Source organism: Lissotriton helveticus, chromosome 4_1 (genome assembly GCF_964261635.1).
Source record: "Lissotriton helveticus chromosome 4_1, aLisHel1.1, whole genome shotgun sequence".
In the NCBI taxonomy this organism is placed as follows: Eukaryota; Metazoa; Chordata; class Amphibia; order Caudata; family Salamandridae; genus Lissotriton; species Lissotriton helveticus.
In genome coordinates this window covers 76,387,131-76,459,219 of record NC_136063.1, presented here as the reverse complement: position 1 = coordinate 76,459,219, position 72,089 = coordinate 76,387,131, and the positions used below count along the sequence as shown (strand labels likewise).

General features: G+C 46.8%; 1 pseudogene across 1 annotated transcript; it reads left to right on the top strand.

The window, feature by feature from the left end:
• The first annotated feature begins 17,504 nt into the window (after positions 1–17,504).
• LOC144828346 (uncharacterized) lies at positions 17,505–55,137 on the top strand (annotated as a pseudogene). Its single transcript, XR_013610428.1, has 2 exons — positions 17,505–18,381; positions 50,021–55,137. The product of XR_013610428.1 is annotated as an uncharacterized LOC144828346 (transcript).
• Positions 55,138–72,089: the final 16,952 nt, after the last annotated feature.

Sequence of the window (72,089 nt, the reverse complement as noted above, 5' to 3'; positions counted from 1 at the left end):
AACCCAGCAGCTACTGGGTCCAAAGTGGCAGAGAAATAGGCCACAGGCCTTCTGGTCGTGCCATGTTCTTGAGTCAGGACTGACAATGCGCAATTTTCGCGAGTGTCACAGAATAGGGCAAACTCTTTGGAATAATCTGGCATTCCCAACGCAGGGGCCGTACACAGACAGTTTTTCAGTCTTGTGAAAGCCATTAGACTTTCATCGTCCCACTCTACATCATCTGGCATTCCTCTCGTGGTCATTTTTATCAAGGGCCTGGCTAAAGCTGCAAATCCCAGAATCCACTGTCTGCAGTACCCTAATACCCCCAGGAACATTCTGACATCTTTTTGAGTACGGGGCAACTGCATCTTTTGAATTATTCTCACTCTTTCTGATGTGACTTTTCTGACACCCTTTTCTATCTGGTGTCCTAGATATTTTACTGATTTCGCACAGAACTGTAGTTTGTCAGGGGCCACTTTATGCCCTTTCTCACACAGATGATTTAGGAGGGCAATGGTGTCAACTACACAGTCCCTGTGACTTTTAGACGCCAGTAGAAGGTCATCTATGTACTGTACTAACACAGAGTTCCCAGGTAAGATCAAAGTCTCTAGACATTTTTTCAAGATCTGATTAAAGATAGAGGGGCTCTCTGTATACCCTTGAGGGACCCGGTTCCAACAATACACGTGACCCTCGAAGGCAAATGAGAAAAGAAATTTGCTGTCGGGGTGCAGGGGTATCGAAAAGAATGCATGACATAAATCAATCACAGTGAACCATTCAGCATCCCAAGGGATCTGGTACAATATCACTGCAGGGTTTGGGACAATAGGGCAGCAAGGAACTACAATTTTGTTAACCTTTCTCAGGTCCTGCACTACCCTATACTTGCCACTAGGCTTTTTGATGCCCATAATCGGGGAGTTGCATGGGCTGCTCATCACTTCCTGTATGATGTCTCCTTCTAATAATTTTTGTATTTCCAGAGTGACACCTGCTTTCACTTCAGCATTCATTCGGTAGGGCCTAGTGTTAGGATATACTGCATTGTCCTTGATGGCTATCTGTATGGGGTCCACATCTTTCATCAACCCCACATCTTTTCCAGTGAAATCCCACACCTCTGGCTTTACGGCTTCCTGGAGTTCTTGAGGCAAGTCCTGCAGGGTCAATCTTTTAATTTCTGAGTCAGGTCTAAGTAACAATAATTTATAAATGCCATCTTCATCTGGGGTCTGTATTTCAACACCTTTTGGTGTGCAAAAGATGGTACAGTTCATTTTGCACAGCAAATCACGACCCAGTAGATTCACGGGACTGGTGTCACAGACGACAAATCTATGCATCTGTTTAAAATTTCCAATTGAAATCTCCATTGGTTCGGTAACAGGAGTACTAATCAATTGATTAGATACACCCACTACTTGGATATTTTCTCCCGAGAGGGGTAGGTTTGGAACGTCCACTGTTCTTACAGTAGAACGGGTAGCGCCAGTGTCCAACAGAAAGGTGACATCATTTCCGTCAACCTTTCCTTCAATATATGGTCCAGACTGGTCTACCGGCAAGGAAGCGCCAAGTACGCACTCCTCGTCCTCCCCTCTCAGGCCCCGTCAGTCCTGATCATTACAAAGGAAGGTATCATTCAGCAGATACTGCGAAGTTGCTGTATTTCTGTTCTCCCCGCTTTCCCAAACCTCTATTTCTTCATCTTCTGCCTGTCTTCCCCTGTATACCTGCTTGGGTGCTCGAGGCACCTGAACTGTTTTTACCTGGGGTTGAGTCTTTCTTGGTCTTTCTTTCTGCGTCTGTGGAGTTAAATCAGGAGTTTTTTCATTAATATCTACTAATTGGGGACACTCGTTTCGCCAGTGTCCAATTTCGCCGCACTGATGGCAGGGAAATTTTTTCATAGCCTCTTCCCTGCTAAATTTGGGCCGGGGCTTTCCTCCACCCCCTCCCCCAGGACCTTTGTTCTCAGCATTTTTAACCATGTTACTCAATTGTTTTTCCTGCTGTTCTGCGAGCTTCACCTGAGCCCACATCACCTTTTCCTTGAGGGCCTTTTTCTTTTCTGCCATCTCATCCTCGCAGTACTTAGCGTACCGCAGGACCTCATCCATTTTCTTAGTATGCCAACAGATTTTATTATCTTTTATCCACTGACAAATTTCAGGTCTTAAACCATTTACAAACCTGTAAATAAAGTGCGTCATATCCTTTAGGTCGATGTTATCAATACCACTGTATGTTTTAAATACCTGCAATAACCTCTCATAGAAGGAGTGCACTGTCTCGTCCCTTTCCTGTGTTGTTCTATCTATTTTTGTCCAATCAGTTTCCTTTGCGGGCACCTTTTCTTTCAAGTGCTGAATTACCTGCTCATATTTTCGCATGACATCCTTTGATGGCTCTCCAGTTTCCTTGTTTCTGGGGTACTCCTCACTGGGCCAGTCTATGGCTATTTTACACTGGGTCCATAAATCTACTGGAACCACAATGTCGAAAAACCCATCCAGGTCTTTCCACAGACACTTTTGTACCTTCACGAACCTCTCCACCTGCCTGTACCAGTCAACTGGTTTCTCTCGTAATTTTGGAAAATCGTTCGTGAAGGACACAATATCCTGCCTAGACCAGGGGACATGCACATATTTCCCTCCTGGAACTTCGCGCATGGGGCATAACTGCTCAGGTTTTTCTACCTCTCTTAAAGCAAACTCAGGAGTCACTTGTCGGGAGCGAACCTCTTCTCTCTTTTTCGCCCACCTGCTTCTCCATCTTTCCACATCTCCCCATTTCTGTAGTACCCCCATTAATTCTTTAATCTGCAACTTCTTCCCCGCCACATTCAGGTGTTCTATATCTTTGTCTGAGAAGTCTGCTCTGTACGGTTTCTGTAAGGGCTTGGATTTTGAGATATCTACCCCCATACTAACTGCTGTTTCGGTCAGTTTTTCGTGGAGCACTCTGGTGTTCCTTGTAAAGCTTTTACATATGAACGACAATTCTTCTTCAGAGTAGGTATTCAATCGATCCAACCCCACATTTCCTGCCATTAATTCTTCTATTTCGACCCTCAGCTTGTAGAGGTCTAAAGGTTTTGTTTGCGGAGTCTGTTTCTCTAAATCACGACTCCAACTCTCAATTTCATCCGGAGTTACCAGAGAGACATTCCTAGTACCTGTTGCTGTCTCTAATTTAATTTCTTTTGTATTAAAAGGGTTATGCCTCTGCTGTATTCCCTTTCCAGTCTGTTTGTTTGGTAATTCCAAGAACGCAACTTCAGACTCGCACTCACTGGACTGATCATCTATGATGATCGGTTCCTGTCTCGGGGTTGCCATGACTGGGGTCATAACTGGAGTAATCGGATTTCCCTGACCATTTCCGTATAACGGGACCACCGGTCCAATAGTTACTGGAATAGTCAATGCCTCAGGACTGGTATTTAACTGGGAAATTTTCTGAATTATTTCTGTCCTTTGTCTAGCTAGAGCCTCTTGCTCCTTTTCCACTAGTACCCTTCTTAAAGTTGTGTCATGTAATATCTGTGGGGTCAACGGAGGAGTAAAACTCGGGGCAGTAGGATGCGTTTCACTTGGTCCTCCCCCATAATTAGGTTTCGGGAATAAAGTTCCAGTATTAAAGGACCTGCGCTCTTCCCCATATGGAGGTTGAACAAAAGGCAGTCCTGAATTCGATGGTTTCTCTTCGTTTTCATACAAGGGTCTGGGAAAAAAGATTTTCGTACGTGAATATTTTTCTTCCTGGCTTGCGGGCACTTTGGGATATATATCCCTTGTTTCCGTCGGTTCGGGTTTTTCAGGATAGGGCAATACTTGACCACCCCCTCCCAGTCCCAGGGACCTGTCTTCTTCCTTTAGGAAGTGGCGTCGGGGAACATCTCCTACACTGGAAGGTCGGGTTCCCTCATTGTAAGGTGGCGGACTTCTGGTACAGATGTCATCTATTAATTCATCATCTGAATCCCCCAGGGCCCCCCAATGCTTACATTTTTCAGTACTTTTCTCACCCGCTCCAATGTTATGACATGCCGGCATCATGGGAAACAGACCCTCAACAATCATGCTCTGCCTCCACTGTTTCATCCTTTTATCCCTGGATTCCTGTTTCTGCCTGGGGTACCACTTGGTCAAACCCTTGTCCATTCGGGGTCTTTCTCTTTCAAAAGCCTCAATCTCCCATTCCTCTAATGCCTCATACTGCGTTAGTCTCGGTCTGGGATGCAGTTCATTCATTCGGGTTCTTAAATTAAATAAGATCCTACCATTGAAAGTACCATCTAACGGAAAAGCCAATACTCCGTCATCTTTTGTGTACTTCACCCAATTCTCCAACCACACACAGGTATTGTACCCTCGGTCAAACATCATGAATGAGGCAGGAGTATTGGGTGCTGGGACAAGAACACCTTCTCTAGATTTTATCGGTTTGTCCGTTTTGAAATAATTTTTCACCTTACTTACAAGGGACATTTTTCTCTTGGTTCCGTACATAATATCGTATCTATTAGTCTTCCACTGATCCCTTTCAAACCCTAGGTGCCTTGGATCAGGTCGAGTTCCTGTAGTCTACGAGTGCCACATACGACTTTTGCGCTAAACTTTGTTTACAAACTACCTCCAATCAGAACGCGCTTCAGAAATTCGTGCAACCAATGGGTGCGCGACGCTAAATAAGCTCCGCCAATGGGTGCGCGGCCCCTTCGTGAGACAGTTCCCACGCTCTGGCTCTCACCCCTCCTTTACAATACCAGCTCCGCTACCCGCCCGCTGCTTCTACCAATCCCAGCGCGGCACAGAGTGACGTCAGAGGCGCTTCGCGACTGACTCCCTCCCTTCACAAGGTAACGGAAACTTTCTTTCTTTTAAAGTGCTCAGTGCTTGGTTATTTTACAACAAATACACATTCGCCACAGTGCTCAAGTGTCTAGACAGAGAAAGAATTGTTTTACTGCAAGTAAACTACTTCCATTTACTTTTCACTCGCTGCGGGCAGATCTCTTCCGCCTACCCTTCACTCTAGCATCGGTGAACCTGTTATTCCCCTAAACTCATCCACTTCTTTCCGGGATATATTCCGAGTTTAAGGTTTCTCAGCGGACCCCTCTGCTTTCACGCTAGCTCCGAGGAACCTGCTACTCTTCCGATGTGACCCTTACTAGGTTACGCCACTATGGGAATTTTGCCAATGAACCCCGTTACTGTCATTTATTCACACATGTATTCAGAAAACCCTAGTTAGTGCTTCCCGGTTATCCTAACCTGCACCTAACTTTCCTCGAACCTGTGACCTCAGGACAATGGATTCTATTCACCACTTGCCCTTTCAATTCCCCGGGGAGTTCGGACAACATACAACTAGACGATTGACAATTGCATGGATTAGTACATATAACAATATAAGAACAAGAATAATGGCAATACAGTAATTCATGAATTTCAGCAGCGTATTCACAAGAGAGTGATCAGATCCCTCAGAACAGCCGCTCTTTTAGCAGCATTAATATAATAGCAGCTTCCGACTTAACTAGTCCAACTAATCCCTGCCTTACTCTCAACTAGTCCCTAACCATCCTCTAGCTACCAGAAAACTGATAGAGCGCGCGAGGCCACCCGACCAATATTTTCGCCGTTTCCGGCTTCAGGGCCCATATACTTTTCAAATCACCATATACATCGATCAGGTGACTTCACGAGCTCTACCAAGTTGGTGTGTGTGTGTTCCCTGCTACCAATTTTCGGTGCACCCGACTTACCATCCACCGATGCGGGTGCCTAATGACCACAATGAATCAGGGAGCTAGCTGTTAAAGAAAGGCAACAAAATACAAACCCAACCAATAACATTCAAAATACTGTTTAAATGACCACGGACAACTGGAAGTTTTAAAATGTTTATCTAAATTCAATATTTTCTTGCATGAGGTACAGTAAAATAAGGCAGTCAATAACCAAGATAACGTAAATTATATATGCATAAAGAAATAATGACAGAGTAATCATCAAAGTACTAATAAAAATGTAACGAGAAAAGATACTATGCAAGTCAGTATTATCTAAACAGGGATAGCCTAAGTGTGAGTGACTATAGGAGAGCTTATAATGAATAACACGCTTCACTTAAGGTGAAGGGGCCTTTGAACAATCTAGGCAACGAAGTTCTAGACCATATCAGGAAATGACACACTGCTATGCAAAATATAATTTCTAACAAATGAGAAGACATAGGAATAAACTTATGGAAAAATATAAATGACTTTCAATAGTTGCAGAAAGGCATGGAAAGTATCACATGTGCAATGTTGAACTTTATTAAAGCCAAAGTTAGAAATTCAGAAGGTGCAAGAATTTAAGAATTTTCAGAGCAATATTTACCTAGACAGGTGTGGAAACCAAACCCTGGCCACGGGTCAGTTAAGGACAGGAAACCCTCTAGGAAGGATACCCCTCAAGGACGGCAGGTGCAGAATGGACACCCAGGACAGGACAGGATACCCTCGGAATAGGAATCAGGACAGGACCCTCAGGATAGGACAGCAAACCCTCAAGACAGGACCCTCTTCAGGACAGGACCGGAACCCACAGTTCGGAAGCAACGCCTGCGCTCCACCCGCTCTGCAGCTATCGATCAAGACCCCGATTGGGTCAGCGAACTCCCAGCTAAGTGCTTTGCCAGCACTTTAAGGTTCAGTAGAACCTCAGTCTATGGTCAAATTCGGACAGAGTGCTTCGCAGCGCTCTGTATCTTCAGTCACCTATTGAGTGCGTTGGGTCAGTGACAGGTCAGCTAAACCAGACAAGTCGGACGGTTCACTAGGTGAACCCAGGGTAGATATACAGTTTGGGGACAGTGTACCACCCCCCAATGTTGCAAAGTGTCAAAATCCCTCAATTTGGATTGGTCCTAAGGTAGGATTTGGGTAACACACCAATCACAATACACGATTTGAAGCCTTCATTAACATATTTGGGTACCGCCTAGCAGGTTTGGGGTTCTCATGAGAATTGTGCAGAATATTAACATTGTAACACATGAGGAGCAACATTCGCCGTTCTCGTAGCGCAGAGGTGGCTTTCCCAGGCGCATCTTGACTGTGGCTGCCAGCTGGCTGAGTTCCACTGTCCAAAGTGGCCACCTTTCAATGCTCCCTGGTCATGCGCAGAAGAGACCGTCAATATGGCTCCCAATCAGTTTGGACCCCCATTCCCCGCGGTACATGAAAAGTAAGCGAAAACAAGTTAATACATAATAATGTCATTATGAAAATACATCACAGGGTTTGTACTTTTAACTCATCATCAAGAAATAAACTTATTGCATCTAAATGTTAGCTACATTGATACGGGCACAAGAGCAGTGGCACGAGCAGTACCACATGATAAGCACAGCTATGAATTACGCATGCGCATAACTTTCCCTCCACTTCTGCAGACGCGTCAGGACACGTGAGTGTGGCTGACGCATGCGCAGTAACTAAAATACAAGCGGCGGCCATATTAGAGGACACGGATTAAATTCATTAGAAATACACATAGGCAAGCTTCGGGAACTTTGCCTAAACAAAATAAATGTTAGTAAAACATACGCTTTTGTTACCTTATTACACATAAACGAGGTTCTTGACTTCGGCAAGCCGCAAAATATGCGAAGCTTTGCTGGATTGCTGTGGGCAGAAGTGTGTATGTCGGGCTGGCCATCGCAAGACTGTCGGCCAATCCGACATGCGCACTCCGCACTTTTCTTGTCATCTTGCTGGTGCCAATAGGCAGAATTCACCCGGGCCCTGGTCCCCACACTCGCCGGAGCACCGTCCTGAGTGCTACACAGCCACGTGACTCAACCATCTCTACATGTTGTTTTTTCTCAAGCTACACTGGATGGTCTTTACCAGTCACCTCGCACAATCTTCTTTGCTCCAAGAGTAATGCTCCTTATGTCTAATATCTCTGAGCCCGCTCTGAAGAGCCTTGTGCTATTGTGGCATGTCTCTGTGTAGCATTGGTGTGTTACATTTTTCTCCTTACCTAAGAGGTGTATACACACCTTTGTACCTACTCGGTACACCGACGAGGACCAACCAGGCCAGAGAAAGGTTTTAGGTTGTTTGTGTTCCCATTCAGAGGGGAAGTGACATGGGAGTAAGGGCTGGGCTGCCCCTGTGGGGTTAAAGAAAGACTGACTTGCATTGAGATCACTGCTTTCCTGACTTTTTAGAACCATGACCCACTTTTTAGATCGACAAACCTTCACGATCCACCTAGCTTGAATGGACACGAGGTGGACGATTTTTTCAATGTAACTAAAGCATCATCTGGTAGTGCACTGTCACTTACAAACAGCACATTTTCTGTTGAAATTACCAGTAAATTTGCTCGGACCTACAATTTATATACATTGCACAGCAATGATAATGTGTGGCCATTACGTTTCAGTGACTATCGTTTGTGCATCACAAGGTAAAAACTTTGTTTCCATCACACATCAGAATTACACAAAAATGTGCTTCATTTTTACTTTCCTAACTGCTGACTGCGTTCAATTCATTTATAGGGAATTGCATTTTTTTGTGTGTTACAAAAAATAACATTCTGCAGGCTTTCCTCTCACAGTCTCGGGACCCCAGTAAGTTTGCCATATAATTCACTTTACTTTTCTTTCTCTAACTGCCCTTCTCTAAGTAAGAAGAGTTTGTAAAAACCAATACTCAAGTTAAAAAATAAGCTGCAATGTATCAGATAACATAGACTGACATTTGACCCCTCTGATTTTGAAGCACAATGAATGCAACAGGATGAATGCAGAATTTTAAGGCATCTTTATTGCTTGGATTTCGCAACCCACCAGCTCATGAGCGACCACAGGGTTGCGACGCTCAGTTTGGGAATCATACCCTATCCCCAAAAGTGGAGACAAAATACAATGCAGTGGACTGGTGTGCTGCCAAGAGGAATGCCTCATGGTTGTCTTGATTTCAGTCATCCAAGTCTATCACATTTTTACTTGTTAAATTTGAGTCTCTGTAACTGCTAGCGGAGAGACTCTTGTCAGAAAACTCTCTCAAATAAAGATTGTTGCTGTCTTTAGTGGCCCCCCAAAGGAACACTCTGCCTCAGACGCACGCTCTCCAGACTTATCCAAAGAAACCACCCACTCTAGTGGCACAAGCTTGTCAACTACCACCCAGTAGAGCCTATCCTGACGCACACACACACTTTGTTACCAGAGCCATCTTCCTGAATGTGCGCAGGCTAATAGATGCAGGAACTCTGTACGACTCAACACCTATCGCCTCTAAAGAGGAATCTCCTATCTATGTGAACAGCCTTTGCTGTCACTTCTGAAGCCTACTTAGAAATACTTCCTCTCTAAACTTCCAACTACTCCTTTTTCTTTCTTCGACCTAAGAATAAGTGCTCTGCTCTAGGAGGTCGTGGCACGGATGTGCTGAAAGACTTGCCATGTTGAACTTCTGTTACCAAACCTCAATAGCAAATTATTCTGATACTGGTAAAAGCCCTTTCAGTGGTCAAGACTTGCCTATTAACCCCTTCCGCGCTGATGACAGAACCGCTCCGTCATCAGCCGCGGTAGAGCTGTGCTGATGATGGAGCGGTTCTGTCATGGCCTGCGCGGCGCTGATTTCGCGCCTGCGCGGCGCATTCTATTGAGAGGGCGGGGCCATGACGGAACCGCTCCGTCATGAGCACAGCTCAACCAAGGCTGGTGACAGAGCGGTTCCGTAACCAGCATGGGCGCGCCGCGCGGCCCACCCGCCCCCTTAGCGCTGCGGCGGAATAGCCGCCGCAGCAAAGGTGTTAATTGAAACAAGAACATACCAGATTTCGTGTTGCCCTCTGTTGTCTTTGCTTTTGGAAATGAGTGACTTGAATTGAACCAAAATGACATCACTTATTGGCTTAATGATCAGACTGTTGCCACAAGAAGCGTATGCCACTATAAATCATGGGTAAGACTACTAAATGAGTCAAAAATGCATGGGGGTGTTACAGAAAAAGCCATTAGTGATGCATCTTTGGGGGATACAGCTGGACCACTAGAGTTCACCACAGTCTTGTTTATTGTAAATCGGCTTTAAATTTTCATGCCGGCCATAAAACAATGTTTTTCTTAAAGAGTATTTCCTAATTCAATCCAATTAAATATGTGTGAATTGTATAAAGTGGGGATGTAGCAACAGGCAGGGTACAAGAAAGAGGTTTACAAAGAGGGTGCAAAAGGTGCACTGTTATGGCAGACCAGGGTGGGATGTGTAGCAGGGTTAATAGTGGACAAGGAGAGGCTTGAGAGAATGGGGTGCCAGCGAAGGAAGAGTTCCTATTTAAAGCTGTCACTCAAATAGAGTTGCAGAACAGGTATAGCAGAAGAGGAAATGTGATTAGGACAGTGAACTAAGATTTGGACTGCTGATCTGGAACTCTGCCTTCTAAAACCAAACACTACTGAGGCGATGAAGGCTACAGTCGGCACTGCTCGCAGCCCGATGGCCCCCTGCCTAGCCGAGCCTGAATACGGTATCTGGTTCTGCCTTCCAGTCACTGAGAAGGCACTTATAATCAGGGCCACTGGAAATATGCGGCAGGAGAGCACCAAATTATGCAGCAGTGTTGACTAAATCATGCAGCAAGAAAAGGCAAATTGTGTGGTATAATGCAGCACAGTTTTTGATAGCATTACTTCAATATTTTGTACTCTGTAGACATGGTAATACTGACTGGGCAAAGATTTCACTTGATTAGTACTAGTTTGACAACTAAAAACATAATTAGCAACTGAAAGATGACCAGTTAACCTTTGTTGTGGGTGCTCCAATGCACACAAACACATACACACTTCTGTGAGCTGTTTAAACTGTGTTTAACCTGTTTACTGCGTCGAACATTTTCCTGCAGTGCAGACGTTCTGAAGGGTGGGTGGGGCTGCGTCGGCCAACGGTCGTGCGCAGCACCAGGGAGGGAGTGCTCCCGTCGGACAGCATGGAACGAGTTACTAGTGAATGTGCACTTCGTTTTTTGGCCAGGAGAGGGAGTAAAGTTTTAATCTAACAGTATTGTTAGTTTTCAAGTTTGTGATGCCTTTACCTGCAGAAGTCCAAAGTGTGGATTGAGCCTGTCTGTTTCCTAGGAGATTCTGAACAGGAGAAGCAGCTCCCCAGCCCCCACCCCCAGACCAGCAGACATTGGAATGGGGATTGGCTATTCAGCTACCAGGCAACTCTGAGCCCTCCCCTCACACCTGCCCAGGCCTCCAAAGGATGTGCTGGGTGCACCCCAAATCATTCTCCTCCATCTTGTGAGTTGCAGCCTAACTGTGCCCCAGATTGCAGTGAGCAGAGTACAGGAAGTGGTAAGGAGGCAGACTAGTGCTGTCTCTCCCCTCCCCCGCAAATAAGTTTTAAAACAAAACGATTTTCTCTTTTTGTAATTACTGTCTTTGCCTGCGGTTGTTACAGTTTAAAATTGTAGTTTTAACCTACCTGTGATTGCATATTTTATCACCTGTTTTGTGTTTTAAACTTGTGGTTTTTCCTGCCCATGATTGCTTCCATTTAACGTGTAGAATTGTGGGATTTGATGTCCAAACTATAGTTTTTCCCTCTCATCCCTGGTGACTATTCAGTTTTCCCTCCAAATTTCTCCTTTGCTCTGTGCTGAGACCTGTATGTTAAACAGTGCACCCCCAGCCACCATTTTGTGTTAAGAAGCCAGTGAAACCAGCCCCACTGCCTCTCCCCCAGCAACAGGGATATTCTACATCAGAGGGTGCTTCTGTGAGCTGTTTAAACTGTGTTTAATAGGGACTGTGCACTTCGTTTTTTGGCCAGGAGAGGGAGTAAAGTTTTATTCAAAGAATATTGTTAGATTTCAAGTGTGTGAGGCCTTTACCTGCAGAAGTTCAAAGTGTGGATTGAGCCTGTCTGTCTCCTAGGAGATTCTGAACAGGAGAAGCAGCTTCCAATTCACTGGCCAGCATATCTTGTCTGAGGTCGCTGGGACCTTATATGGTCTGCTAGTGGTTGGTACATGTATACACTGATTGGTGGTTGTATCTGATGTTTCTATTGGATTAGGGTTAGTGTCCTCATTGGTTGGATATTTGGGTGTTCTGATTAGTTTCTAGGTCTGTCATTCAATCAGTGTAGGGTTGGGACTAGGGCTAGGGTTAGGATTTCTATTGAAAGTAGGGACTAGGGCTTCCTGTGTTATTGGTTGTTAGGACTAGGGTTGGGACTACTGGTAGGGCTAGGGCCTCGATTGAACGTAGATATCAGGGTTTTTGAACTGGGTGGGTGCTTGGACTAGGGCTAAGATTGGCTGTAAGATCCTGGATTCCTATTGGTTCTAGATTTTAGGGCTAGTGTTGTGATTGGATAGTGTTAGGGCTAGGATTCTCATTGGCTGAAGGGGTCACCTGATTACTAGGGCTATAAAAGGCCAGGGTTAGGGCGTCTCAGCCCGGGCGTCAAGGCCAAGGGCGGAAAGGACAAGGGTGAGTGCCTGTTTGAGCCTGTTCGAGACTGGTCAGGGCCAGGAATAGTGCCCATTTTTCTCATTCATTAATTGTGTATTTGTCCCTCTGCATATAAGCATTTATTTTCACTATAGATATGTGCCTATCTTTGTGTATTGCTTTGTATAAACATGTACAATAATTATGTTGTTATAAAAACAAAAAAATCATCTTGTACTCCATTGTGCATCTATGTAGTCCATGTACTTGGATCTGTGTGTCTGTTACTTTTCTCCTGAAAAAGCATTTCCAATGCACTACCCTATTTCTCAGCCTACATTTTTTTAAATATATCTTCTAGCCCAACTTTCTGACTCATCTCAAACTTCTTTCTACTACTCTTTCCAATTCACTACCCTATCTCTCATCCCATACATCTATCAGTATATCCTCTACACCAGTGGTTCCCAAACTTTTGACTCCTGAGGACCCCCATTGAGTCACCACTGGAAGCCGGGGACCCCCAAGCAATTTGTATGAGTTAAATTTCAAAATTAAAACAGTAATTCGAAAAAAATACACACGTGTGCACACAAAACAAATACTCAAAGTACTAAGGATTTTGGGGCCAGATGTACGACCATTTCATTTAGCGCCTCGGAATTGGCGACACATTGCGAGTGGCAAATTGCGAGTCGCTAAATGAAATGTACAACAGTGTGTTTAACACTGTTTGGGATTCCCAATGAGGTCGCAAATTGCAAGGTTCATTAATATTAATGTGCCTCTCTCAATTTGCGAGCCCATTGGGAATGCCAGCCCTCCCAGGGATGGTGGCCTGCTGGGTTCTGTTCTGTATACCTTGCATTTAAAAGAAAAAAGAAAATGAAACGTTTTCGTTTCATTTTCTAAGGGCAGGCAGAGGTCCCTGGGACCACTGCCTGCCCATAAAAAATAATCTTGCATGCATTTGCAAAGGGGGAGGGGTCCCCTGGGGACCCCTTCCCATTTGCGAATGCATTACCATCTACTTGAAGTAGGTGGTAATTGCGACTGTTTTGCGACCGCAAAACATTTGTACATGGTTTTGAGACTCCCTATTTGGAAGGGAATGCCCCTTCCAAATAGCAAGTTGCAAACCTATTTAGCGAGCCGCAAATAAATTGCGACTCGCGAAATAGGCTATGTACATGGCTCAATAGGTTTTTGCATGCATAAACGGGTTCGCGAACCCGTTTGCGCATATAAAAACAGATCGTACATCTGGCACTTAGTATTTTATATTGAAGTAAAAGCCCCTCTGTCACATGTATTTCATCTGTTTTATAGCATCTCTCATACCATTGTAGGATGTCAGAGCACTTAACATCACACACATATAGAGACATTGAATCAAACATGTAAATCAGTGTGTATATAAAATGTTTAAAGAGTGCTTGGTCTGGAAAAGCACAAACTCAGGATTGAGAACATAACACAGTGGCTAGCATTGACTTTAACATTAAAAGTGTATTTCCACCCAAATAAATCGTTTTAGCAGCATCAGGATAATGAATAACTGGGAAAAAATATAAGTTAATAACTGGTACCATGCAGTTTGCAAGCAGCTCTTTGATGACAGTGTATAGGTCCCTATGCTAGATTATGATTGTCACTTATGAAGTGCACAGTAACAAAAGAATTTCTGTGATAAAAGCAGTAACCACGAACCTATGCACATAAAATACAGCTTTATTAGATGCATGATACACGTTCTTTGCAGTTGGCACATTAACCCTCTGTGCTACATTAGTTCAAGCAAAGCTGCCACTGAACAAAACTCTCCTCAGCTCCAGCAGGTACATTAATCACTGGCATTCTCTTGACACTTTTATTGTTGCTGGAAGGCTGCTAATTATACAAGGAACGTTTCTGTGCTTTTAAAACTGTTGCCTACGGACCCCCTGAGAATGTGTCACGGACCCCTGGGGGTCCGCGGACCACAGTTAGGGAAACACTGCTCTACACCCACTCTTTCGTTTATCCCAAACCCCATACCACTATTATGTTCCCCAAAATAACCCTTTCTTGACTCTCTCCTACTCTGACCCTCCTTGCATCATCTGACGCCTCTTTTTCTATACCGATCCCCCAAAACAATTCTTTCTAAACTCTTCCCCCTGACTCTTCCCCTCCAAAAACCCTTTTTACTCATCCAAAAGCCTCCTCCTACTGCTATGACCAAAAAAAGCAATCCTTCACTTTTCTATCCCTCCACTATTCTTTTTAATCAAAATAACAGACTAGTATGTTCACTTCTCTAATTCCATATTCAACTATACTAATTCACCACTAATCTTTTATGGGTTCTAGAGTAGCGTGCTACTCACCAACAAAGCATTTCAACACCTCATCAGGGTTACAAGCGCTATATAAATGCAAACCTTTTTTTTCCCTTCTATCCCTCCGCTATCCTTCTCACTCCAAATAACTGACTAATATCCACCACTCAAATTACTTTCATATTTCACCATACTAATTCACCACTAATCCTTTATGGGTTTCTGGAGTAGCGTGCTACTCGCCAAAAAAAGAGCTTCAACACCCCATCGGGGGTTAGACGCGCTATATAAATACAAACCTTTTTTCGTCTTCTATCCTTCTGCTATCCTTCCGAATCCAAATAACTGACTAACATATCCAACACTTAAAATGTACTTGTATGTTTCACTATACTAATGCAACACTAATCCTCTAGGGGTCCCGTAGTAGTGTGCTACTCGCTGAAAAAGTGTTTCGCTGCCTCGTCAGGGGTAGTAAACGCTATACAAATGCAATTACAATACACTTTCACCATGTTTTTGTAATGTTTGAGCTAGATCCAATTTGCGTTTTGGTAAAATCTGTACAATATGCAGCAGATAATAGATTATGTGGCAAATACGGCAAATCTTTAATAATGCAGAAAAAAGCTGGGGCTGCAGAATCGCATAATTCCAGTGGCCCTGCTTACAACGGCAAGAGTGAGCGTAGCAGAGCACTGAACTCATGAGTGCAATTATCCAGGCAGTGTCATTGCTTGCTGTAACTTGTGTGAAATTGTCATCTTAAGTGTCACACATTTGGCAGGTCAATGTCACTCACGTACACTGACACAATGGACATTTCACACATAAGCAACTTGAAAACTTGACACCTATGATGTAACAGTACTGGTCATACTTGTCATTAAAGAGCCCAGAGGCAACACCAGTTGCTCCATAGCGAGTCTGCAAATTATAATACGTTTTTTTCCTCATTTGTATGACTAGAAAATATCAAATTATTTTCTCCTTCTTTGCACGTTAATGGACCTATTAATTATCCAGGTGATATGATATATTGCTCTAATTTATGAAAAGCAAATTCAAAATGTTAATTAAAAAAAGCTCTTCACAAAGTACCTCCTCTAATTAAACTGGATGTTTGTGTGCCCAAATTAAGTTAAAATGTCGCCCCTTAAAATACAGGTTATTCGCAGTTATACTATCAAAATGGTCAATTGGTGCACCAAATAAGTAAAAAGGGAGGTCTCCTCTCAATCCGATCGGGGACGAGGAGAAAACAATAGTTACAAACGAACAAGTAGTCCCTAGCTGGCCTATAGTTTAGGCAGAGAAGGAGAATTTCCTCAGTTAAAGGGATGATGAGGTGGGGGGGGGGGGGGAAAGCCATTAGCCAATAGGTGCCATAACCACATGTAAAATAAATCACAATTATTGAGGGAAAATTCCAAAGACACAATTCAAAACACAAAATGTATGTAATTGTACAATTTTTAATTCACGGTATACAAAAATTAATATATAATGCCAGTTAAAAACAATATAAAAATGTACTTAGAAATGTACATGGGTGCAAAGAAATAACTTAAAAACACAAGAACACAAGTTGTCGACGCAGCGTTTCGGTATCTAGGATGTGACCTTCATCAGGACAGGGTTTCTTTAAAAATGGTATTCTTGGTGTATGCTTGAATATTAACACCGCTGAGATGGTTCAGTTAGATCTCTATGGAGGTTACCTTCATCAATTGGTAATTCTCTATGAGGGTACTCTAGCGTCCTTATTCAATTAGGAAGCGAAGTGGGAGAGTGCAGGTAGCCACCGTTTATTCATTGCTTACTGGTAGTTTCAAGACGTATGTATTTTGATATATTTCTTGTAATATTAGTCCAATCTATGCTGGCTCATCGCAGGGAACAAATTGCTGCGAGGGACTCTTTTGTCTCCACACTGGGTAAGTTACATCACCAGGCTTGCAAGTGTGCTGCGGCCTCCCTGCTACCTCGCGTCTCTCCGATCATGAAGGATGAAGGTCACATCCTAGATACCGAAACGCTGCGTCGACAACTTGTGTTCTTGTGTTTTTAAGTTATTTCTTTGCACCCATGTACATTTCTAAGTAAACTATAGGCCAGCTAGGGACTACTTGTTCGTTTGTAACAATTGGTGCACCAACACATCAATCTGTAGTAAATGCAGATGAAAGGAACCTGGACCGTTCAATCTCTCCGATTGAAGTTTAAATCGGTTGCAATCGGCTATGTTCTAAGGTCATATACCAGGAATATGTAGTGCTTCACGAGCAGATAAAACCTGGAACAAGATTATGATGGAGACGGTCCAAGACAGCAATCTCAAACAGTTCAGCACCATAATAGGCACAGAAGCAAGAAGCACGAAGCACATGGGAATATGCTCTCCGTCCTGTGTTTGGAGGACCGCTTGTATCCAATTTATACTTCAATCGGAGGGATTGAACGGTCCAGGTTCCGGTCCCCTGCATTTACTACAGATTGAATTTGGCCCCTTACTATGAGACTAATTTGATTTTGCCCTGAAGAAGTCCACTGTATTGGACGAAACGTGTTGGCTGGTCTACCCTACATGTTACTTGATATGTCTTTCCAATAAAAAAAGAGAGCTTGAAGAACAAACTTCGGATACAGATTTCGTAATCGTCATAACATTGATGTGTTGAACATTGTTAGTTCCAGTAGGACTGCACCTTGACAGTGGGTGCTAGACTGTGTGCGCACATTTTAGGATATAGTCCCTCTTCTTGATAATCTTGGGGATAATAGTTTAGGTGCTGATTGCTAAAGGGTTCCACTGTCAATATTCGTATGTTTATAATGTCAAAATGGGTATATTGAAATGATTTATTTCTGCCTGCTCGGGTCTCCAGAGCTCCCTGATGCATCTGTTCCTGTCCCCATAAAACTGTCTCTGCTCATCGTCCATTAGCAGTGACACAAGCACCCAGCGGCAGCACCCGGGTGCAGGGGACACTGGGGCCCGTGGGAGAACGAGGCAGGGGCCGAGGGAGGTGGTGCTGCTGGATATGGAAGGGGAGCACTGAGCGGGCAGCAGAGAGACGCTGTGTTTATCTGCAGGGCTCAGTATCTTTCACCGTTAGGGTGACCTGTCCCGTTTCAAGATGGCGCCGATAGAAGCTTTCATGCGCTGCATCTGATCCTAGAATCCTGTGGGCGGCCATCGTTAAACGGGAAACTGCGTTGAGTGTCAGTTACTGGTTCAGTCCGCTCTTCATCTCTACTCTCTTGTCTGGTCCACGTCTCTGGACCCTGCAGCTCCTGCGGTCAGTGCTTTGTTTCAGCCGGGGCTCAGTCCCCCGGCAGGTAGCGCTCACCTGCGTCATGTACCCTGCTTCTAAGCGCTTCTGTGTCCTCAGAGCTCCTCTGTCAAGTCTGTGTGGCCTCTGAGCTCGCCCCTCCCCCCATCGCTGTCCTGGACCAATCACGGGAGAGCCGGACCAGAATGGAGACAGTCCTGTCCTTCTCCGGCTTGTATTGATGCGATCTCCCGCTGGCTATCCTCTCAGACTGAGACTACAAAGAGTGTCGCATAAAGGTAATGGGGTTTTGTTCAAACTGATTATTGGAACAGACATTTTGCGTCCGTTGTAGTATTAGATTGTTAGGAATTCAAGCCGGAGCACTGTGACGGTTTCCATTCTGGCCCGGCGCTCGTGATAGGTTGAAAAGGCGAACAGCGGCGGAAAACGCCGTTACAGGCCAGCACAGAACAGTCTCCTTTCTGGTCCGCCACTCCCGTGATTAGCGTGGATGAAGGAGAATTCATTTTAGTCGGAACTGGTGACCCCATTAAAATAAGTATCGGGCATTTCTGAAGAAAACTGATGCCCCGACGGAGGTGTGGATAAGATTGCAAATTGTAGAATAGCACTGCTCAAAAGGGTAGTGGTACCCAAATGTGTGTATTTCTTTCAGAATATCCCGTTCTTGTGTCAGGGGAATATTTTCATGTACAGGAACTAGACTGATAAGGCTTGGAGAGGAGTTCGGGCCAGTTTGGGATACTATTCTGAAACCTTATTCCATGGGTAGACTAACAGTGCCTGACTTTTCAGATATATTTTCGAGTGTGACAGGCACATTATGCATCCTGCTGGTTTGGGAAAGCAGAGATTCGTTCATGTGCCCTGGTGGAGAGAGAACTGGCTTCTCTGTTGGAGTCACTGGGCGTACAATAGGTAAAGTTTTGTTGGCGATGAGATAAATAATTTCCCAATAGTTGAGTTGTGTGTCGACGGTCTTGAAGTGTCCCCCATGTTTGAACAAAGACACCCCCTCTACTTCGGAAACTTGAAATAACTCATTATTGGGGATTTTGACATTAAGGACAGGTTTTTATTGCTAGATCAGTTCAACATCAGAGGGGGGGTGAGAGACCCTGGATATTTTTCTAACCTGCCCTTGTTTTGCCAGCTTTCCCCATACAACCTGCAATGTATAAGGCTTTGGATAAGGCCATTATTATGAAAAAGCCAGACAAAATAGTTTCTGAACCTTATCATCCACTTTGTTTCATCTTACAAATGTAAGACATACCATATAAAATGCACGACACAGGCCTTTTAAAAGTACAAGAGAATCAGAAACATATTATAAAAGTTATATCAACACCAATTACGAAAAAGGAATTAATTTGGCGGTGGAGCTTGCCTGGCTCGAAGATGGTTGCCTTTTAGGTGTGCTCCTTTCACCCTTCACCTGTCCTTAATAATCCTTGTGCCTAATCCCAGAAATTCCCACCTGAATCATCCTATCAAACTCTGTGCTTTCAGATTCTTGGTCAAGAATAAAGTTTCAGGTGCCTGGAAGCGGCTAAGGAGTGACCTGTGGCCTGCATCGAGGCTGGGTCTCCACATCTGGAGGTGGCTGCCATGGACTGTGCTGCTGCCTGTTTCCCGTGGGCCTTTCTGTGGCCGGAGCTTAACTGGAGGAATCTTTTGGCATGGTCCAGAGAGGCCGTGCTGCTGGGGGGGCATTTGTGGGCTGGAGGACTGCAGCCGATGACCGGTGTGCAGTGAGGCGGGGATGCCGGGGGCTTGGCAGCACGAGGGACAAGGTTGCGGCCTAGTAACGACCCAGATTGGCAAAACAGAGGCTTTACATCATAGTGTGGAGTGTGGTGGACAGCTGCTGTATACTGCTAGTCCTTGCTGCGCCCCTTGGCCCTGTGAACCATCTGGCCACCAACTATGATCCCACCGACCCTGACTACTACTGTGACTGGCCATGCACTGTTGTCTCAGGATGTGGTGGTGACACGTTCCCCTGAACCTCATGGTGAGTATGGGCGTTTGATTCTCTGAGCGATGGAAGGGCACTGATGGGTGTTCCCCAGGCCTGACTGATCTTATGCGACGTCTCTTGCCCCTAGGCGTGCAGTGGCAGTGCGGCACTCGGCTACATCATTATTCAGTTGCCGGCTCACATACAGTCGCATATCCTGCAAAGGGGCCCCACTGGACCAAGGTGAGCGAGTGTCCGATAGCCACAATTTCTAATGAGGTACCATGTGACATCTGTGCTTTATGACTGGATGTGCAGGCCGAAGAGGTACCTATCATGGCTTGGCCATATCTATGCAATCAAAATAGTTGTCTTACCACAGTTTCTATATCTTTTTCAGGTACTCCCAATTGAAATAGACCGTGAGTGTTTTTTGACGCTCTGCTTTCTGGTGACCAGCTTTATCTGGCGTGATCGCAGAGCCTGACTCCCTTATAAAATATTGCACTTTCCCTCGTTCTATAGGGTGGCACAGCTAAGAGTGATATCCGAATGGTGTCTGAGACAATCGGATAAACACTGGCTACACATGGATCGGGCAGTGGTAGGCCACTATGTCTCAGACATTTTATGGAAACCGAAAGCAGACAACCCCCTAATGCATACCTACAAAAACGACTCTTAAAGGATGGGATGGCGTGAATCGCTCAGGTGCATGGGCTACATTCCACTCTCCATTCACTCAAATTTATTTTAACTCTGCTTTTCCTCCAGCACTTCACCGGGTTCTTTTGATATCTGGAAGGGGGAGGGAGAGAGAGAGAGGGTGACTTACCATTTCAACTTGTTCCATGGATGAGATATTCTCACCTTTGAAAATTGCCAACAAAACTTTGGCTTACAAATTCTGAGTAATACAAGGAGATACCATTACACTCAATGAAACATTAGGTACACCATCCAGACTGAAGAGCAGCCCCATTAGAGGCCTTTCTCCAATCGAGAAATTCTTAAGACAAGCGAGGGGGGCTAAAGGTATTATCTCCTTCCTCTTCTCGCTTTTAATTAATACCTCCCTCAAAATATGGCCATGGCATATAGATTTTTGAACCAATATGTTAAGGGATTCGATCTCCGACTAGCAATGGCAGAATCTATGGTGCAATATACCTAGGTTCAACCACTCTATGCGGATGAGAGATGCTCATTATAAAATGCTGTATGGTTGGATCTTTATCCCACAAACTCAAAAGAATGTTCCCCAATACCTCCGACTATGGCTTTTTCATAAGAGGCTATTCTGAGACAAACAGAAAGTTGCACACGATTCCTGTGTGTAGGAAAGTGGGTTTCTGTTGGAGTAACCCCCTCGCTTTTTGACAGATTTCTTATGCACTTTGACTGAGTGTGTCCTGGCTCCCTGCCAATCAGGTTATCAGGGCCTGTGTTCTTTAACTTATACCATTGTATACCACCTATAACATACGCCTGCAAAGATAGCCCAATGGGGGGGGACAGCAGGAACAAACTGCTTTAGATGTGGAAGCTCAGAGGCGGATCTAACTCATGTATTTGCAGTATGCCCACATCTGCAGCCACTTTTAAAGAACATACAGGGATTCCTAAACCAAGAATTAGGAATAAACATTCATTTTACCCCCCCAATAATTCTCCTGGGGATTAAGGAGGAGGAGAGACAACATCAGGATAGTTGGGAATCTTTTTTATTCTTAGCTATGGCAGTCATGAGACTCTGTATTGCCTCTGCATGGCTGGATCCATTACCACCATCATTTCATCTATGGTTGGCTAAATTATTATCAATATATAATCTGGAAACTGAGATATATGCAAGGAAAGGGAAAAAGGGAAGGAAAACTGGCAAACATATTTGGGATCCCATTACTCGTTGGAAAGAAGGGAATATGGTCTGAAAGGTTTGAAAATGTTTGAACAATATATACTTTGTTAAGAAGTTTATTACTACTGTTCAAGAATCGTTAAGAGATGTTGATCTCGACCCATTCTGGGGGGAAAAAGCTTGTAATTTAATTTTGTTTGTTTGGATCTTAATCATCACTGTATTTATCTGTCTATATGTATTACGGGATAAGTAATCTCTTTCTTTATATTCTCTCACACTAAATATTACTTGTTTCTGTTCGAATTCATATGCCATGTGTTATGTAAATATTGTCGTGCCCTGTATATATATGTAAAAAAGAGGGGAAAAAACTTTTCAATAAAAATATATAAAAAAAAAAAAACCTTATACCATTGTTTCCACAATTGGCACAACTCAGGCCTACCTGTAAGGGGTTCCTATGGTACAAGCGCCTGGTAGCCAGGCAAAGGCCCCTGAGGGCTGCAGCATTTATTATGCTGCCCTCAGGGACCTCTCAGCACAAACATGCACCACTGACATTCCAGCTTTCGTGTTGTGGTACAGTGAAAAGTGAAGATTCGACATGGTACACATCCCTCTGTGAATTGGTGGGTGGGAGGAGCACTCAGGGTTTTTTCAAAAGTTTAACAATAATACTGAAATGTTTTTGATATTTTTCTCTCAGCGTGCTGCGTGCTGCTAAGGTAGCACGTTTGTCTTATCCGTGCCTGCACTAGAAACTTACGACACTTAAGATAAGACACATCCCTCTGTGCCATGCCTGCCCAGCACTGCATGAGGCCAAGGTAACTCACCCTTAAGACAGGGTACATTATACCTCAGGTGAGGACCTATCTGCATGATCAGACAGGTCCCTCTAATATCAAAGACCATTCTTAGCTATTATAAGTGCCCAGTAAAGCCGTCCTGAGTATATGCTCTAGAAAATTGTCATTACGAGTCTCCTAGCACCATAATGGCTTTGGATCCTTGGATGTTTGGAATCAAACAGCTCAGAATAATTAACCTGAACTGATTCCCTTGGCAGATTTATTATTCCATGCACTCAAGGGTTACTTCTAGAGGAGACCCCTGAAGCAAATCGACCACTGGTTGGTTTCTGACTGGTAAACACCAGCTTGCCACCACAAGACAGTTTTCGGGACCCCTGGAGAAGAAGCCTTCACTCACATCGCCCAGAAACGAACAGACCACCCCCAGGTCAGTTAGAGCCATCTGTTGCAGGGGAGCTTCAAAGTCCTTGCCACCTTTGCATTGCCACCCCCAGCCTCTCCTGCTATCAGGAACAGCCTCCCCCTCCCCCATCTCACCACCTTTTTAGGCAGGAAGACAGGGGGGAAAGTTTACCAAGCTCAGGAGGTGTGGCGCTTCTGCCAGTACCAATCCCAGGTGGGAGAGGCGTGCTGAAGCCCACTTCTCAGTGCCCATCATCTTGCTGATGGGGGGCATCCCCCAATCAGGATCAGGGATTGTGCCCACGTGAGGTGAGCACACTAAGGGTGTAATCTCCCTAAGGAAAGTAGCCCATTGGCTACTTCCTCGACCCCTAAAAGGCCCCTTAATTACAATTTTAAGGGGCAGCCCTAAACCCAGAATTTTGTTCTTTGACGACTTAAGAAGATTGGAATCTTGAAGATGTTGCAGTAGTGAAGACTCCAGGCCCAACTGACTTGGCCACAGCCCTACCGGCCTGCCTGCAGCTCTGAAGAAAACATCAGCTCCAAAAAGGATCAACAACTCCAGATTTGGTGAGGATTGATCCCCCACTTCAATATAGACTCGAGACTCTCAAAGACAGCGGCCCTGTCAACAAAAGAATATCCTGCAGAAACAAGAAACCCAGCTCTAGGACTTTCCTCTGCACCCGTATTCCACAACCCTTGTCCCGAGGGTCCACCAGTCCTGTAGTGGATCCCCAATGGTTCTGATTTCCAGCCCATCAAGGGGTTTTACCTCCAAGGTTCCGTGTTGACGCCTCCAGCGTCTTCACAACGCCTCCCCCTTTCACTGAGGACCCCTTGGCCTCCTCGGTGTCCCTGCACAAACCCCACCCCCTGCTGCAGACACTGCTTCCGTAGTCCGGTGGAGCCCCATCTGTCTCATCTTGATCCCGGACGGAGGCCTGCTCCTGCCTTTGAAGTGACAGTAGGGGATATCTGCTGTGAGCTTACTTAAGAACTTTAGGCCTACTTTGTCGCTTCGAGGAGAGCTGTTTGAAAGTACACCATGCCCCGGTGCACCCCCCTCCTCACACACTTGTGAGGGAACACTTTGACTGGATAGCCTGGGCCCTGTGCTGAACACGGACGACACACAGCTCACTTGCTGGTGCTCTGGGTTTAGGCAACGCTGGAACCCATGCCATAAGCAAGCCCTGCATTTGGTACCAAAGTCGTGGCCTCCATTGTCTGGTCCTGGTGAACAGAGGGTGGGGCCCATCTGGCTCACCTCCACAGCTGCCTGGGCTGTGCTGCCACCCCTGCACCCCAAGATACTCAGCCAGGGGACAGCACATTGTTGTATGGCTGCAACAGGGAGCCCTGCTTTGGGCGCACGTTGATCCCGTTGACAACACCATGGGCAAGGACAAGGCGGCCTGCTCTCACGCTTCAAACACCAGTACCCAATATACTACGCTGCATTAGCTCACTCAAAGGATAATTCGACAAATAGGTGCCTTGGATGCTGGAGATCACCTAGAGGGGAACGCTGAGCCTTTTAGAGCTGAACTGTTTATTGCAATACGGGTCTCGTTCTGCTCTTGAGAACGAAATTGAAACAGTATCCATAGATGTGAATCTGCTTCTTTCCGGCCTCAGGAAAGTGGTGGACAAGGTTACAACTGCAGAAACCAACATCACAGAATTTCAGAGAGAGGTATCGGTATTCAAGAGGCAGACGGCCCAGATGGCGAGTGCAACAGCGGAGCTTGCGGGACAGGCAGATGATGCTGAGCGTCTCTCTCAGTCAGACCAACATCCGAGTCCTGGGATTCCCTATAAGAGTGGAAGGATGTCCAGCGAGCAATTCCTGGAAGACTAGGTGCGGACTGTGCTAAAACCCCAGGCTTGCTAGAATTGTTTGTCGTGGAGAGTATGCAAAGGGCTCAGGTTCCTCCCCCCTGGGTCATCATTGCCAAAATTCTTAATTATCGTGACAGGGACTGCATCCTCTATGTGGTGCAAGAGCAGACAGTTCCCCTCTCCAGTAGCAGCACAAATGTCATATACCCAGATACGTCCAGGAGAAGCGCTAATCATTCCTTGGAGTCAAGCAAAGATTATGCTCCCTGCAGCTGCTGTATAGCTTATGTATCTGAAGATGCTGAAAGTAATTTTTCAGAATAAAGCTACTTTTTTGATAGCCTCGAAGAAGTGTGGTAGTGGCTGGAACTTAAGGATGATGCCACAGGACCTTGCTCCGGAGGGGGCCAACAGTTATCCTGGGGGGCCTGCCCCGCTGAAATTCCTGCCAACACCGAACTGGTAGAGAGAATCCAAACTAATTTTCCTGGGGTCCTGGAGAGTGACCATCTGAGAGGATAGAACCATGCATCTGAACACTTGTATTGCTGTAGGTTGGGGCTGCTGGCTCCAGAGCCCTGAACCCTGCGACAGAAATTGTGCCTGACTTTTTGGCCACCTTGGAGCTGAAAATAGCTGAATACCAGTGAATATGCCTGAATCTAAGGAGGGTTTGTGTGTTGGCCAGTTGGATGTCTGCCGAGTGAGCACCGTTTTTTAGTTGCACACTAGTGGGCGGGTCTGACTGTATCTGTTATTGCTGCTTGTATAGAGTGGATGGGGTACCTGAGATACCCGGGACTTTGGGTCCTTTTGAGGTTGTCATTATTGCCATGTAGCCAGAGTACTTGACCTTGCCTGGTGTTGATGTAGCATTTGGAAGACATGCTTGTGAGGCTATTGATGGCAGCTGGCTGGTTGGGAACCTTGCTGGTTGAGGCAGTTAGCTGGTCCCTGTTGAATAGGCTGGGTAGCTGTGCTCCTCCTGGCACTTGCATCTGGTGGGCATTTGTAGTGAAATGTTTTTGGTTTTTTTTACTGGTAAGAGGGGGCATTGGTTTGTTAAGTTCATTTGTTTTAATTGTTCAACAGCTACTAGAGAAGACAGGGGTTCAGCGGCAGAGGGGGAGACACACATCTGCATAGACAATGATGCGGGGTAACGTCTGAGTTCTAATCTGGAACGTCAGAAGATTGGGCATGTATGTAAAAGATATAGAGTACTCACCTTCCTTAAACGCCACAAAATCCAGCATGCCTACAGGAAACACATCTGAATGATGCAAGTGTTGTGCAACTGGCCACGAAATGGCAGGGACAGATTTTTCACTCCTACTCGATTTACGTTAGGGTCACACTGATATGGGTGGCTCCTGGGGTCCCGTTCTCCCTCACCTACTTGGAGGCTGGTGTGAGGGGCTGGATGACATGGCCCTGACCATACTGACTACATATGCCCCAAAAACAGAAAGCCCAGGTTTCTTTCACACCATGCAAGACCTGCTGACACAGGACCTTGACGCGCCCTTGTTATGGATTGATAATTTCAAATTTTTATTAGATCCCAATCTTGATAGGATGCCGCTGAGAGTGAGCACATAGCCTATTATGATGACTGCACTCTAAGGGGGAATACAGTACATTGTATTGCAAGATGTATGGTGGGTGAAATACCCCACACAACATGTTTACGCGTGTCACTCATTAACATGCAAACAATCAGGGATTTGTGAAGCGTGCTACTTACCCGTGAGGGCCTCAAAGCGTAGGGGAAGAAGGTCGTGCAGCTTGATTTCAGCCAAAGAGTTAGGTCTTAGGCTCTTCCTGAAGATGTGCAGAGTGGGGGAATGTCTGTTGTTGAGCGGTAGCCCATTCAAGGTCTTTGCCGCGATGTAGGAGTAGGCTTCTCAACTGCTCTTGCTCTGCGGATGTGCAGGGTTTAGGCGATGCCGGTGGAACGGAGGTTTATCTTGGGTATGTGGAAGGAGACTTTTTCTTTGAGGTATTGGGGTCCGGTGTTGTAGAGGGATTTGTAGTCCTTAGTGAGTAGCTTGAAGGTTATTCTTTTCTTGACGGGGAGCCAGTGGAGGTCTCGTAGGTGCTGGGTGATTTGGTTGTGTCGTGGGATCCCAAAGACAAGTCTGGCTGCAGTGTTCTTGATGGTCTGGAGTTTTCAGAGCAGGGATTTGTTGATTCCGGCATAGAGGGTGTTTCCGTAGTCCAGTCTGCTGGTTATGAGTGCACGGGTAAGGGTCTTCTTAGCTTCGGGGGATCCATTCGAAGGTCTTGCGGAGGGTGCTGAAGCACGTGTAGGAGACGGCGTTTATAAGTCAGGTCATGGTGACTGAGGAGTCGAGTATGATGCTGAGGGTACGTGCATGGTCTGTGGGTGTGGTGGGGTTGCCCAGGGCAGTGGGCCACCATGTGTTATCCCAGGCAGGGTTGGTCCGGGGATGAAGACTTCTGTCTTCTCCGAGTTGAGTGGCAGACAGCTGCTGCTCATCCAGGATGCAACGCATTTCATTCCTTCCTAAAAGCTGAGCCTGTTGGTGTCATGTTCCTTCATGAGGGAGAGGATGAGCTGGGTGTCGTCGGCATAGGATACTATGCTCAGTCCATGCTGTCTGACAATGGCGGCGAGGGGGGCCATGTAGATGTTGAATAGCATGGGGCTGAGCGATGATCCTTGTGGTACTACGCAGCTGATCTCGGTGGGTTCAGAGAGGAAAGGCAGGAGTCTGATTCTTTGGGTTCGACCAGTGAGGAAGGAGCAGATCCAGTTGATGGCGGTTCCCCATATATCGGCATCATGGAACCTGGCAGTGAGAGTGCGTGGGAGACAGTGTTGAAGGCTGCAGAGAGGTCGAGTAAGATGATGGCTGCTGCATGGCCCTGGTCGAGGAGGGTGCATATGTCGTCTGTTGCAGCGTGGAGGGTGGTCTGAGTGCTGTGGTTGCTGCCAAAGCCTGATTGAGAAGCGACGAGAATGGAGTTGGCTTTGATGAAGTACATGAGCTGGATGTTGATGATCTTCTCTGTGACTTTAGCTGCGAAGGGGAGGAGAGATATGGGTCTGTAGTTTTTGAGGTCTGCCGGGTCTGCGGTGGGCTTCTTGAGGAGGGGCATGACTTCTGGGCGTTTCCAGTCATTGGGGACTGTGCCTGATTCGAAGGTAGTGTTGATGGTGTGTTGTAGCTTGGTGCTACGGCTTCAGCGGTTCTGAGGAAGATGTGCGACCAACAGGGGTTCATGTGGGCTCCTTAGTGAATGTTCTTCATGGTCGTGGCAAAAAAGAGTAGGCTAGACAGCCTACTGGTTGCTGGGTTCCCACGTCTAGAGGATTTTGAGGACACACATCTAGCTCATTTTCTATCTGATCCCTCTCCTGTCACTTGTAAGGTAGCCTGGAGGGTGCAGTGCAGGGTGCTAGGTCGTGGAGGATGCAGGTATACATCTGTGTGGACCCAGAGGGACAAGAGGCCTTGTCTCGTTTACTCACCGGTCACATTGAGTCGAACTGGGCCTCCACAACACTTGGATCCGTGGAATGGGAGGCCGTTAAAACAGTATTGAGGGGCACCTGCTGGGGTCTTACATATGGGGTGCGCCGTCAAGTACAGGTGGAGCTTTCTTATGGAAGAAGCTGAACTGGCACAGGCGCAGGCAGATGCACTGAGCTGTCGTGAATCACATAGGGGAAAACATGGTCTGCTTACGAATAGAAGACTTATGGGACAGGTTAGATAAATATATACTAAAACAGTACCGACATAGACTACACTGGGAGTAGGGGTTGACACGTCGGGTAGGATCTTGTCCTGGATCCTGCACAGGGAGAATGTCCCTGCACTTGTGAAACACTTGATGAAACCTGAGGTTGCTAGGGTCGGATATAATTCAGTCCTTCATACAGCATCTACAGTATGAAAACACTGCAAGACCCGGGCATCTACACACAACAATACACTCCATTTTTGGAGGGTCTAGAAATCCTAAAACTCAGCCCATTGAGGGCAGTAGCCCCAGATGCCTCCCTAAACTTGGAGGCGCTCAGGACTGCATTACACACTCCCATGGTCGAAGACACTGGGGAAGACATCTTCCAATCGCAATATCATCAGGCATTGTCAGTGACATTAACTCAGAGGTATACCTGGAGGCACGTTACTGTGGGGGGTGATCTGCATGCTCCTCAACTCGGGTGAATATGAGGCTGCCTGGGCTGCATACAAGCCCCTCACAAGAATCCATTTTTGATGTGAAGGTACTCTTTGGTGCTCAACTGACAGCTCACATGACCCATCTGGTGCATAAAGCCAAGCGTGGATTTCGAGTGGGATGTAACACTGAGATTAATCTGACACAATTCACCCATGTGCTCCATGAGGTACAGGGCCATGACGACGAGATGGCGCTTGTTGCTATCGCCTTGGAGAAGGCCTTTGACACAGTGTACTGGGCTACCTACTTGGGATATTGCGAGTCATGGGATGCTGTCCACAGTTTCGAGGATGGGTTTGCCTACTCTACACTGAGCCGAAAGCTAGAGTGCATGTGGGGCGAGGTCGCTCGGAGGCATGGACATTAGGATGTGGATGCAACAGGGTTGCCCACTTCTTACCCCTCCTGTTTGAGCTTGCGATAAAGCCTTTGGTGAAATGGACACACCGGGAGCTGCTGTTTAGGGCATATGCTCGTGAGACACCCTACACATTATTTTGCTCTAAGAAGATTATGCTCTGTTTTATCTGTCCTCCCCCTGCATTGCTGTGCTGATATTACTTCAGCTCTTAGATGGCCTCAGGAATTTTTCAGGCTTCGACTCAATCGTACCGAGTCCCCGCTGTTCCCACTCGCCTTCTTGGCTGTGATTCCACCTGAGCGACTGCCAAATATGGGCCTTCATTGGGAGAATTCTCAGTTCGGATAGCTGGTGATCAAAGTGGCACATACCGGGATACTGCCACTTAGTCTTAATGCCGACAGGGTTGTGAAGGGACTCAAGTTGTCTGTGGTCTTTTGGATCACATTGCCCCTCACATTTTACACCTCAACCCCAGTCTTGGTGGCCCCCCACAACCTTGGGGATTACAAACACAACCATTTCAGACGTCATTCTTTTAAGAACACCCGAATCAGCCTTCCTTTTTTGGGCAGGGCCGAGGAGACAAAACAAGAAGAATGAACAACCGGCTCTGCCCAGGCTCACAGTAGGGTCCACAGAGACCCCATGTACAATGGGATCTGACAATCGAGCAGCGAGTGACACGTAGCATGGCCAAGGATCCAGTGCCAATGACCAGCACTGTCCCAACATCATTGTGAATCTCAGCAGCAGACCTCTAACTCCTTTGGAATCACAAGTGGTGAACAAAAGACTTGGCTTTGTACCCCCACATTTGGGTGTTGACTTTACCACCCACAACCCAATTTTTACGCAAGATTAGATTGTACTTCTTCTTTAGAAAATAGGAAAAATATGAAGGACTAGGCACAGAGTTGAACACAGGACTACCCAACAGGTCCACCTTCAATCCATCGCTACACTTGCTTCCAACTGAAGTAGCCACCTTTGGGAAGGTAGTCTTGAAGGATTTTGAGAATCAGAAAACCAATGCCGGATTTCCCTTCATGAACATCACGAAAGAAGAACTTTGATGCCTACATGGACTATGGAGAGATGACCAAGTTATTGTGAAGCCAGAGGACAAAGATGGTGCCATTGTTTTCTTGGACTGCACACGATACCATGCAGAATGCATCCGCCAACTCTCAGAAAATAGACATTACACCAAACTCAGGGCAGACCCGACCCTCAAGCTACAGAAAAGAATTAAACGCCTAGCAGAACAGGGTGGAGGGTTGGATCACCAAAAAGGAATGTGACTTCCTTCAAATGAAAAATCCCAAACCACCATACTTTTATGTGCTTCCAAAATCCACAAGCCCTAGGGTGACCAGAATTTTAAATAAAAAAAATGGGGCATTTCACAAAAATAGAAGAAGGACTATAATTTTACATCAAGCGAGCGCACAGAATGACAGCGCTCCTCAGCAGGAACTTACAAAACAGGCAGTAAGGAAATACATAAGATGCAATTTTTAAACCCAGTAGCTTGCCTGTGAATTAAATTGCTTTCTTGGAACAACTGCTAACTAGCTCTGCCTTTTAAACATTAACCCCCCCCCCTCCCCCCCCCGTTTTTAGTTGACCCTCTTCAAAAACCGGGACATGAGCTGAATTTCTCAAAATCTGCCCGGACAGCTGGAGAAAAACGGGGACCGTCCTGGCAAATTCGGGACACCTGGTCATTCTAACAAGCCCACAAGACCACCACCGGGAAGACCCAGAGTCTCGGGGATTGAGTCTGTCTTTGAGCCTCTCTCGCAATTTGTGGATAGTTTTCTTCCACCGTATGTTGCGAAGATGGCATCTTACCTGCAAGACCCTAAGCACATGCTAAACGTCATCAAAGAGATGGCCTTAAACCTGATGTTCATTATCTTGCTTCATTTGATGTAGTCTCTCTATACAAATATTCCTCCGGATGATACCTTAACCACGATTAGGACACTCCTTGATTAGAGACCGTAAGATAAGATGACACCGACTGCATTGATTATGGAACTGGCGACACTAGCCATGAAATAACATTTCTTTCAATACCAGGAGTCCCTCTTTTGGCAAAAGTCCGGCAGTACCAAACATGGCGAATCTCTATATGCACAAGCTTGAAACCTCGCATATCTACCCTCTGGAGAACCCATACAAACATAACATCGCGGTATGGAAGAGGTACACATAGACGATATTCTGGTCATATGGAAGGGTGACACCCTCTCCATTGAGAGGTTTGCGGAATGGCTCAATACTAGAAATAACAACCTATGTTTCACGTATGAGTACAGGAAAACCAAACTACCCTTCCTGGATTTACTATTATATCCTAAAGACGAGGTTCTGTGCCCAGAACTGTATTGCAAACCTATGAAGAAAAACGCCCTGCTCGGTTATAACTGTTACCATCCACGTGCCCTCAGGAATAAGTTACCAATAGGACAGTTCTGAAGACTGAGAAGAAAATGTACTGAACTTACCAGGTATAAAGTACATGCAACTGCATTAAGAACCAACTTACTGCAAGCTGAGAAAATCTGAGAAAAGAGCTCACAATAAATAATACCAGGGAATCCATGCTAGAAACATATTCCAAACCACCTTCAGATCGCTTGGTATGTATGTCGACATACATACACTTATCAGACACAATCAAGTGATTGGAAAGAATTGGTACATTTTGGATGTAGGCAACAGGACACTACCAAAGCCACTTTTTGCCTTCAAGAGAAGGTAGAATATACAAAAATGGGTGTACACACCAGACCACTGTCGAACACTAAGAAACCGACACCACAACTTCTCTGGTCTCTCCCCTCCATCATAGGCCACTTTCCTTGTGGTTCCTGTGCAGTTTGATAAAAGTTAAAGTAAATAGAACCGTGCACTGCTATTCCTCGTATCACATGGGTAGTTAATAATTTTTTGGTGCTCTTAGGTATCGCCCATCACCCTCGGGGGAAAAACTTGAAATGAAAAACACTTGTGATCAATGGGTCATTGATGACATCCCTAAGGCACTCTGTCTGGTGTACTCCTCCAAATAATTCACATGAGAAGTGGGTGTTAGAGATTCAATCTGTATTTAATTTCTTTCCATACATAGTATTCATTAGTTTTTCAAACGTGATATTCCTTTCATATCAACATATTTAATCTCTGAGAAATATTCCAAGTTCAAAGATGCATTCCAAGTTCAAAAATGCAAATTATTGGACCCTGCTCCAATGCATTTCGGGCCACCGCCCTTCATCGGGGAGCATCTAAAAATGAAGACAGTAACGAATTGTAACATTTATCCACAAAAACTAGTGAAGTAAATAAGAATTCCTTAATCCCTCGGAAACACCTGTGTGTGTGTAAGAGCATCGGCTACTCTAATGTGGATGGTCCGTAACAAACGTGAACTACGATGAGATCCCTCTAGCTGTTTCATTAAATATTGTCGTGCACGCTAAGGATTTAAGTTCACAGGTCCGTATGGGGCCTCAATTCTGAATTACGTGCAAGTGTTAATTAAGTTCACAGCGCGCCTAGGGCGATGCTTAGCGTTCAGCTTTACTTACATTTCTCTGTGATTCGTGAAGTTCCGTGGCCGTGAACCGGCCAGGTTTAACCGGAAGGGTGTCCTCGGCATTTAAACCAGAAGCCGGGAAAAAGGCTTAGTCATGTAATGGAAGGTGGGAAGCTAAAAAACGGACTAGAGGGATCTCATCGTAGTTCACGTTTGTTACGGACCATCCACATTAGAGTAGCCGATGCTCTTACACACACACGGGTGTTTCCGAGGGATTAAGGAATTCTTATTTACTTCACTAGTTTTTGTGGATAAATGTTACAATTCGATATTGTCTTCATTTTTTTATTTGTTTTTATTGTTGCCATCACAGGTTGATCATCATCGATTAATCATCTAACCATTAAAGCAACTTTTCAAATTTTTTGTTTTTCTCCAAACTTTTAACTCACAACTATAAGGGTCATAACACATATTCCGTGGCATAGATCAAATACAGCATCTGCGTGAATAGAAGCATCACAAGGCAATTTATAACTTCTACGGCAAAGACATGCCCGCCAGTATTTTCAGTTCATAGGGCCCTGCGCAATCCGTCGTACCTAACGCCCTTCCCTTCACTCCTCCCCTCTACTCCATATCCTCATCCTCTCCTGAGCTGTCTAAGTCTTCGTCTTCAGGCAGTGGCTCACAGATATTCCCCCTATATGTATTCCAAGGTGCCCATATTTTGTTCCACTTACGTGGGTTAACCCTTTGTTGGTATATTGCCCTCTCTGTCATCATAAGCATGTCCATGTTTCTGCACCACTGAGCCAGGGTTGGGGTATCCTGCGCCCCCCAATTCTTCGCTATGTCTCATTTTGCTAGCATCATACCAATGATTACCCATCGCTTCCCATGCGGTGGCAGGTCGGTCAGGCCCCACACATTCAATAGGCAAACCCTAGGGTCAGGTGTGAACGATGTCTGTAAAGTCTGGCCGACCGTGCGTGCTACACGCCACCAGTAGTCTCGTATACTAGGACAGGCCCACAATGTATGGAACAGCGTACCCTCCTCCCCACAATTTATTAGGCAATACGGGTGTTCTGCCCTGTGGATTTTGTGTAGTGTCGTACGGGTGTAGTAGACCCTATGTATTACTTTAAATTGTACCAATCTAAATCGTGTGGATATACCCGCCTCCCTGGGCGATGCCAATGCTGCATTCCAGTTCGCCTCATCCAAGTCCCCGACCTCATCCTCCCAATGTTCTTTCAGCTTCACCAGCGGATCCGGTAGGTTGTTCAGCAATTTACGGTAGGTGAGGGAGGTAGCACTCGCCTCCATGTAGTCCGTAAGCAGTCTGTCCTCTAACGTGGCAGACTCCGGGACTGTCACCCCTGGCTCTAACACAGACATGAGTGCATGCCTAATTTGTACATATCGGTATGTTTCATTCACTCCCAGATCGTATTGTTCCCTCAGGGTCACGAAGGAGAGCACGCCATCCCTTGTCCACAGATCGCCCACCGTGGAGATTCCGATATTGTCCCATTGGTCAAATCCTTTGCAGCTGCGCAGATTACCGAGGACCTTAGCATCCCATAGTGGTGTAAGTTTGGTAATCACTCCCTCCCAGGCCAGTCGCCTCTGAGCTATATGCCATATTGACACAGTGTGTTTAGTCGAGCCTCCCAGCTTCTTCACCATTCCCTTATTGTAGAGTGGGGCCAGGAGGGTGTTCGTGCCCAGCTGGTGCCTATCCGCGAGGTATGCCGGGTCGTCCTGTGCACTATGAATCCATTGGTTGATCACCTTAAGGTGCACTGCCCAATAATACAATTCAAGGTTCGGGAGCGCTATCCCCCCGCTGTACCAGTCTCTAATCAATTTCAAATGTGCAACCCTGGCCGGCCTGTCTCCCCACAGCAGGCCTGATAACTGTGCCGACACTTGGCGGAAGAACGATAGTGGGACCATCGCCGGCGTGTTTTCCAAGACATATAGGAAGCGAGGCAGCACCATCATTTTGAAGAGCGCTGCTCTACCTAACAGTGTTAAAGGGAGGGTCTTCCAGTGGCGCACGTCTGCCTTCAACCTGTCCAGCAGTGGCTTAAGGTTAAGGTCCAGAAAGGCCGTATGTTCTCGTGTGATTTGAATCCCTAGGTATTTGAAGGAAAAGGGTTCTACGAGTAACGGGCAATCGTTAGTGAGGATCGGTGGATTGCCATGTACCATATAGAGTACTGATTTCGACCAATTAAGTTTATACCCTGACGCCGCACCATGCCTCTCACACAAGGCCAACAGGACCGGAATACCACTCGTGAGGTCTGTGAGGTAAATTAGCATGTCATCAGCATACAGGGAAACTCTATCCTCCCAGCCGCCTCCCCACCGTATGCCTTTCAGCAGCTGGGTGGTTCTGATAACCGTGGCCAGGGGTTCTAGCACTAAGGCGAATAACAGCGGCGAGAGCGGGCAGCCTTGTCTCGTGCCTCTCGCCAGCGGGAGCTCCCTCGAGATGTGGCCATTGGCCGTCACCCGCGCTACGGGGTTGGTGTACAGTAGTCTGACCCATGATATGAATTTCGGGCCAAAACCCATGTGTTCCAGAACCGCAAAGAGATAGCGCCATTCTACCATGTCAAACGCCATTTTGGCATATAACGATAGCACCGCTGCCGGTTCCGCTAGCAGTGGGGCGCGTGCTAGTACCCCGTGTAGTCTTCGCAAATTCAGCGCCGTACTCCGGTGTGGCATAAAGCCCGACTGGTCCGGATGGATCAGGTGCGCCAGATGAGGCAACAGTCTACTGGCCAGTAACTTTGCCAAAATTTTACTTTCGGCGTTAAGGAGGGAGATCGGGCGGTAAGATCCGCATTCTTCAGGGGGTTTGCCGGGCTTTGGTATTGCAATAATAGTGGCCGTGCGCTGGTCGGGCGGCAGATGCCCCCTCTCCTGGCACTCCTTATACATTTGGAGTAAGGGTGTAGATAGCGTCTCCGACATGATCTTGTACCATTCAATCGGCACTCCATTGGGGCCAAGCGCTTTTCCTGGGTGTAACGCCGCGATAGCTACTTGTATCTCCTCGGCTGTCAGGTCCGAGTCAAGCTCGTCCTGATTGTCCTGGTCCAGAGTACGGGTAGGTACTCCTATGAGAGATCCTTCCGCCATCTCCCGCGTGACCTCGAATTCAGGGGAATATACTGAATGGAAATGATCTGCCAGGATTTCCACTATTCGTGCCGGTCTGGTCTGAACCACACCTTCAGAGTCTTTCAGTTGCAGTATGACCCTCTGCCCTCCCCGTTTCTTTTCCAACCAGGCTAGGAGTTTACCTGCCTTATCGCCTACATCGTATATCCTGCTGTTTGTCGCTGCCATATTGTCCAGCACCTTGCGGCGCACATGGTCGGCATGACGCTGCTGACACAGCCGGAGCGCGTATTGTGTAACGCCAGTCGGGTCCCTCTCGTGTTCCTGTGTGGCCCTGTCAAGTTGCCCTTCCAGATCTAACAGTTCCTGACGCTGCGTGCGCTTACATTGTGAGATAACGGAAATGGCCTGCCCGCGAAGAACCGTCTTGTAGGCTTCCCACAAGGTTGTAGGGGATGCCACCGACCCTGCATTTTCGTTGAGGTAAGATCTCGTCCCTCTCTTTAATGCCTTGGCTACAACAGGCTCTCTGAGGTAGCCTGGGTAGATAGGGTAGATGTGTCTATGGGTCCGTTCATGGCTGAAAAGAGTCAATGTCAACGGGGAATGATCCGAGACCCCTCGCGGTCTAATTTGAGTTTCAGCGAAAGTGAGGAGGCCCCCCCCCTAGTGTGAGGAGGTAGTCGATCCTTGACAGGCTGTTATGGACCGCCGAACAGTATGTGTACTGTCGGTCCGCTGGGTGAGACTGCCTCCATATGTCTACTAAACCCTGTGCTTCCATGAATTCATGCAAGCGGGAAGGCCCCGGTGATTGTGTGCGCACAGGGAAGCGGTCTAAGGAGTTGTGTGCCACCGCATTAAAGTCACCCCCAACAATGAGATCTCCCTCTGGTAGGTCCAACAAAAATGTCCCCAGCTCTGGGAAAGCTACGGCATGCAGTGCCGGCAGAATATACACCGAGACCACGTTTAGCGGTTTCCCTTCCCACTGCCCATGTACCGCCGCGAAGCGTCCCTGTGTGTCAATGTTAGTGGATAGGGGTATGAACCTGGATGAACGGTGCATTAGTATCCCCGTACCCCGGGACCCCCTTGTAAACTCAGAGTGAACAATCATGCTGTAGCCTCTCCTATCTAGGGCCCGTGTCGCCGTGTCCGTTAGGTGCGTTTCCTGTAGTAGGACCAAGGCAGGATTCAACCTCTTTATGCTCTGTAATACTAACCCACGCTTTATCTTGTCCCCCAGACCCCACACATTCCAGGACATGAGGCTCAACGGGGTTGCCTGCCCTATACTAGCGTCACCCCCCACCATGCTTGTGTGAGCTGAGCGTTCGTCTATGCTTGCAGAGAGCCAAGCAGCTTGTGGAGTGAGTATGAGTACTATGCTGTGATACCGGTACTCTACGCGCGTGTGCCATATGATTCCGGTCCTGACCCTGTAGACCAACTAAAAACCCCACACATATCCTACCCCCAACTCCCCCCCTCCCTGCCCCCCTGCTTAACAGACTTAGAACTGCCCGCCCCCCCAACTCAGCAGAGTGCCTGACCCCAACCCAAAACATAGTACTTGCTCGCTGGGGTGAAGGACTCTCCGATGTCAGCGGCCCCCTACCTTGGCCGCGGAGGCCCTTCGCCCAGTGTCCAAGGCGGCACTGTCGGTCATCTGTGCAGTTAGTTCAATCAGACAATAGCAGTGGATCACTGTTCCCCTTCATCGCCCCCCTCCTGACTTTTGTTCAGAGGGGAATGTGTCTCCGCCTCCCCGCCGGTTGATTGTGAGCCCGGACGGGACCCAGCATTGCGGTGTTTGTTTTGCCTGTTTGAGCGACGAGGGAGGCCTGCCGTCCTCCATCCCTCCAGCCATTCCTGTGCCATCTCCGGGGAATCAAAAAACCACGTTTTGTTGTCCGCCACAATTCGAAGCTTGGCCGGAAAAAGCATTGAATATGGGATCTCCCTGGCTCTTAGTTCTTTCTTTACTTCGAAGAAAGTTCTCCTCCTCCGTGCGACCTCCGCTGTGTAGTCCGGAAAAAAGGCCAGTGTAGAGTTCTGGATCCTAATAGGGGGTGAGGTCCTTGCCGCCTGCAGGACGGCATCCCGATCCCTGAAATTAAAAAGGCGCGCTATGATCGGCCTGGGGTTAGCGCCCGTTTTCTGGCGTCCTCCAGGGACCCTGTGTGCCCTTTCCACTGTGAAAAAATCGGAGAGTCCTTTAGGCTGTAGGTTTTGCTTGATTAAATTCTCTACATATAGGTCCATTGCCCTCGTGTCTTCCGATTCCGGCACACCTATTATACGGATGTTATTCCACCTCGAGCGCCCTTCCTGGTCATCGAGCTTGTCACGCAGCTCCTTATTTTCCTTCGAGATGCGTTCCATACTAATCTGCAGCTCCGACACATCTTCCACCAAGGATTTGGTCTCTATTTCCATATTATTCACTTTCTCCGTCATCTTATGGAAGTCCGCCCGAATTAGTGTGATTTCGGCTGAGATCGACCCCACCGTGGCCTGTACTTGCGTGAGGGCCCGCATGACATCATCCAGGGTCGCCTTCTTGCCCCCCGCCACTTCCGCTGTTTTGCCCGTCTGTGTTTTGGCGTCTGGCGGGGAGTTAACGGGTTTCTCATATGCGAACCGGTCAAGGCGGGATTGCGCCGCTCCGTTTTTCGGCCCCTTGCCGGCCATCTTGGCAGTGGGGCTCACCGGAGGTGAAGGTAGCCGCTAATCCAGTCACCTGTTCTGTCGCACCCCTCTGGCTGTACTCTCACCTGACTTCGCCGGGGCAGTCTCTTGCCTCGTATCACCCCCGGACAGTCACGGGGTCACAGTCCAGTAGCCGTCGTGGCACCCGACGGTTTGGCTTGTTCCTCGACCTCGCTTCCGGTCAATGCGAGTAATGGTGGCATTGATTATCACAGGGCCCAGCTACGTTTTCTCCTCCCCTGCAGCAGCATGCGAGGTTAGCGGGAAGAGTCTGTCGGCTAATGACTAATTCCAGCCGTGGGGCGTCAGAGAGTCCCTCTCCTCTGGAAGTGCGTCCGCTGCGCCCCACCAATGTCTTGTATGCCGACCCTGCTCTACGGCCGTGGACTCTCCCACCTGGCACCCCTGTATCTGCTGCAGGGCCCGTGGCACTGTTAGTTACGCCGGCCCGTGTCCGGGGGGAAAGTCCAGCATGGGTGGGCCCAAGACCCGGAGTCAGCTCAGGGATAATGCGCAATGAGGTCCGGTGCCCGCTCGGGCTGTTTGTCTCGCAATGCGCCCCCACTCAGTGGGGGGCCCAGGAGCTATACCTTGTCTTGCCGGGCGGGGAGAATCTGCCCGTCGACTGCCCCAGCGCTCCGCCGGCGACGTCGGCTCTGCCGCGGCTGGTGCGGGACTCTCTCAGTTTCCTCAAAATGGCGATCCCCTCTCCTGACGTCGCCGCTCCGAGCGTTCCTTCTCGCCCCCGTATGTCGTCAGGGCAGGTTTCCTCCTCTTCTCGGAGGGGTGCCTGGGCTCTCACTCCGGGTTCCCGAAGTCCGGCTGTGATTGCAGGATGCCGAGGTTTTCCCCTCTTCGATGTCGTCTGCGGGCGGGCGCTTCCGGTGTTCCTCTGCCCGGGTCAGTGTATTTCCTGCCGGCTCAACAGTGCAGTCCACACCCCGGCCTTGAAGCTTCTCTGAGGCCCACACGGGGTCTACTCAAAACTGGACTTCCCGACCACGGATTTGAGTCCCGCTAGTCTGTGATCATGCCGCCCGGTCCTGGGCATCGGTACCTTCCCGCCTGGGAAATTTTTGGCAACGGATGAGTGTTCGGATTTCTTAGGAGGCCGCTTCAGCCGCGGAGCTCTCCTCCTATGCTGCCGCCATCGCCGGCTGCTGGCCACGCCCCCTTGTCTTCATTTTTAGATGCTCCCTGATGAAGGGCGGTGGCCCGAAATGCATTGGAGCAGGGTCCAATAATTTGCATTTTTGAACTCTGAATGCATCTTTGAACTTGGAATATTTCTCAGAGATTAAATATGTTGATATGAAAGGAATATCACGTTTGAAAAACTAATGAATACTATGTATGGAAAGAAATTAAATACAGATTGAATCTCTAACACCCACTCCTGTGCAGTTTGCCCATACACACGCCCTACATAAGACATAGATATAGGGCTACGTTCACCATGGAAGATTAAGAAACACACTAACTGTAACAGAGGGAGTGATCTAGCTCCTGAGATGTCCTAGTGACCATATCTATGTAGGCATGACCACCTACAAGGTTAAAAATAGGATCACAGAACATCGCAGCTCGATGCGATGTAAAAAAATGAACACCCAACTCACAAGACACTTTTTAGACAAAGGACACTCAGCCAACAACATTTTTCTGGCTGGTCCTTGGCAAACCCAACTACACCACAGGCATGGGCTCACTAGAGAGGGTACTCTTATATGGAGAGCAGAAATAGGTTTTTCGTCTTAAAAGTGATAGCAAGGGACTTAATGATGATATCCCTTGGACATCCCTTTCCAAGTAATGAAGATTCTCTCTGTTGTGCCCATGACACGATATCTACTTCCTGCGTGGACGGACACTAACTGATACCATTATGGTGCCCCTTTTGGCATCTTCCTCCTTGAGTTCCTTTTGATTATGAGACATATCTACCCGTACTCCCCCCCCTGATTCGTGGTGAGGTCTTGTATTGTCTAAACTGTTCCTGGCTTTATATATTTTCTTGGGGTTGGGGCATATTGGAGTTCCTCTGGCGACTCCAGTTGTTGATTGCTATCGCTTGAGCATACCCAGATCCTGTTTATGTTCCAGGATCGCAGTGGGATGTTCTTCCCATACCCCCTGGAGGGTGACACTACCACGCTCTTTGAGCCCAGGTCCTAAAGCGAGTCACACTTGCTCTTGGTCATTCTATGCTTTGCCATTTGAACAGACTGCCCCTTTCTAGTGGCAAACTTTTATTTACGGGACATCATTACTGAGTAGATTGTGCAGTTGTGCACCACCATTGCTACTCCCTCCCCCTGGCTCTAGTATACCTGGATTTACTACCCTCCTATTCCCAAATGGTGCCCTCACATCTTATTTAAGCTGCAGCACGAGGATGCAGTCTGATGTTTTCAGACTGCAGAGAACACTGTGCTCTTGGTCACGCTGAGATTGTACTACATTTGCCATCTCTCCAGGCGAGCACGAGACCTGGCACACACGCCGGTGAAGTCACCGTATTTCATTGACGTGGAGGAATGGTTGCCCACTCTCCCCAGACATCTCCAGAGGTTGTACCACAGCGTTTTACAGGTGAGTGAGGGGCTACCGCAGTTCATTACAATGGCTGTTGACACGCCTGTAGCTTTATTTTCTGTGTCGCTTGTTTTTGCATTTGGTCCCTGTACTGGGCTGTGAATCCCCCGCTTCAGTGACCCTTTCGTTGATTGCCGGGCCCACAGCGGGTGATTTTTAATGACTGGTGGCCCTCCGTTAATGTCTTAACCCTATCCTGCCATGTCGCATGACTCTTCACAGTTATGCACCTTCCCGCAACAGCAATGGTTGTGCAGCGGGTCATTTTAATAACCTTCGGCAATACCTTAGCCCAACCCTGCAATGTTGCATGACTAACTATAAGTCATGCACTTTGCAGATGGTGATGACTGCTTGGGAAATTCCTCGATGAACCCCACGGAGGGCACACCCCCGTCCGTGTTATTATGTAATTTTCCTGACTCACAAGCATACCGACTACTTTATGATGCAGAACGTTGTCAATTCCCTTAGAACAGCACTATGATGCTTTTGTTGTATGGGGCATGAATATCACACACACCCCAACTAGAGGAGGCTGTAGGTTTAAGTCAAACTTGCAGTCCCTGTTAGAGTGTCCGCGAGGGGTTGCTTTGGACTTGAAGACCCCCACAACACTCACAATTTTTTCTTTCCCCACCTCTGGGGTGATATGAATTATGTCATCATTCCTGCAGGCAGTATCCCGCAGTTGATTATGAGCTTGATTTCGACCAAGGTGTGGGTTATACTGGCGCACTCCATAGGTTTGCATTTATATGTTAGTGCACTGGCCTGATGTTAGAAGAGGGGTTGATTTAATGAAAGAATTTAGAGTAAACATTTCACCCCTTATGAGAGACAATAGTTTTCTGACTTCATAACTCTTACCATGTATGCTCTTTTTGCGGTGTGATGTACTCTATGAGTTGTTTACAATACATATTGTTGTATGCACTTACAGCTGGGCACCACAAGATGTTTTAGAGAATGGAGAGATAATGTATGACTCTAATGCACTTTAGGTAAGCATGACATTTTTTGTACAATAGAGCACTGGGTGTACTGTGTCTGAAAGAATGAAGAGGTCCTTTGATATTAACATCACCTTCTTTTTTCAGTTTACGTACCCTTTGCAAAGTAGAGGATATTGAACGACAGACCACACAGCTCCAGTGATGGCCTGTATACCTTTCCTCCTTTTTTTTCACTTGAACACTTTGCAAAGTGACTGAGCGTATAGGTCCTGACTAATGCCTTTTGGCAGAAACATGTTGACCACATGAATGAGGGTATATCTGCTGAAAACCCTCAATAATCTCTTGTCTTTTAACCTTGTCACTGTGACCACTTGTTAAACTTTCAGTGATCACAGTTAGACAATTTTAGATCACATTCTATCACGGCAACTGCACCAATATATTTTTGCTCATCTTGTTAACAAAACACTGCTGCTCCTTCCCCTTTGGGGGAGTTGTAGCCCACACCTTGGTGTGAGGATGGAACCCAAATGATGAAGCATGTCACCTAACGGTGAGTGAGGGTTCTCGTCCTGAGGGAAATTTCCCCTCCCTTCTCTTTATAAGTACTCACGTTGTGCTTCTTTTTCTTTTCTCGTCTTTTTCATCTTGTCCTTTGACATTTAGCCGGAGGTCCTTCTGTGTGAAAGTACTGCTTCTGAGATGCCTATATGTGTTACATAACACACTTTGACCCCTTCCATCGAGGGTCTTTAGGCAACTGGACTCACTTCTCATATTTTCTGTGGGTGGCTAGATGTAGCAGAGTGGCCCTATCGATTCTTACAAAGACGTATGAGGAAGGGGGTCAGGAAGATCTATACTACCATGCCGTTCAATTGCAACACGCAGCCCTTAGGCTGAATCCAGCTGACAATTGGAGATAAACGCCTGCTGGGTGGAAAGTTGCAGTGAAGCACCTACCTGTGCTCCTGATGGACTCCCCACAACATCCCACAGGTAGTAAGACTTACAGACACAATCTGGCAATGATTTGCCCATACAGTGCTAAAGCGTGCCCTATTCGTCTGAAAACTCCCAATCTGGATATTATAACCCATCAGGCAGATTATGAATAATGTATTCTTCCATGCATGGTGTATGGGCTGGTGTGCTCACCTTGGGGATTTGTACCCTGGAGAGTCCTTCATATCATTTGATGAAGCCTGTCTTACATTTAACCTTGGACCTGGGCATTTTCTACATCAGGTAGGAGAGGCAGAAATCTAGGGAGACTGTACAAGAGAAAAAGGCAGCTAGGGAGCTTAGTGGCACACAACCTGTAGTAGTCATTAGTTCAGGAGGAGACCAATTCCCACCTCAGTGGTCAGCTGCACATTGACCACATATTATATACATTTTGTATGCAAAATAGAGAGGCAACAGAAACAATTTTAAATAGTCACGCTTAATTTAGAACAGATTGTAGATCTTGTTTATTAGTGTAGTATTTTATTTTTATTGTGTGTTTCGAAAAACGCCAGCACGTTCACCTTACAAAGGCTTCATTAGGGCTGAAAACATGATAAACATACATAAATCACATGTCATTGAACAAATATATAGATCTGTGGACAAAAGGACAAACGATCATACATACACTTATACATACTTTCAGCATACTCTTGTCCTGCACTTCAGGCCAGCACTTGATCATGCTGTTTTGTAAAGCTATGCGAATGGACGTCGTGTGCCACTCCCTCCCCCACCTTCCGAAGTCATGAGCAGCATGGGATGCTGACCTGGATGTACCGCTGGATGATAGGGGCCAGACGCAAGTTAATTTCTTTACACACGCAGTTTCCTGTAATGCATGCTGTAACTGGTTCACTATAATTTCCTATAAAGGGTCTAACATACCCCAAAAGACTTACACCATATGACCTCCTCCTGACCAGACAGTTGTCCTCAATGTGGTGATGGTGGGGTAGGCTTTTTGCATTTAGCATGGCAGTGCTGGGGGTGCAATGATTTTGGGACCGGGTGGTTACAGATTTAAAAAGGGCTGTTCAGCTGCAACTTGTACTTGCACCACAGAGCTGCTTCTTGAGCAACATTAAAAGTCCAAAGGCCAGGAAGATGATGTACAAATTTCTGCTACCGGCGCTAGTTCTGACCAGATACAGAATAGCCAAAACCTGGATTGGACAAAGAGCACCTGAATGTGACCATTGGCATAGTGATGTACAGGAATGAGCATTAGCTGAGAAATCTCACATAAAGATTAGTAGGTGAGGCAATAAGGTGGGTGAGGACCTCGCAGTCTGGAGGGATCTCTGTGGCACACTCTTAGATCCTGAGGCCACTATGGTCTCCTCAGATAGCGATAGCATATCTGAAGATGGGGATGATGGACCCAGGCGGATGGTGAAGTGGACTCTCGGTGTGCCTATGTGTGAAGAGATGCTATTTCCTGATTGGGCTCTCAGAAATCATATTTGTGATGGGTTGATATCTTTTTTTCCTGTACTATGCCTGCTATACTGTGCGTCTTGTATTCCAACTACTGCTGTCTGTATGTTTTTTAAGTAGTTGAAACTCTCAATCACTGTTCCATCTACCTTTGTCGTGCCTTTGAATGAATGGTGGGGATTAATGGCTATAACTTTTGTTTTACCTGCGTTTATTTCAAGGCCTCTGTAATTAAAAAATTTTGGGACTCCTCCAGCAGAGTTTGGAGACACATAGGAGTGCATGAGAAAAGTAAAGTATCATCAGCACAGGAGCGCCGATGTTAGCGAATTTAGAGTTGTCACACGTTCAATTCTTCATCCACCCCACCAATACATTAGTTTACAACCTTTTGGCCAGAGTCAGCATCTAACAGGAAGCCACAATCCTTCACCCTATGGGGGGGACTGATAAATGCCAGATCAATGTGTAAAAATGCACAACACATCCATGATCTAATTACGGAAAGGGACCTTGATTGGCTTTTTATTACAGAAACATGGTTAAAATCCTGGTGTAATCCAGACATAGTAACGGCTCTCCCACAAGGATTCCAAATCCAACGTTTAGACAGACTAGAACAAAGGGGGGGGGTCTGGCTATTATCCATCGTGATACTATAACATGTACCATCCAGGACTTGCCAGACATTAAGGGGGCAGAGGCTATGACCTTCCGCTTAAACATACACGATTCCATGACGTTTTCTGGAGCTCTAGTATATCGCCCCACGGGACAACCCCATGATTTCCTGGAGAGTATTGGGGACGTACTGAGCAGTCTCAGGCTCAGATCTGCCAATTTCACATTACTAGGGGATCTAAATCTCCATTTAGACTCCTCTAAAGACCCAGGAGTAATGTGTTTCATGGAAATAATTAATGTCCTTGGATTAACCTTGCTGACCAATGAACCAGGCACAGCGTAGGCCATATATTGGATTGTATCTGCTCAAACTTTAACTTGCTGACTAGTAAATCCCCACTGGGCCAAACCTGGTCAAATCACAAACTCATTCCTTTTGAGCTGACTTCTAATCTGAGTCATAATACCCAAGGAGACACAAAAATAAGAACTACGGGAGGTAACAAACCTGATTGGAAAAAAGTCCTTGCTCAACCAGATCTTCTAATGAACGTAACAGAGACCAAACCCATACTATCCGGCCATACTACGACAGACAATCAACATTTCTGTGACTTGATCACAGCTTTAAGTAAGCAACCAGACCTAATGAAGGCTAAAACTTCAGGTGGCATTAAAAACAAAAGGAGCGCCCCCTGGTTCTCCCCCACCCTGAAGACTGAATTAGGTAAAGTAAGATCATTAGAGCGTAGATGGCGCAGAAGGTATGAGGAAGAAGACCGTAGGATCTATAAAGTAGCACGCAGGCAGTACCATGCCTCAATTAAATTAGCAAACAAAGTCCACTTCTCAGAGGCCATTGCTTCTTCGGGAAATGGTCAAAAAGAAATATTCAGGATTGTCAATAGCTTCACTAATCCTAGGGCACTTGCACAAGATATCCCTCCCTCGCTATCCCTCTGCAATTCTATAGCTGATTTTTTTCAAAACAAAATTCAAGCTATTGTTAAGGATTTCACTCCTTCAACCTCGACCTCCCTTGACAATAAAATGACGGAAGTAAATAGAAAGAGCGACCCTAACAAGCCCCTTCTAAATGTTTTTACACCGATTTCTCTAGAGGAATCACATCAGGCCATTCTTTCTAGTAAATCAGGATCACCATTTGATCCCTGCCCCCCGATGTTTTTAAGAGCCTTGGTCAATGAGGTTAATCCCATAGTTAATGGTATCATCAATTCATCACTGGCGACTGCAGAGATCCCACCTGAATGGATATTAGCCACGGTCAAACCTCTTCAGAAAAAACCTTTACCTGACCCCACGACTCTTTCTAACTTGCGGCCTATTTCACTGTTGCCTTTGTTGTATAAACTGACCGAATCCTTCGTCAAAAGTCAACTTACAACATTCCTGGAAGTCAACAACATCTTGCATTCTAATCAGTCGGGCTTTAGGTCCAAGCACTCGACCGAAACTGCACTCCTGTTCTCTGCTGAATCCCTGCGCTCCGCCATGGACCAAGGGAAGAAGGCCGTCCTGATATTACTCCATCTATCGGCGGCCTTCGATACGGTCTCCCACACCATCTTGATTGACCGTCTACTTAGCTCAGGGATAGGAGGAGTAGTATTAGACTGGTTTAAAAACTTCCTTAGCCAAAGACGACAAATCACGGTGTTAGGCGAATTTAGCTCTGATGAGAAATCCATCAGCACAGGGGTACCTCAGGGCTCTACCCTGAGCCCTGTACTTTTCAATCTTTATATAGTACCCCTGATCGAGCTCATTTCCTCGTATCAGATCAGCACCATATACTACGCTGACGATACGCAGCTCATTCTGGTACTTGACAGGGAGCTACCAGGAGCTGAAGAAAACCTTAAAACATGCCTGACGGCTACATTTGAATGGATGAAGATCAACCATCTTAAGTGCAACTCTGGGAAAACAGAAATCTTACCATTTGGTCCTCAAAATCTGTTCTCCCCTAAGCAGTGGTGGCCTAAAGATGCTGAAGCTCCCCCAAATACCATCTCTTCTGCCCACAATCTGGGCGTTAAGTTTGATGATGCACTATCATTCAAGCAACAAGCCATTGGGGTAGCCAGTACATGCTTACACATCATCAGAATGCTTAGAAAGTTTTTTGACCTCCTCCCACTGTCCACTAGGAAAACGTTAGCGGTGGCACTCATTACATCAAGACTGGACTACTGCAACAGCCTGAATGCGGGAGCCAATAAGTCCGTGCTCCACAGGCTGCAGATGGTCCAGCATGCCACCGCCCGCTTGGTTCTGGGCTGGCCCAGGAAATCATCTGCTTCAGCTGCACTACATGCCCTCCACTGGCTTCCCATTCATAAGCGTATCCTGTTTAAAATCTTGATCATTACTTTCAGAGCCTATCACGCACAAGGACCTAGGTATCTCTCACAAAACTTCAAACAACATCTCCCCATCCGGAATCTGAGATCCTCTCACCTGAATCTGCTAGTTGTCCCAAAATTCAGACTAGCCACCAAAGGTGGAAAATCCATTGTGGTGCTAGGCTCCAGAGCATGGAACAAACTGCCTCCTGCGCTCCGGCAAATCTAATCAGAATCTCTTTTTAGGAAAGCTTTGAAGACCTGGGTCTTCACGCTTACCGACGCTGCCTGTAGAGCTTTAGTGTAAGGGTTTCTGTTTTTGGGAATTGCTCCAGCTAACCACCTTTCTCACTCTGGGTTGGTATCAAGCGCCAAGATGCTCCTTGGAGTGATAGACTGCGCTATAGAAGAGCTATTTTACATTACATTACATTACAATTGTGTGTGGGCTAAAACACAACACTGTCTTACCCCCAACTAATCAGAATCCTGTCAGTAAGGTCCCTACCGATAGTCCATCTGACTTGGGCATATGTGTCAGCATGAATTTTAGTTGATATAGATAAAAGATCCTGAGGGATAGTAAGCTTTCACAGGACTTCCCCCCCATTTCGTGCCTAGGAATGAGGTCAAACGCAGCCACATAAAGATGGTCTTTTCGCAGAATCATACATTTTGTTCAGATTACAGAAAATCTTTGCTTCTGGGCCCGGTTACTGAGTTTATATTTAAAACCAGTCTAGAGGGCTGTAGAATCTGGTGGGCCTTCATCCAGGTCTGAAGCTTGGCTAGAACTGGTCTGGAAAAAGATTTTCTGAGAAGTATCTTGAAAGTTTATGGACATATCATTTGCTGGATTATCTTTTGGGTCTTTTCTTGTATATACGGACTATAATAGCCCCCTTCCATAACTCTGGGGGGTTATCCCTGGCAACAGCTTTTGTTAGAGTATTTAGATAGGGGATCCAGACTTCAGGCTCTGAGATAAACAAATCTCCAGGGATGGCATATGGGCCTGAGCTTATTCCCATCTTCATAGAGTATAATGCTATCTCAGTCTCTTTAATTGAGAAGGTACCAACACGATGCTGACACTCAGTGCCCTGAGGTTTCATAAGTTTGGCATTAGACTCAATGCGTACCATATCACAACTCTTAAAAAGATTGGAAAAATGGGCAAGCCACTGGTCTACAGTCACAAATGAGTCAGGTTGGGAGGCACTGCTTTTACTGCCAGAAGCCATAATTTTCCAGAAAGCTTAGGTGTCTTTCTTTTTAAGGACATCATTGAGTTCAGCCCATTATGCTTCTTCTTACTCACTCCTGCACACCCTTAGAGTGGACATTTAGACCCTTCTGGCATTGGCTAAATCAGGTTTGGAATCATTTCTTCAGCATCGATCAGCCCCTGCTTGGGCATTCTACCCTCCCTATTAAACCAAGGGGGAAGGTAGTTTAGAGAGATGGTGTGTTAGCATGAGTGGTAAAAAAAACTCTCTCAGTAAAGCAGAAAAATCAGTAGGGCACAAAGAAAAACCACACCACTCGAGGTCAGCTTCATTGAAGGAGTTAAAGAAATCCGACCAGAGCCAGGCCTCCTTCAAACTACGTTTCCAGTTATCTGCTGTCTGAGAGGATGGAGGGGCCCTTCACAGGGTCAACTGGTCCTTACAGTCAGCTGTCAAGTTAAGGGAGATTACTAGTGCTGGAGTTGATCTGGAAACCAATTAACTGTCCGGCTCAAGGGGCACCAAACTTCAAGAGGCTGTATCTCAAAACTAGGCTGTTGTGATTAGGATTTAGGATTGGTGGCAGCACCCACCTAAACGGCTAATTTACAAGTTACTCAAGGACACTGTATTTTACTGTTAGGGTGTAAGTGTGACTTCAGAACACAGTATATGTTGTGCAGTTTTCATGTTTCAGTTCCTCTCCCCTATTCACAGTAGCTCCTTCCTCATCCCACTTTTCTGTCTTGTAGCCACCTGGCTGTGACAAACTCACTGATATTTGTTTCTCATTCACAGAATCAGAGGTGTTACTGAAGAGTCCTACGGTTCTTCTGCGCCCAAAAAGTCCTGGCAGCATTACCAGAAGAAAAAAACTGTATCAGTGTGATGAGTCTGGTAAAATATCCACTTGGAAGCTTAATCTGTATACACACTCTACAACACGTTCTGGGGGAAAACAGTGAATTAGCTTAAGCAAGACCTTCGTACAGAGCTCATCTTTATGGACAGTTTGAAGCTCCATAACGTAAACAATATTTATCAGTCTACGGAGTGAGAAGTATTTTGTTTAGAGTTTGCATCTAAGGCAATAAACAATATTCATGTAGTGAGTTGTGGAAAAGCCTCAGTCGGAGCTCATATCTGTACATGCATCAGATGATTTATATGAGACTGAAGCATAGAGGTGCTCAGAGTGTCTCATCATTTACATGCTAATGTCTAATTAGAGCATCCATCAGAATACCAATAATCCGGAGAAACTATACCATTGTAAGGAGAATTAGAAGAGCTTGGTTCACCAACGTAAGCGGGTGAAAAACCTTAAAATGCGTATATGGGAGAAAGCAGTTTACATAGCGTGAGAAAAGGTGCACAATGGGTTCTTTTCTGCACAGGCATCAAAATGTTTGTTCTGAGGATATGTCATACTAGTTTATGGAATGTGGGAAAAGTTTAACTGAGTCAAAGGGATCATCAGAATCCATACTGGTGAGAAACCCTCTATGTCCTGAATGTTGACAGGCTTCACTCGCAAGACAAATATGTTAAGTCACCAAAGATTTTGAACTTGTGAGAAACCCTGTTGGTTCACAAAATGTGGCAAACACTTCACTCTGTCAAGCACATCAGCGAATCCATACTGGTGAGAACCCCTACAACTTCTCTGAATCTTCCATGAACAGCATAGGCTGGTGATGTATCAGAAAAGCAATACTGGGAAGAAACCCTTTCAATGTACTGAATGTAGGAAAAGCTTCACCCAGAAAAGAACACTGATCGTACATCAGAGAATCCATACCGGTGAGAAACCATTTCAGTGTACAGAATGTGGAGGGCGCTTCAGTGTAAAGAGCACACTGATGTCACACCAGAGAATTCATACTGGGGAGAAACCATTTCAGTGTACAGAATGTGGAGAACGCTTCAGTGTAAAGAGCACACTGATGTCACATCAGAGAATCCACACTGGTGAGAAACCCTATTGGTGTACAGAATGTGGGAAAAGATTCAGTGCAAAGTGCACCCTGGTGCAGCATCAGAAACGCCATTCTGGTGAGAAACCATTTCAATGTACAGAATGTGGAAAAGGCTTCAGTGTAAAGCGCGTACTGTTGTCACATCAGAGAATCCATACTGGTGAGAAACCATTTGAGTGTACAGAATGCGCAGAAAGCTTTAGTGTAAAGAGCACACTGATGTCACACCAAAGAATGCATACTGGTGAGAAACCATTTGAGTGTGCAGAATGTGGAGAACGCTTCCGTGTAAAGAGCACACTGTTGTCACACCAGAGAATGCATACTTGTGAGAAACCATTTCAGTGCACAGAATGTGGGCAATGTTGTGTTACAAGATCCCATTTTTTAATCCATCACAGAATCCATACTGGTGAGAAACCCTTTCAATGTACTGAATGTAGGAAAAGCTTCACCCAGAAAAGCGCACTGATTGTACATCAAAGAGTGCATTCTGGTGAGAAGCCCTATCAGTGTACAGAATGTGGGCAAAGCTTTACTATGAAAAGCAATTTGTTGAAGCATCAGAACATCCACACTGGTGAGAAGCCCTTTCAGTGTACAGAATGTGGGAAAAGATTCAGTGCAAAATACAACCTGGTGCGGCATCGGAGATGCCATTCTGGTGAGAAACCATTTCAATGTACAGAATGTGGAAAAGGCTTCAGTGTAAAGTGCACACTGTTGTCACACCAGAGAATCCATACTGGCGAGAATACCGATCAATGTACAGAATGCGGAAAAAGCTTTGTTCATAGGTCGCGTTTGTTGGTACATCAGAGAATCCATACTGGTGAGAAACCATTTCAGTGTACAGAATGTGGGAAAAGATTCACTCGTACAAGCACACTGCTCGCACATCAGAGAGTCCATACTGGTGAGGAGCCCTTTCAGTGTACAGAATGTGGTAAAAGCTTCAATTATACAAGCACACTGCTTGCACATCAGAGAGTCCATACTGGTGAGAAGCCCTTTCAGTGTGCAGAATGTGGGAGAAGATTCAGTGTGAAGTACAACTTGGTGCAGCATCAGAGAATCCATACTGGTGAGAAACCTTATCATTGTACAAAGTGTGAGAAAAGCTTCTCTCTTAAGAAAACTATGTTAAGTCATAAAAGAATCCACACTAAAACCCCTTTGAGGCAACAGAATGTGGAAAATACTTCAATCTGAACAGCACACTGTGAAGATATCCACATTCCATACTGTGGAGAAACTGTATAAGGTCATAGAATGTGGAAAAAGCTTTACTCAAAGCAATGTCTATTCCAGCGTTAGAGGGTACATATTTAGTCAAGGCAGATTTATTGTGAGAAATCTGAGAAAAATCCACTCTTGAGAAACCCTGTTTGGGCACAGAATTTCGATAAAGCTTCACTCAGACAAACAAACTGTTCACACGTCAGATGATCCATACTATTGAGAATTACCATTGTACAGAATGTGGACAAGGCTGCAGTATGAAGTGCAACCTGGTGACTTGAAAGAAAAAATCTTTCCAAACTGAATTTAACATCAAGGAGATTTTGCAATGACAGTCTCTGGTATTTCCTGACTGAAGTATTGCAACATAATGAGCCAAGAAAATGTTGGAACATAATCTCTCCAAGCATGAATGCAGTTAGGAAATTTGTTTCAAGTCCAATCTCACATTATTATTGTTAATCTTACAAACAGGAGTTGCACAAAAACTATTAGGTGTAAGAAAGTGATGAAACCTTAAATGTTTGGACATTTTGAGAGTTGCCAGTTATTACAACAGTTATTACAACTAAGAGACTGAAAGTTGTCATGGGCAGGAAGCTAAGACATCATGAAATGAAATGCAAATATTTATTCTTAAAATGATATGATCTCTTGATCCAGTTAAAGTTTATTGTTGGGCCACTGCACTGAATCAATTGCTCTCCCGTAGGGCTTACGGTCACATGACAGGAGCAGGAGGGCACTGGTGTCTGTGGCTGAAGGTCAGGCTAATGCTGTGTTGGGCCCTGGAGGGGCAAATACCCTAGATGTGGTGATCTCCGAGGAGGGAAACCCCATTCTCTCCCATCCATCTGTACTGTTCTCACCCCATGTCTGCTGCAGGGGAGGCATTGGTCCAGCCAGAACGTGCCAGGAAATAAACAGTGACCAACCTTGGACCAGACGGGTGGAGAGGTAGAATGTTTATTGGGATCTCCAGGGGTGTCCTTATACGAGTGCAAGTGCTTTGCCCGTTATCATTAACCTGGTCTGTGTCTTTTTAGAGGTGGTTCTTGACAGATTCCCTACATGCTTACTGTGCTGCTTGCTGTGATCTGCTAGTTTCTCAGCCCTTCGCTTGTCAGTGGCCTGAACAATGTGACATCACTGTGGAGCATGAGAAGGAATTCAGGTCCTTTCCTTTTTTATATAGGCTGCCTCACCATGGCATATGGAGAAAAGCCATTGGAGATAGAGTTTTGGTGATTGTCTTTTTGGCACACAGTGCTGCACCTCACTTTAGGGAATATGGTTAGATGAATATTTGGTGTGGCAAGAAGTGTGGTCGTGCATCCATCTGTCATACGATAGAGGAGAGGGGCCTGCACCCTCCAGAGGAGAGCTGGTTGTTAGTTAAAGTTGATTTGAGACAATAGGGCTACTGAAGAGACTGGTGTGCTTGTGCCCCTGGTCTGTAGACTTCCTCATCCCCGACTTTGCAGTTAGCCATCCTATGCATTGGCTTTTAAGGTTTAGTAGCCACCCTTACTGGATTCAAAGCAGTAAGTGGTCAGTCATGGTGGTCAGAGTGTAGTGGGCAAATTTGAAGTGAAGGTGGCTCCGATGCGGCTTGTGACCCTGTGAATGCTGTGGCACAATTCTTCCACTGTCAAGTGATTGACATCACTGTTATCAGGGTAGATTATTATTGACCTTTAAATTGGCGTTTGTCAAATGAAGAAACTGCAAATGACCACACAAATATTACGTTTTAATGAGGTTTGTATAGGGTTTATTGGAAAAGGAAAAAGTCCGAAGCAATCTATATGAGATATACAAGTCTCTCAGGTGGATAGGGAAGATGAATCTGAAAAAAGCGTCTCACTCGTAAAGAAAGAAATGTGATCTCCTCTATCAGATTCCATAGGAAACTTTGTGTCCAAGCATTTCCTCTCAGCCAAAGATGGAAAGACAATCCGGCAAAGTAGCGCCATAAATAATCCAGAAAAAATAAGGGTTGATTTAGGGGGCCAAAACAGTATGGATATTACTGACTCAATAGGCTCAAGCTTCAGAACAGAAGTAGTAAATGATGTTTGAAGCACATGGAATTTTTGTAGATTAAACACTAAGCTGCGACGAGTGGAGTCTTTGGTGAATAAATCATTGTCTCCTTATTTTCAACAGGTGAAAATATAAATCCAACAATGTCCTCTGCCTCACTGAGGTTAATATTGCTTATGCAACGTACTCTAAGAGGTATTTTAGAAATGCTGGTTGTATTAGGTAAAAATCAACGGTACTAAATGAAAATCAACCGACCCACAGTTTTCTACTGCAAACTCTAACTGAGGAATTACAAAAGAGGAACATTTGCTTACTTACTTTAATAAGAACAGTAAACAAGACTCGAGAAATTATACATAATGTTTTGTCAGGAACTTTGGTAGAAGACCATGCTCCAGATGTCAATATGGCCTCAGGTGATTTATCTAATAAATATTTAGGAGGAAATGAGACGGAACATATCTCTTATCAGCCAATGATGGTTAGCTTACACTTTATAAGAGTGGGTAAATGAACCTCTCTTCAAACTTTAATCTGTCCTATTGATGAAATCAAAGGAAATTACATCAGAAGGGGCAAACAACATTGAAAAAAGATCCTCTGTTAAAAAACGGGGAAGGGAAGAATAAAGAATGGTTATGCCAAGAGTTCTCAGTGCCATTTTTTAAGAGAAACTAATATTGATAATTGCAAAATAATATTTGAACTTGACTGGCTCCTTTGACCGTGTTATAGAGCTCAAAGTCTTTATTTTACTGCACTGAATAATGAAATATGGTTTTGACCATTGATAAGATTTTTTGGAACTTCCACTGTGCTATAGAGTTCTAAAACTCACCAAAGACTTATTCTCTAAACTGTTTTCATACTGAATGAACATATTTATTTATGTTTGAGGTATTTGTCAAATGAAAGTTAATTGGTTACATAAGAAGCACTTTTGAAATATTATATTAAGTTTGCTCAAACCTCACGTGAAGCAGTAATTTTGGACACGTGTTATTAATTCCCAAATTGAATACATACCCTTAATAGAAATGTGATGTGTATCTCTATTCTCAATAACTGATTGTCATTTCCTAGGATGATTTAAAATATAGGTGTTGATATTATAATGTTATGGATGAAGTGATGTTTACCATAAGTTACTGTCACTATAATACATTTTTTCTAATTTAACACTTATGAAGAACCCATTTTGTTGCTAAATACATGTTGGCTGTGGTAGTATTAAAGTGCTCTTCAAGTTTGCTTTTGTTTATTATTCCATTAATTTCATATGATTCATAGTGAATATCATCACATTATTTTCATCTTTATGGACATGACATCATTGCACATAGATACTCCTATGCATTTCGGGGAGAACGAGGCCCTTCCTCAGGGAGTAGCACTAGAAAAATCAAAATTTAACTTGTATAAGTTTATATGAAACAAGACAAATCAGCCCAAAAAGTGTCCATGCATGAATCTCAAAAACGTGATATGTACCAAATGTGTTTTGGTGCCTCAAACGAACTCAAAAACCAAAGAAGGTTGAAATAAACTTACATGATCCTATTTTTACGCCCTCACGATCAGTACAATGCAAACAAAGCTTGTCTTATTTTTCATTGTAATGTTTCATATAAACTTATACAAGTTACATTTTGATTGTCTAGTGCTACTCCCTGAGGAAGGGCCTCGTTCTGCCCGAAATGCATAGGAGTATCTATGTGCAATGATGTCATGTCCATAGAGATGAAAATAATGTGATAATATTCACTATGAATCATATGAAATTAATGGAATAATAAAGAAAAGCAAACTTGAAGAAAATTTTGAGTGGAATCCTCCTTAAACAGGTTTTTCCAGAGGAGAATGATGGTGTGCACATGGGGATGCTCCCAGTGATCCACTGGTAGCACTCACATTAATTCTTTACTTGACGCCCAAGGCCGGAGGACGCCACCCACGGAGCACCCTAAACCATTTATTGAACAAAGAAACTAAAAACGTACACAACAAGGCTGTGCATCTAAGTGAAATTTCAGTAGTATTAAAGTGAACATTACATTGACATGTGTGAATATTATGAAAAAGAAGAGTTGAAATAGTGGGACTGTCTTCAATCTTTGACATGAAGTGACAATTGGCTTCATAGATGATAAATCTGCCTTCGACTGGGTTGATAGGGTGTAGCTTTGACAGAAACTTGCGCTCCTCATCATCCCGGATCCTTGCTCGGGGCCCTGCAGTTGTTGCACCACGACACATGGGTCAGAATAAATAATTGGGGATGTATCGCGTCTGACACGACCTATAACCACCACGCAAGGCCTCAAGCAAGGTTGCGTTTTTGCGCCCACACTAGTCAACTTGTTTCTATCTGATTTATCTCCGGTCCTTAACTCAGTAAATTCTCACCCGCCCAAATTGGTTGGCTTTTGTCTCTCAAACCTACTTTATGTAGACGACCTGGTTCTCATCAGTAAAACTAAGATTGGTTTGCAACGTCTCCTGGACGCAACTGCCACATTCTCCCCTAGGACTGGTCTGCTGATCAACAATAAGAAATCCAAGTTTTAATGCTTTAATATCATGCTAAATTGTGCCTTGGTCAAATTCATTCAATGTTTCTCCAGGAAGATAAAGGCCCAGGATAATGCAGGCGAAGGGCTGAGAAATGAATAGGCCACTACCAGGCCCAGGAATCCCAGGTCTTTGATTACACCCCCCTAATGACATCCCCCCTTCCTACCAGACACTATCAGACATGTCATAGCTTACACTATCAGGTTAGGAATTGCAGGTTTCTAGCTAAGTTCACAAATCTTTTTACTTAATCAGTGTAACAATGTAAACTCCCCGGCTTCTTTTTACTTTTCACATGCATGCAGTTTACATTATAGCACCACTGTGTTAGTAATATGTAAAACCAGCCAATTTTCTATGTCTCCATGTTTTTTAACTCGTATTGTTTTAAACATGTATTTTACAAAGACGCTACTTCTATGGAACATGTAAATGTGGAATTGATGCCATTTACCTATGTTGCGAAGGTTTTATCTAATCATGCAATAACTTCTTTAATAAAAAAAGAGACAATTGGAACAATAAGGGATTAAGACATGGACAACAGACAATGATTCTTTTAAATGTATACCAAGTTATCCTGCTGCAGGAAATTTACCTCCAAGAGAACACGAATATTGGAGAAATTGTATCAATATGTAAACCCAGCCATGTTAAGGGACAGGGTTGATTTAGTAGTGGACTTTTAACATTGATATACACAAGAATAATAAGAAAGGTAAGAAGGATAGAAAGTGTGAGTATGTGGGCATACATGTCCGTGGTTAAAATTCAGTTAAAACAAAATCAAACCGAAATGTTTATCTTAGCTAATGTATATCTCCATAAGGATATAAAGTCATTTGTATAATATCCCTCTCACTAACTTTTCCTCTGTTTCATCCTCACTTGGGTCTAGCATTATTTGGTATTGGTTGAGCAGCATTGGCTTAATAAGTTTAAATGGTTGCTATGCTCATGACAGTCCAGCCAATTTGACATTTAGGTTTGGCACTCATCACTATTCAGTTCAAGTCTGTTTTTGTCCCCTGCGATACATTTAACCTCTTTTGTTATTTTAATATAATGAATTGTGAAGAAAGTGGTTTTGGGTTTTACAAGGAACACATATTAAAGGAAGCATTTTTAACAGAAAAGGTTTTAATTTTGTTTATGGATTTTGAGCACCCGTCTAGGTCCAAATCAAAAACAGGTGCTCAAGGAATTTCAATTATCACATGCTCTGGGTAATAATTACATTTATTTTCCAAATAAATTATACTGATTTGCCTCATTAATAGAGAACATACTCGCATGTTTTCAGAATTTCAGTTGTAAGCAGAAAAATTGTGGAATAACCACACCACTAAATATCCAGGGTGGTTCAACAAAGAGTGTAGTTAAGATAAGAAAGTGCTGAGACAATTTCAGCATTCTTTCAGGAGACTGTTAAGAGGTAAACTGTGCTCAGATCATGGGGTTGTAGATTCAATATAAGTATCTCATCAGAAGAAAGAGTGAGTTTTTATAATAAAAAATTGAATGAAATGTTTGAAGATTTTCAAGCAGGGGATCAAAACACATTCTGACGACTAGTAAACGATATAGATGATGCACATGAAGTAGTTCCTTCCTTTGTATCTGAAGAGGACCAGGTCTCAGATGTACATAATGTATCTTCTTAAACCTTTATTAAGGAAAAGCAATATAAGTATGGTGTTGACACCAACATGCTTGAATTATTTACCAAGGAGCAAATTTCAAATACAATAGCTGAGTGTAAGCTAAGTAAGGCTGCCGGCCCTGACAGCATTACAGCAATTGTCCTAAAAATTAATGTTGATGGTGGTCAGAAAACTTTGAGTTGCTAGACAGATGGATAGTAGAATCGGATATTATCTCATGTCATGGAAGGTCTTTGTAATAAAACCATTACTGAAGAAAGGTAGAGTCACTGCAAATTACGAGTTAATTAGTCTTTTGGATGTGTCCACTAAATTCTGTCACAAAATACTAATAGTGTTGAAGTTTCGGTTACAGAAAAAAATCTACTACGTTATTGAACAGGGTGGCTTTTGGGCAAGCCCTTGTACTACTGATCATTGTTTTGCCCATTAAGCTATAATAAAAAAGGTCTCTTAGATCAGGGACTGTGCACTTGCTGCAGGGACTTCTGTATTGCTTTTGACATATTGATAGAGGGGATCTATGGGGTAAACTACTCACCTGGAATATCCATAGGGACTTATTGTCCTAGACTGAAGCATTGTATAGTTTATGTTGAACTCAAGTGGAGATGGATCTGTTGGTCTGCTTAAACAAAAAGATAGAAATAATCAATGGCCTATGTCAAAGATATGTTAGCCCTGATTCTTTTTAGCTTATATGTGGCAGATCTTCTTACAATTTTAAATAATTCAGATTCCTTATACTATGATCGGGTGTTCCGGACTGCGAGGACGGCAAGCAAGGCCTGGTGGGGCAGATGAGCCCATTGGATTTGCGGGCGCTATCCCTGTCCTATTAGGTGACCATGGGGTGTTGCCGACCACCTGCTGAAACTGAGCTGTGAAGTGGTGATTGCACCCTGTACTGCCATCTTGAGTGCAGTTGGGATGCATTGGAAACCCTTGCGGCTGCCGTGAGGGATTGTGGTGGTCTCCTCTGGAGCTGAAGAGGACCGCAGTGGCATTGCGGGTTGCCTGCTTCCGCTGTTGTAGGTATCGGTGACTAGGCTGGATGTCCGAGGGTGCCTAGACCCCAAAAGATTCTGTTGCTAGTGTGCGCTGCCTCCCCTTGGGACAGAGGGGGGCTGTTTTGTCCAGCAGTGGCTCTGTGCGCTCCTGCCCTGAATATTATACATGCAGGAGTGTGCAGATGCTATTGAAGTGGGGCTGTACTTACTTCAAGGGCTGGAAGTGCCATTTGGCATTGTGCTGCTGCCTTGGGAGCCTGCTTCTTTATCACTGGAATGGTCTGTGGTCTGACAACTGAACATTAACATTAAGTTATGTCCACCCTTGGTGGCAAGCGCGCGGTCGCCAAGTAGAACCTGCCCTTGCTCACTAAATATTCCTGGAATTTGTGCCAGGGGGTCGAAAATTCTGAGAAAGCATTTGTGACTGCCTTTGTGCCTATGGGGTGATGCTCCCCTTGGGTTATTGTGTGCTGGAATTGAGGGATTGTGCCTGGGCTGTGTTTGTGGTTGTGTGGTGGCCTTGAGGGGGTCCTGTTGGGCACTGTGATGTTTCCAAAGAGTCCTGCCCCTAATACTATATCTCAGTATGCCATTGTAATATGGGCTGGAATGAGACCGGAACTGCCGAGGTATCCAATATGGTACAAAAGGGGGTGGTTATGGACGGAGCATCTGAATCAATCAAACACTCACACCCAGTCAAAAGATCTGGGTTTGATCCATCACCGTTCTTTAGCCCACTCTGCCACCCCAGTTCCGACATGGCTATATGCAAATCAGTCTGACCCTGTGCCTCATGGGAACAGTCCAGCCCGAACTGCCAAGCCATGCCTTCCCTGGACCGGAAACAATCTTCCGAGGGCCGGTTTCTGGCATTCCAGCCGTCTTCAGCCCGGCTTGCTTGAATCCAGTGGCAAAGTGAGCAAGGGACTCACGTCTGAGCATACCCTGCCACACCTATGGCGGCCAAAGCGGTACAAAAGGGGGTGGTGATGGACGGAACATCTGAATCAATCAAACACTCACACCCAGTCAAAAGATCTAGGTTTGATCCATCACCGTTGTTTAGCCCACGCTGCCACCCCAGTTCAGACATGGCTATATGCAAATCAGTCTGACCCTGTGCCTCATGGGAAGAGTCCAGCCCAAACTGCCAAGCCATGCCTTCCCTGGACCGGAAACAAGCTTCCGAGGACCGGTTTCTGGCATTCCAGCCGTCTTCGGCCCGGCTTGCTTGAATCCAGTGGCAAAGTGAGCAAGGGACTCACGTCTGAGCATACCCTGCCACACTTATGGCGGCCAAAGCGGTACAAAAGGGGGTGGTGATGGACGGAGCATCTGAATCAATCAAACACTCACACCCAGTCAAAAGATCTGGGTTTGATCCATCACCGTTCTTTAGCCCACTCTGCCACCCCAGTTCAGACATGGCTATATGCAAATCAGTCTGACCCTGTGCCTCATGGGAACAGTCCAGCCCGAACAGCCAAGCCATGCCTTCCCTGGACCGGAAACAAGCTTCCGAAGACCGGTTTCAGGCATTGCAGCCGTCTTCAGCCCGGCTTGCTTGAATCCAGTGGCAAAGTGAGCAAGGGACTCACGTCTGAGCATACCCTGCCACACTTTTGGCGGCCAAAGCGGTACAAACGGGGGTGGTGATGGACGGAGCATCTGAATCAATCAAACACTCACCCGGTCAAAAGATCTGGGTTTGATCCATCACCGTTCTTTAGCCCACTCTGCCACCCCAGTTCAGACATGGCTATATGCAAATCTGTCTGACCCTGTGCGTCATGGGAACAGTCCAGCCCGAACTGCCAAGCCATGCCTTCCCTGGACGGGAAACAAGCTTCCGAGGACCAGTTTCTGGCATTCCAGCTGTCTTCAGCCCGGCTTGCTTGAATCCAGTGGCAAAGTGAGCAAGGGACTCACGTCTGAGCATACCCTGCCACACTTACGGCGGCCAAAGCGGTACAAAAGGGGGTGGTGATGGACGGAGCATCTGAATCAATCAAACACTCGCATCCAGTCAAAAGATCTGGGTTTGATCCATCACCGTTCCTTAGCCCACTCTGCCACCCCAGTTCAGACATGGCTATATGCAAATCAGTCTGACCCTGTGCCTCATGGTAACAGTCCAGCCCGAACTGCCAAGCCATGCCTTCCCTGGACCGGAAACAAGCTTCCGAGGACCGGTTTCCGGCATTCCAGCCGTCTTCAGCCCGGCTTGCTTGAATCCAGTGGCAAAGTGAGCAAGGGACTCACGTCTGAGCATACCCTGCCACACTTATGGCGGCCAAAGCGGTACAAAAGGGGGTGGTGATGGACGGAGCATCTGAATCAATCAAACACTCACACCCAGTCAAAAGATCTGGGTTTGATCCATCACCGTTCTTTAGCCCACTCTGCCACCCCAGTTCAGACATGGCTATATGCAAATCAGTCTGACCCTGTGCCTCATGGTAACAGTCCAGCCCGAACTGCCAAGCCATGCCTTCCCTGGACCGGAAACAAGCTTCCGAGGACCGGTTTCTGGCATTTCAGCCGTCTTCAGCCCGGCTTGCTTGAATCCAGTGGCAAAGTGAGCAAGGGACTCACGTCTGAGCATACCCTGCCACACTTATGGCGGCCAAAGCGGTACAAAAGGGGGTGGTGATGGACGGAGCATCTGAATCAATCAAACACTCACACCCAGTCAAAAGATCTGGGTTTGATCCATCACCGTTCTTTAGCCCACTCTGCCACCCCAGTTCAGACATGGCTATATGCAAATCAGTCTGACCCTGTGCCTCATGGGAAGAGTCCAGCCCAAACTGCCAAGCCATGCCTTCCCTGGACCAGAAACAAGCTTCCGAGGACCGGTTTCTGGCATTCCAGCCGTCTTCGGCCCGGCTTGCTTGAATCCAGTGGCAAAGTGAGCAAGGGACTCACGTCTGAGCATACCCTGCCACACTTATGGCAGCCAAAGCGGTACAAAAGGGGGTGGTGATGGACGGAGCATCTGAATCAATCAAACACTCACACCTAGTCAAAAGATCTGGGTTTGATCCATCACCGTTCTTTAGCCAACTCTGCCACCCCAGTTCAGACATGGCTATATGCAAATCAGTCTGACCCTGTGCCTCATGGGAACTGTCCAGCCCGAACTGCCAAGCCATGCCTTCCCTGGACCGGAAACAAGCTTCCGAGGACCGGTTTCAGGCATTCCAGCCGTCTTCAGCCCGGCTTGCTTGAATCCAGTGGCAAAGTGAGCAAGGGACTCACCTCTGAGCATACCCTGCCACACTTATGGCGGCCAAAGCGGTACAAACGGGGGTGGTGATGGACGGAGCATCTGAATCAATCAAACACTCACACCCAGTCAAAAGATCTGGGTTTGATCCATCACCGTTCTTTAGCCCACTCTGCCACCCCAGTTCAGACATGGCTATATGCAAATCTGTCTGACCCTGTGCATCATGGGAACAGTCCAGCCCGAACTGCCAAGCCATGCCTTCCCTGGACGGGAAACAAGCTTCCGAGGACCAGTTTCTGGCATTCCAGCTGTCTTCATCCCGGCTTGCTTGAATCCAGTGGCAAAGTGAGCAAGGGACTCACGTCTGAGCCTACCCTGCCACACTTATGGCGGCCAAAGCGGTACAAAAGGGGGTGGTGATGGACGGAGCTTCTGAATCAATCAAACACTCAAACCCAGTCAAAAGATCTGGGTTTGATCCATCACCGTTCTTTAGCCCACTCTGCCACCCCAGTTCAGACATGGCTATATGCAAATCAGTCTGACCCTGTGCCTCATGGTAACAGTCCAGCCCGAACTGCCAAGCCATGCCTTCCCTGGACCGGAAACAAGCTTCCGAGGACCGGTTTCTGGCATTCCAGCCGTCTTCAGCCCGGCTTGCTTGAATCCAGTGGCAAAGTGAGCAAGGGACTCACGTCTGAGCATACCCTGCCACACCTATGGCGGCCAAAGCGGTACAAAAGGGGGTGGTGATGGACGGAACATCTGAATCAATCAAACACTCACACCCAGTCAAAAGATCTAGGTTTGATCCATCACCGTTCTTTAGCCCACGCTGCCACCCCAGTTCAGACATGGCTATATGCAAATCAGTCTGACCCTGTGCCTCATGGGAAGAGTCCAGCCCAAACTGCCAAGCCATGCCTTCCCTGGACCGGAAACAAGCTTCCGAGGACCGGTTTCTGGCATTCCAGCCGTCTTCGGCCCGGCTTGCTTGAATCCAGTGGCAAAGTGAGCAAGGGACTCACATCTGAGCATACCCTGCCACACTTATGGCGGCCAAAGCGGTACAAAAGGGGGTGGTGATGGACGGAGCATCTGAATCAATCAAACACTCACACCTAGTCAAAAGATCTGGGTTTGATCCATCACCGTTCTTTAGCCCACTCTGCCACCCCAGTTCAGACATGGCTATATGCAAATCAGTCTGACCCTGTGCCTCATGGGAACAGTCCAGCCCGAACTGCCAAGCCATGCCTTCCCTGGACCGGAAACAAGCTTCCGAGGACCGGTTTCAGGCATTCCAGCCGTCTTCAGCCCGGCTTGCTTGAATCCAGTGGCAAAGTGAGCAAGGGACTCACGTCTGAGCATACCCTGCCACACTTATGGCGGCCAAAGCGGTACAAACGGGGGTGGTGATGGACGGAGCATCTGAATCAATCAAACACTCACACCCAGTCAAAAGATCTGGGTTTGATCCATCACCGTTCTTTAGCCCACTCTGCCACCCCAGTTCAGACATGGCTATATGCAAATCTGTCTGACCCTGTGCATCATGGGAACAGTCCAGCCCAAACTGCCAAGCCATGCCTTCCCTGGACGGGAAACAAGCTTCCGAGGACCAGTTTCTGGCATTCCAGCTGTCTTCAGCCCGGCTTGCTTGAATCCAGTGGCAAAGTGAGCAAGGGACTCACGTCTGAGCATACCCTGCCACACTTACGGCAGCCAAAGCGGTACAAAAGGGGGTGGTGATGGACGGAGCATCTGAATCAATCAAACACTCACACCCAGTCAAAAGATCTAGGTTTGATCCATCACCGTTTTTTAGCCCACGCTGCCACCCCAGTTGAGACATGGCTATATGCAAATCAGTCTGACCCTGTGCCTCATGGGAACAGTCCAGCCCGAACTGCCAAGCCATGCCTTCCCTGGACCGGAAACAAGCTTCCGAGGCCGGTTTCTGGCATTCCAGCCGTCTTCGGCCCGGCTTGCTCGAATCCAGTGGCAAAGTGAGCAAGGGACTCACGTCTGAGCATACCCTGCCACACTTATGGCGGCCAAAGCGGTACAAAAGGGGGTGGTGATGGACGGAGCATCTGAATCAATCAAACACTCACACCCAGTCAAAAGATCTGGCTTTGATCCATCACCGTTCTTTAGCCCACTCTGCCACCCCAGTTCAGACATGGCTATATGCAAATCAGTCTGACTCTGTGCCTCATGGGAACAGTCCAGCCCGAACTGCCAAGCCATGCCTTCCCTGGACCGGAAACAAGCTTCCGAGGACCGGTTTCTGGCATTCCAGCCGTCTTCAGCCCGGCTTGCTTGAATCCAGTGGCAAAGTGAGCAAGGGACTCACGTCTGAGCATACCCTGCCACACTTATGGCGGCCAAAGTGGTACAAACGGGGGTGGTGATGGACGGAGCATCTGAATGAATCAAACACTCACACCCAGTCAAAAGATCTGGGTTTGATCCATCACCGTTCTTTAGCCCACTCTGCCACCCCAGTTCAGACATGGCTATATGCAAATCTGTCTGACCCTGTGCCTCATGGGAACAGTCCAGCCCGAACTGCCAAGCCATGCCTTCCCTGGACGGGAAACAAGCTTCCGAGGACCAGTTTCTGGCATTCCAGCTGTCTTCAGTCCGGCTTGCTTGAATCCAGTGGCAAAGTGAGCAAGGAACTCACGTCTGAGCATACCCTGCCACACTTATGGCTGCCAAAGCAGTACAAAAGGGGGTGGTGATGGACGGAGCATCTGAATCAATCAAACACTCACACCCAGTCAAAAGATCTGGGTTTGATCCATCACCGTTCTTTAGCCCACTCTGCCACCCCAGTTCAGACATGGCTATATGCAAATCAGTCTGACCCTGTGCCTCATGGGAACAGTCCAGCCCGAACTGCCAAGCCATTCCTTCCCTGGACCGGAAACAAGCTTCCGAGGACCGGTTTCCGGCATTCCAGCCGTCTTCAGCCCGGCTTGCTTGAATCCAGTGGCAAAGTGAGCAAGGGACTCATGTCTGAGCATACCCTGCCACACTTATGGCGGCCAAAGCGGTACAAAAGGGGGTGGTGATGGACGGAGCATCTGAATCAATCAAACACTCACACCTAGTCAAAAGATCTGGGTTTGATCCATCACCATTCTTTAGCCCACTCTGCCACCCCAGTTCAGACATGGCTATATGCAAATCAGTCTGACCCTGTGCCTCATGGGAACAGTCCAGCCCGAACTGCCAAGCCATGCCTTCCCTGGACCGGAAACAAGCTTCCGAGGACCGGTTTCAGGCATTCCAGCCGTCTTCAGCCCGGCTTGCTTGAATCCAGTGGCAAAGTGAGCAAGGGACTCACGTCTGAGCATACCCTGCAACACTTACGGCGGCCAAAGCGGTACAAAAGGGGGTGGTGATGGACGGAGCATCTGAATCAATCAAACACTCACACCCAGTCAAAAGATCTAGGTTTGATCCATCACCGTTTTTTAGCCCACGCTGCCACCCCAGTTGAGACATGGCTATATGCAAATCAGTCTGACCCTGTGCCTCATGGGAACAGTCCAGCCCGAACTGCCAAGCCATGCCTTCCCTGGACCGGAAACAAGCTTCCGAGGCCGGTTTCTGGCATTCCAGCCGTCTTCGGCCCGGCTTGCTCGAATCCAGTGGCAAAGTGAGCAAGGGACTCACGTCTGAGCATACCCTGCCACACTTATGGCGGCCAAAGCGGTACAAAAGGGGGTGGTGATGGATGGAGCATCTGAATCAATCAAACACTCACACCCAGTCAAAAGATCTGGCTTTGATCCATCACCGTTCTTTAGCCCACTCTGCCGCCCCAGTTCAGACATGGCTATATGCAAATCAGTCTGACTCTGTGCCTCATGGGAACAGTCCAGCCCGAACTGCCAAGCCATGCCTTCCCTGGACCGGAAACAAGCTTCCGAGGACCGGTTTCTGGCATTCCAGCCGTCTTCAGCCCGGCTTGCTTGAATCCAGTGGCAAAGTGAGCAAGGGACTCACGTCTGAGCATACCCTGCCACACTTATGGCGGCCAAAGTGGTACAAACGGGGGTGGTGATGGACGGAGCATCTGAATGAATCAAACACTCACACCCAGTCAAAAGATCTGGGTTTGATCCATCACCGTTCTTTATCCCACTCTGCCACCCCAGTTCAGACATGGCTATATGCAAATCTGTCTGACCCTGTGCCTCATGGGAACAGTCCAGCCCGAACTGCCAAGCCCTGCCTTCCCTGGACGGGAAACAAGCTTCCGAGGACCAGTTTCTGGCATTCCAGCTGTCTTCAGTCCGGCTTGCTTGAATCCAGTGGCAAAGTGAGCAAGGAACTCACGTCTGAGCATACCCTGCCACACTTATGGCTGCCAAAGCAGTACAAAAGGGGGTGGTGATGGACGGAGCATCTGAATCAATCAAACACTCACACCCAGTCAAAAGATCTGGGTTTGATCCATCACCGTTCTTTAGCCCACTCTGCCACCCCAGTTCAGACATGGCTATATGCAAATCAGTCTGACCCTGTGCCTCATGGGAACAGTCCAGCCCGAACTGCCAAGCCATGCCTTCCCTGGACCGGAAACAAGCTTCCGAGGACCGGTTTCAGGCATTCCAGCCGTCTTCAGCCCGGCTTGCTTGAATCCAGTGGCAAAGTGAGCAAGGGACTCACGTCTGAGCATACCCTGCCACACTTATGGCGGCCAAAGCGGTACAAACGGGGGTGGTGATGGACGGAGCATCCGAATCAATCAAACACTCACACCCAGTCAAAAGATCTGGGTTTGATCCATCACCGTTCTTTAGCCCACTCTGCCACCCCAGTTCAGACATGGCTATATGCAAATCTGTCTGACCCTGTGCATCATGGGAACAGTCCAGCCCAAACTGCCAAGCCATGCCTTCCCTGGACGGGAAACAAGCTTCCGAGGACCAGTTTCTGGCATTCCAGCTGTCTTCAGCCCGGCTTGCTTGAATCCAGTGGCAAAGTGAGCAAGGGACTCACGTCTGAGCATACCCTGCCACACTTACGGCAGCCAAAGCGGTACAAAAGGGGGTGGTGATGGACGGAGCATCTGAATCAATCAAACACTCACACCCAGTCAAAAGATCTAGGTTTGATCCATCACCGTTTTTTAGCCCACGCTGCCACCCCAGTTGAGACATGGCTATATGCAAATCAGTCTGACCCTGTGCCTCATGGGAACAGTCCAGCCCGAACTGCCAAGCCATGCCTTCCCTGGACCGGAAACAAGCTTCCGAGGCCGGTTTCTGGCATTCCAGCCGTCTTCGGCCCGGCTTGCTCGAATCCAGTGGCAAAGTGAGCAAGGGACTCACGTCTGAGCATACCCTGCCACACTTATGGCGGCCAAAGCGGTACAAAAGGGGGTGGTGATGGACGGAGCATCTGAATCAATCAAACACTCACACCCAGTCAAAAGATCTGGCTTTGATCCATCACCGTTCTTTAGCCCACTCTGCCACCCCAGTTCAGACATGGCTATATGCAAATCAGTCTGACTCTGTGCCTCATGGGAACAGTCCAGCCCGAACTGCCAAGCCATGCCTTCCCTGGACCGGAAACAAGCTTCCGAGGACCGGTTTCTGGCATTCCAGCCGTCTTCAGCCCGGCTTGCTTGAATCCAGTGGCAAAGTGAGCAAGGGACTCACGTCTGAGCATACCCTGCCACACTTATGGCGGCCAAAGTGGTACAAACGGGGGTGGTGATGGACGGAGCATCTGAATGAATCAAACACTCACACCCAGTCAAAAGATCTGGGTTTGATCCATCACCGTTCTTTAGCCCACTCTGCCACCCCAGTTCAGACATGGCTATATGCAAATCTGTCTGACCCTGTGCCTCATGGGAACAGTCCAGCCCGAACTGCCAAGCCATGCCTTCCCTGGACGGGAAACAAGCTTCCGAGGACCAGTTTCTGGCATTCCAGCTGTCTTCAGTCCGGCTTGCTTGAATCCAGTGGCAAAGTGAGCAAGGAACTCACGTCTGAGCATACCCTGCCACACTTATGGCTGCCAAAGCAGTACAAAAGGGGGTGGTGATGGACGGAGCATCTGAATCAATCAAACACTCACACCCAGTCAAAAGATCTGGGTTTGATCCATCACCGTTCTTTAGCCCACTCTGCCACCCCAGTTCAGACATGGCTATATGCAAATCAGTCTGACCCTGTGCCTCATGGGAACAGTCCAGCCCGAACTGCCAAGCCATTCCTTCCCTGGACCGGAAACAAGCTTCCGAGGACCGGTTTCCGGCATTCCAGCCGTCTTCAGCCCGGCTTGCTTGAATCCAGTGGCAAAGTGAGCAAGGGACTCATGTCTGAGCATACCCTGCCACACTTATGGCGGCCAAAGCGGTACAAAAGGGGGTGGTGATGGACGGAGCATCTGAATCAATCAAACACTCACACCTAGTCAAAAGATCTGGGTTTGATCCATCACCATTCTTTAGCCCACTCTGCCACCCCAGTTCAGACATGGCTATATGCAAATCAGTCTGACCCTGTGCCTCATGGGAACAGTCCAGCCCGAACTGCCAAGCCATGCCTTCCCTGGACCGGAAACAAGCTTCCGAGGACCGGTTTCAGGCATTCCAGCCGTCTTCAGCCCGGCTTGCTTGAATCCAGTGGCAAAGTGAGCAAGGGACTCACGTCTGAGCATACCCTGCAACACTTACGGCGGCCAAAGCGGTACAAAAGGGGGTGGTGATGGACGGAGCATCTGAATCAATCAAACACTCACACCCAGTCAAAAGATCTAGGTTTGATCCATCACCGTTTTTTAGCCCACGCTGCCACCCCAGTTGAGACATGGCTATATGCAAATCAGTCTGACCCTGTGCCTCATGGGAACAGTCCAGCCCGAACTGCCAAGCCATGCCTTCCCTGGACCGGAAACAAGCTTCCGAGGCCGGTTTCTGGCATTCCAGCCGTCTTCGGCCCGGCTTGCTCGAATCCAGTGGCAAAGTGAGCAAGGGACTCACGTCTGAGCATACCCTGCCACACTTATGGCGGCCAAAGCGGTACAAAAGGGGGTGGTGATGGATGGAGCATCTGAATCAATCAAACACTCACACCCAGTCAAAAGATCTGGCTTTGATCCATCACCGTTCTTTAGCCCACTCTGCCGCCCCAGTTCAGACATGGCTATATGCAAATCAGTCTGACTCTGTGCCTCATGGGAACAGTCCAGCCCGAACTGCCAAGCCATGCCTTCCCTGGACCGGAAACAAGCTTCCGAGGACCGGTTTCTGGCATTCCAGCCGTCTTCAGCCCGGCTTGCTTGAATCCAGTGGCAAAGTGAGCAAGGGACTCACGTCTGAGCATACCCTGCCACACTTATGGCGGCCAAAGTGGTACAAACGGGGGTGGTGATGGACGGAGCATCTGAATGAATCAAACACTCACACCCAGTCAAAAGATCTGGGTTTGATCCATCACCGTTCTTTATCCCACTCTGCCACCCCAGTTCAGACATGGCTATATGCAAATCTGTCTGACCCTGTGCCTCATGGGAACAGTCCAGCCCGAACTGCCAAGCCCTGCCTTCCCTGGACGGGAAACAAGCTTCCGAGGACCAGTTTCTGGCATTCCAGCTGTCTTCAGTCCGGCTTGCTTGAATCCAGTGGCAAAGTGAGCAAGGAACTCACGTCTGAGCATACCCTGCCACACTTATGGCTGCCAAAGCAGTACAAAAGGGGGTGGTGATGGACGGAGCATCTGAATCAATCAAACACTCACACCCAGTCAAAAGATCTGGGTTTGATCCATCACCGTTCTTTAGCCCACTCTGCCACCCCAGTTCAGACATGGCTATATGCAAATCAGTCTGACCCTGTGCCTCATGGGAACAGTCCAGCCCGAACTGCCAAGCCATTCCTTCCCTGGACCGGAAACAAGCTTCCGAGGACCGGTTTCCGGCATTCCAGCCGTCTTCAGCCCGGCTTGCTTGAATCCAGTGGCAAAGTGAGCAAGGGACTCACGTCTGAGCATACCCTGCCACACTTATGGCGGCAAAGCGGTACAAAAGGGGGTGGTGATGGACGGAGCATCTGAATCAATCAAACACTCACACCCAGTCAAAAGATCTGGGTTTGATCCATCACCGTTCTTTAGCCCACTCTGCCACCCCAGTTCAGACATGGCTATATGCAAATCAGTCTGACCCTGTGCCTCATGGTAACAGTCCAGCCCGAACTGCCAAGCCATGCCTTCCCTGGACGGGAAACAAGCTTCCGAGGACCAGTTTCTGGCATTCCAGCTGTCTTCAGCCCGGCTTGCTTGAATCCAGTGGCAAAGTGAGCAAGGGACTCACGTCTGAGCATACCCTGCCACACTTACGGCAGCCAAAGCGGTACAAAAGGGGGTGGTGATGGACGGAGCATCTGAATCAATCAAACACTCACACCCAGTCAAAAGATCTAGGTTTGATCCATCACCGTTTTTTAGCCCACGCTGCCACCCCAGTTGAGACATGGCTATATGCAAATCAGTCTGACCCTGTGCCTCATGGGAACAGTCCAGCCCGAACTGCCAAGCCATGCCTTCCCTGGACCGGAAACAAGCTTCCGAGGCCGGTTTCTGGCATTCCAGCCGTCTTCGGCCCGGCTTGCTCGAATCCAGTGGCAAAGTGAGCAAGGGACTCACGTCTGAGCATACCCTGCCACACTTATGGCGGCCAAAGCGGTACAAAAGGGGGTGGTGATGGACGGAGCATCTGAATCAATCAAACACTCACACCCAGTCAAAAGATCTGGCTTTGATCCATCACCGTTCTTTAGCCCACTCTGCCACCCCAGTTCAGACATGGCTATATGCAAATCAGTCTGACTCTGTGCCTCATGGGAACAGTCCAGCCCGAACTGCCAAGCCATGCCTTCCCTGGACCGGAAACAAGCTTCCGAGGACCGGTTTCTGGCATTCCAGCCGTCTTCAGCCCGGCTTGCTTGAATCCAGTGGCAAAGTGAGCAAGGGACTCACGTCTGAGCATACCCTGCCACACTTATGGCGGCCAAAGTGGTACAAACGGGGGTGGTGATGGACGGAGCATCTGAATGAATCAAACACTCACACCCAG